The sequence below is a fragment of the Callorhinchus milii genome, unplaced genomic scaffold (genome assembly GCF_018977255.1).
Source record: "Callorhinchus milii isolate IMCB2004 unplaced genomic scaffold, IMCB_Cmil_1.0 Scaffold8, whole genome shotgun sequence".
Lineage (NCBI taxonomy): Eukaryota > Metazoa > Chordata > Chondrichthyes > Chimaeriformes > Callorhinchidae > Callorhinchus > Callorhinchus milii.
The window spans coordinates 2657241-2723371 of record NW_024704749.1 but is presented as its reverse complement, the minus strand read 5'-3'; the positions used below and the strand labels follow the sequence as shown (position 1 = coordinate 2723371).

Genomic DNA, 66131 nt, shown 5'->3' with positions numbered 1-66131 from the left:
TTTGGTTCCATTCCCTGCCCTTTTGTTCTTAAATGTACTTCTTCACATTTATCAGTGTTAAACTGTATTTGCCACTTATCTGACCATTTCGCTATTCTATCAACGTCCTCTTGAATTTTTCTAGTTGTTCTCACAATTTGCCAATCTCCTCAATAGAGAGGGTAAAATTCCATTTGGGTCTGCTTTAACACCATTAACATCGCAATTCAGAATGTGTAGAATTAGGTAAATCAAATCCAGTTTGAACTTTAAAGCCCGTTTTCTGTGGAGGTCACCCAACTCTATCACTGCAACCTCCAGCAACCCTGACCCACTCTGCTCTCTCTTTCTCAGAGCATATCTTATGTATAGAAGTATATAAAATGCTTAATTCGAAAGAGAAAGTAAATCCAAATGAATGCTTTGAAATATATCTAAGAAAGCACAGGTTCCAAGGTTGTGAAAGGCAATTTTAGGACAGATATCAGGAAATATTTTAACAGTTAAAATCGATTACCAGGAATGGTAGCATAAGCCAGAACTCTGAAGTCATTTAAAAAGGCAAGAGGATACTGAACTGGAGTGCAGAACCACTTGAAATGGGAAAACCACTCCCCCAGAAGGTATATGAAACAAACATTAAATGATGAAGATCCTCATCATCCGCTGAAAGAACCTGGTCGGTTCTTTCTCCCTCAGGCCCCTCATGCCGTTCGTTAAATGTCCTTACAGATTTGAGGTGTCTTGATGATGGATTAACTATTATTATTATTTAGCAAGCAAATATATATAGTTATAGTCAAAGATGAAACCTCCCTGATCATCGATCCCAAGGTAAACCCAAGAAGGTAATTGATCACATGTATGATTCCAATGCATTTCTTGGTAATGAAAGCCTCTAGGACCCTGTAAGAACCTTTGTGATGGGAGGAATCTTCATCCTTGCAGGCCAGAGAGGTTCAATCCTCCCCTGGTGTGTTAAATACCAGTCCGTGGTAGAATTTCTTTGAATTTCATTTTCTGCTGACTCACTCCAAATGTCTGAATAAACAAGAGGGCATTCCAAGGATTCAGAGAGTGGAAAGTAAAGGTTAACAGGGGGTGGATAGGAAGCACGGGTTACTGGGCAGGGAGTGCAGACTGGTAGGGACCTGCCAGAGAAAAGAACCAATGAGACAGAAAGGGAAATAGTCATTTTTAGTCACAACAGTTTAAGGATTCTCAAACAAAGTTTCACCAATCAAGGGAACTTGGGTTCAGAAATCATTATATCCCGTGTAAAAGGTCTAATTCTCCAAACCATTCAGTGAGGTAAGATGTATACATAGGTATTTGTTTATGGAATACCTTGAATACCCTGGTGTCTCTGGTATTGCTCTTCCCCTAAGAAACTATTCAAAATGTTGCAATTTGAATAACTAAACATGTACTGATTCAATTTTTTTGCAGGTGGGGGAGAATACATTTCAGATTATTTCTAATCATTTTGTGCATATGCAATGTCAGAAATGTCACTTTGCTGACTTATGTTGGTCACCCTTCTCTATCTTTCCCAAGTAGCCATTAATAATAATAATAATAATCCTTGCATTTGATATAGCGCTTTTCACATCGGGAGGACGTCCCAAAGCGCTTCACAGAATATACTGTAAAGTGAATTGACTGCATATTTGTGGGCGAACGCGGCAGCCAATTGCGCACAGCAATGTCCCACAAACAGTCGTAGAATGAAAATGACCAATTTATTATTGTTTTGGGTTTTTTGGAGGGATTATTATTAGGCTCTGTGTGGAGTAAGGAAACTTGCCCAAGGTTCCGCCCTCTGCCTGGAATTGAACTCAGGTCTCTCGCTTGCAAAGCGAGTGCTCTAACCACTGAGCTACAGGATTCCATTCTTCATTGTGTGAAAGCTTTTGCAGAGGGTGCATCCCAGCCTGACAGGTCTTAATCCTCACACAATGTCCCCTTTTTAGCAGAGCTTACTGGACAGACAGGCAACTGGAGTAAGAATCATGGCTAACGAGTCCTCCGCCCGAGTCTTCTGGAGGTATTTTATATATTTTGTTGCTTCGAACGGTGTAAAATTCCACTGGAAACTCTTGATACAGCACCCAAGTGCTGTATTAAAGACTCAGCAATGCAGGCAAGTTATTGGGGCCATCACAGGTGAATCCAATCCTTTCCTTGCCTGATGTCCACACACTCATGCACCTTCTGGCCCAGTCAGAAATTCTGGTTAGAAATCAGCACAAATCCTCGACAGATTTTCTCCTCCCTAATCCAGTGGTACCGAGACCAATTCAAGATCCACTAACAAACAAGATGTACTTTAAATCTGTTTTACATAGAATCTACATGCATGGCAGTGTTTATACTCCACATGAGCCTCCACATATCCTAATTCCACACTCCCCAGCCTCCCACTGCTTCAACTACAGCTTCCAGCAATGAGTTTCACATTCTCACCACACTGTGTAATGAAATTCTTCCTCCGTTCTCCTTTAGATCTGTCATAGCTACATTATATTTATGCCCACTTTTTATGGTCTTGTCAACAATTGGGAAACAGTCTACATCAATCCCAGTTTCAATCCCTCTGCCTTGCCCCCTCCTTGCCCATCTCAGATCATACCTGAAGACTTTCCTCCTCAATCATGCCTATGATCATCTGCCCTCTCTTGAAGGCTCGGCCTCAAACTCCACCAAAGTTAAGTGCTCCAAGACATTGCTCCATTTGAAGCGCACTAGATAAATACAAATAGTTGTTGTCTATTTATGTTCACTGTATCAAACCCTCCTCATAATTTTAAACTTCGTTATCAGGGTTTTTTTCTTCCAAACTAGCGATGCTTCTGGATATTAAATTATACCAAGAAAAATACCAGGAATTGCCTGAAAGGGTGTCGGAATCCGATTTGCTAATAACCTTTAAGAAAGAGTTGTGGTGAAGTGTTGTGAGATGTGCCGTGTGTAAGCCGATGTGTAAGCTGAGAGTCATGAAGTGCTGTTGAGACTTGCGGTGTATGTGTCAGGTGTGTTAAGTCGGAGTCATTGACTGGTTTTACTGTTGGTTTGACGCCTAACACTGACCTGCAGGTGTCTATAACCACTGGAATAGAACATTCCCTCTCGCCCTTTGTTATTACTGTGTCCCACCCAGTCACTCATAATTAAGTAGATAATTATTTGGGAAGGACAAGTTTGCAGGGCTATGGGGAGAGAGCAAGGGAGTGGGATTGATTTGGATAGGTCTTTTCAAAGAGCCGCCACAGACACGAATGGCCTCCTTCTGTCCTGTTTAATTCTATGAATAGTAAACCAGTTTTTGATACAGCAGTAACTATTAGTCTCAGTTGTGTTAGTTATGACATACAGAAAAGAACCTGACTTATCATCAAGAAAACATTCCAACATTCTCCACAGACTCCAGTCTGACACAAGAGAAATAGTATACATTGCACATAGCAATAAGAATGCACATACATAGTCTACATTGCAATAAAAAAATAAAATTGAGCAATGAAGAGTCATAAATATAGAATATTTACAACTCTTCCAGTATTGTGCCTGTTCTAGAACCAGCTCCCTTACAGGAGCTATCGACTGTATTTTAATTCCCCTTCATTCCTCTAATAGGGAATCTCCTTCCTAACAGCAAAAGGTGACAGTTCAATTTCCTTTGGTGACGTCAATATAAAGCTAGTCAGTGTACTGACTGGACAGCTATCACTGTCCATTAATATTCTTTGAGAATTTATCCAATGCCCTTTAAATATTTTATGGCCTCAGCCTCAACAGCTATTAAGTAGACATTCCATTCTCTAACCTTTCTTTGTTTGGGATAAAGAAAATAGTATTTTTTTCTCTTTTCTGATGAAAATCCTCAATTTGTATGCCTCTCGTGGACATAGGGAATCAATACCAGGAACTCATGAGGACTCAGCATCTTATAGTACTCATGAATGAAAGAATGGAATACAAAGGCAGCTTCAGCTGTATAGAGCCTTGGTCAGACTCCATCTGGAGTTTTGGTCACCGCACCTCAGGAAAGATACCTGGTGAATCTGGAGGGGATGCAGTGCAGATTCACCAAAATTATAACAGGGAATAATGGATTAAATTATGTGGACAGGTTGCATAAACTTGGTCTGTATTCCTTTGAGTTTAGAAGTTTGAGGGGTGATCTGATTGAGGTGTTTAAAATAATAAAGGGATTCGATAGGGTAGCTAACGACAGAGAAACTATTTCCTCTGGTGGAGGAATCCAAAACAAAGGGGGCATAATCTTAAAATTAGACCTAGGCCATTTAGGAGTGAAATCAGGGGCAGTTTTTTACTCAAAGGGTAGTGGAAATCTGGAACTCTCTCCCGCAAAAGGCTTTGGATGCTGGATCCATTCAAATTTTCAAGACTGAGTGGATAGATTTTTGTTAAATCAGGGTATCAATGGATATGGAACAGAGTAGTTTTGCCCCATTGGAGGGATATTGGAGTTGAGGTACAGGTTAGCCATGATCTAATAGAGTGGCAGTACAGGCTCGAGGAGTTGAATGGCCTCCTCCTGTTCCTGTTTTATTATGCTTCCAGCAGTGATGTTGCCATGCAGTTGTGGGTTGACAAATGGCAAAGAGACAACTGTCCATGAGGCACCAACAGCTGAGGAGTTCTATCGTCGGATGTAAGCAGATTCTGCCGCTATTCCCAGGAGCTGAGCGACCATAGCTAGTGGCTATTGTTTCTTTGCATTCACAGAATGTATGGTGCCATCGCCCTGTATACACATGCACTGAAACACGTACTGCCTACGTAACGATAGCGGAAAGAAATGGGAAAATAATCACCAGATAATCTGACCGTAGAAACAAATGCTGGAAGACACCAGCTTTCAAAAGCAAAGGCTGGCGCTGCACGATAAGCGATGCTCTGGTCTCAGCGCCACTCATGCGCCGGTCATTGTACAAGAGGAGGCATAACATACACCCCGTTGTTTTCAGGAGTTAACTTTCCTGCGTTAAACCTTTGGACCATTTTTTGGACTGAATGTCAACAGTTGCAGAATCTGTTCAAAGTGTAATCTAAACATCGCTTTCGGACATTCGTTTGACTTTGAACATAAACTATAAAGCGTAGAATTCCATTGATTTGTCCCGCTCATTCAGGTTGCCATACTGCCAGATCAGGAAGTCAGGAAACAGCTGCACAATTTGATGCAGGTTGGAGTCACTCATCGAACGTGCTCCAATGTATGAAGTTCCCAAGAAAAAGCCGACTCTTTTAGAATTGGATCTAATATCAGCAAATCTACTTCCCTTCTTTGTAAACAGATGAAGAAATGGATACTTCAGGAAGAATCATGTTACTTAGATTTAAAATATGACTAATAGGAAAGCAAAATGCAATTACAACATTCCTGCACCCCCCCCCTCCATCATTTTGCTTATGTTTGATTAACCAGCAACAGTAATTCATACTCCTTCCCTATTGACTTTGGTGCCCAAGTAACTGCTAAATATAACTTCAGATGATCTACCTCACAAGGGTGGATCAACTCTGAAAATTGATCTATCCACACTCGCCAGGTGTTTCTGTAGTAATAACCGCACAGCCCCAAGCCTCCCTGTAGAGTAACCTTCCAAAGGGCTTCAAGACCTTTTTTCCTTTGTTCCATTCCCACCTTGTTAATGAACTCAAGAACAGAGCACTGACTAGCCTTATATTGACCTTACAAAGAGAAACTGAACTGTCACCTCTTGTCATGAGGAAGGCGATTTCCTACTACAGGAATAAAGACCTTTATTGCAGTCAATCAGCAAGTCGATGTTGTCGAAGGTTGATAAAAATGCACCGACAGAAACATCACTGCTAACATTGACAATCTAGACTCCGAAATGAACATCAGACAGCTTTGTTCCGACCTTTATTCCTTTGCTTTACTAGCAACATTGTACAATTTTGCAGGTGACACATGATGTCATATAAGCATTGGGTAATGTAAATTACATGAAGTATTGATGTGTAACTGACATGACTGGTTCCAGACAAGTAGACATGAACTTCAGCTGTTGTCATCAGCGGCAGAGCTGTCAGCATCTGATATGTCAGGGCTTGTTATGGCAGAACACTAATTTGGAGCCTTAACCTAAACTTCTAAACCAGGGGCGGGGGGTGGGGGTAAGCAGGATATCCTTGCAGCTGAACTGCCTCCAAGGTGACATGCTTAACAGAATGTTAGAATCAGAGCAATCCTGTGTTCAGTCCAAGTAGCACAGGTCCTGTGACCAGTGGGTCTGCTGATGACAGACCAGCCAGCCTGGATCATCGGTAGGATTTGGGAATGACAGTGGGAGATTATTCCCACTCAGATCTTCTTAACCTTGCAAGTTACAACAAGAACATGCATTTATATAGCGCCCTTCACGAGGGGGAGCGTCCTGGAACATGTCCCACAACCCTACAGGTCGGATGGTCCGAGCAGCGAGTAGCCTGCCAGATAGTGCATTTAGTGGCAAGCTTTGCAGTTTTAGCTGGTTAAACTCAAGCAGCATATAATGCCGGCATTTTCAAGTTTTGGCTTTTGCCAACCTGGCCTAATACTTTACGGAGTTAGACAAGCAGGGTACGGATTCCATTCCAGACAGAGGGAAAGTTCCATGTGTAGTAGCTGACATACACTCAGCTGACCCAAATAAAACAACTTAAACCCAGCTTTACTTTCAAGGAGATCAGGTATGAAGAAGTAGGATGTAAATTTATCAATATAAAAAGCGCAAACCATCAGCAGTCAAATTGGCATCAATTTTATTTCTAATAAAATGGCAGTAAAATCTGGCAAGTGTCAAATCTGTAACATCATATAATTTAAAATCAATTAATTAATATAAAAGGTTTGTAAAACCCAACACAACACCGGAGGACACTTTTTCATATTTTGTACAGACATAAAACAAGACAAATAATAAAACCTTGCATCTTCTGAGGGTCAATGTTATCAGCTCAATCTTGAGGAATGAGAAAAAGGAAATAATTAGCTGCAGTTTATAAGAATCAGAAAGTTAAATTGAAGTGAAGACTTATTTATGACTTCTGGTTGGCGAGAGTAAATTCAAAACGATTCGCTAGTGAGGTGAGAGAAAACACTACTGTATGAACCACTCAAGTACTGTTCCCACCCTCCCCCATTATCATCCTCTCCTTGTCCACCGGTTCAGTTCCCACCCCCCTAAAAACAGCCGTCATCACTCCCATCTTGAAAAAACCTTCCCTGGATCCATCCCTCCTCTCCAGCTACCGCCCCATCTCTAACCTCCCATTCCTCTCCAAGGGCCCGGAACGAGTCGTCGCGTCCCAGCTCCGCTCCTTTCTCTCTCGCCATTCCCTCTTTGAACCCCTCCAATCCGGCTTCTGCGCTGCCCACAGCACGGAAACAGCCCTGGTCACAGTCACTAACAACATTCTGAACATCTGTGATCAGGGCTCCCTCTGCCTCCTTGTCCTCTACCGCTTTCGACACTGTCGACCACTCCATCCTCATACATCGCCTCTCCGTTCTACTCAATCTTTACGGACCTGCTCTTGCCTGGTTCGATTCCTATCTCTCTCACCGTCTCCACTTTGTTGCCTCTAATGGTTTGTCCTCCAGACCCGCACTGTCACATCTGGCATCCCCCAGGGCTCTGTCTTTGGCCCTCTCCTCTTTAATATCTCCATGCTCCCCCTCGGTGACATCATCCGCAGACATGGGGTCAACTTCCACATGTATGCAGATGACACCCAACTCTATCTTTCTGCCTCCACCCTCAACTCCAGGACCTCTGCTGTCCTGACAGACTGCCTGTCAGACATCAAGTCCTGGATGAGGGCAAATTTCCTACAGTTGAATGTGAACAAGACTGAGGCCCTCCTGATTGGATCGCGCCAGCGCCTCTGCACCTCAGGCTCTGGCAACATCAACCTCCATGGTTACATACTACAGCTCACCAGCCAGTCAGGACCCTGGGTTTCTTGTTCGACCCTCAACTGTCTTTTCTCCCTCACATTCAAGCCATGACTCGCTCTGCCTTCCCTCACCTCCGTAACATTGCCCGACTCCGCCACTACCTCACCCCTCAGGCCGCTGAAACTCTTGTACATGCCTTCATCACCTCCAGGCTCGACTACGCAAACGTCCTGCTTGTCGGCCTTCCCAACTCCTCCCTTCACAGGCTGCAGATAATCCAGAACTCTGCAGCCCGTGTCCTCTCCCGCACCAAACTCCGTGACCCCATCTCCCCCCTCTCGCCCGACTCCATTGGCTCCCTATCCTTCAGAGGATCCAGTTCAAGATCCTGGTCGTCACATACAAAGCCCTCCATGGCCTCGCCCCACCCTACCTCTGTGACCTCCTAACCCCCTACAACCCGCCCGCTCCCTCCGCTCTGGCTGCTCCACGTCCCCCGACCCACCTGCCCCACCATTGGCGGGAGAGCCTTCAGCCACTCTGCCCCCAACCTCTGGAATTCCATCCCCCAGTCACTCCGCCTCGCCCCCTCCTTAGCCTCCTTCAAGTCCCGCCTCAAGACCCTCCTCTTCGACCATGTCATCGGTCACCCCCCTTCTCCTCCCCTCCCTTCTCCCCCCACCCTGACCCCAGCTCAGGTCTGAAATGCTGTTCACTGTCCAGCGTCTTGGGACGTCCTCCCGACGCGAAAGGCGCTATACAAATGTGATCTTGTTGTTGTAGACCACAACTACTGAATACTCTAGTTTCAATACCTGAGGTTGCATGTACTTTTATGACAAAAGAGAGATCAATGCATCCAGGAACTTGCTTCGGTCCTCAGCCTTTAGTTCAATTACTGCAAAAAAATATTATTGGTTAATTGGGTTTGCTGTCATCAGAAATGCATGGGGTTGTAATCCCTTTACAGAGAACTGGCAAATATTTATTGAATGATGAGCCATTGCAGAACAAAACACGTGACCTGAGGTCGGCTTTTCTGCTGGGATGAGCCAACTTAATAAACTTCTCTTTCGATAATTCTTGCATTTGATCTTGTGCCTTTCTTATCAGGAAGGCATTTCAAATCACTTCACAGGAAAGGGCAACAACTGTGCATTTACCTCATGTTGCTTTCTTACCAATTGTGTAATACATCGTATAATGCCCCCTCGTGTCACTGATTTTAAAAAACACGATATTTTGTAAATGAATGCCGCAGCAAAATGTGTACACGGCAATGTCCCTTTTCAAATCTGACCTTTCAAATCCACCTCAAACCAAAGCTGCATCCAAGAGCCACGTTTTAAACCTTACCAATTGACGAGGGGGATGAGCCTTTCTATATATATATATATATACACACACACACACATATAACAGTATACTATGTGAAGCGCTTTGAGACATCTCAAAGACGTGTTAAGGCGCTATAACAAACACAAGGATTTTTATTATTAACCCTGAAAAAATTAAAATTTGTTCCATATTTTGATTAGCTGCTGTGTTCAACTATGTACTTTCACCGATTATTCATGCATTGTTACTCATCGCTATGTAAAACTAATGTTAACTACAATGCTTAGTGAGGGAAATTAGGGCGAGACACTAATATAATTAATATTGGAAGTATTTGTACACACAACAGTCAGATCTCCAAGATACTTACTGGAAGTATCGAAATGATCATGTAGAGTCCTTGAGCTGGTACTTTCTGCTGCCTTCTCAAATGCTTTGCCAAAGAAACTGGAAAGAAATGAGGATTATTTAATATCTTTTCTGCACCACCTTATTAGTGTTATCCTCCTTCAGAGTACACTGTGCTTCAGATTGGGGTATTGACCTGTAAACCAAGTAGCTCTGGGTAACAGTCCTTCCAGCAATTGAAGTGTGAACTCAGTGATATCTTTAGTTTTCATCTTATTGAATATTCTTCATCATATGAGATCATAAGTATCTGACAGGTAAGGGCCACTCTCAGCAAATTTCAATGGTAAATGAGTTTCCTTTGGGCAAATTGATTTATTAATCAAAACATTCATATCAGGTTCTTTCACATTGCAAAGCTCCTTAAGAAATAGAGGTTAGCGAGGTAGCTGATAATTGTGGCATAAAGAGCATGAATCAGTTTCCTGTTCTGTGCCTTTCAAAGCTAGGAAGTGACCACTTGAATATAATACTCACAATGGTACTGAGTCACATTTCCGATAAATCTAAAATGAAAGGGTCAGTTTGACCACCGAGTCACTGTCTAGCCGATGATTAGCTTGAAAATGACAACGTAACCAATAGATATGGTCCGTGCTGGATGAGAACTTGTATGGGGCTGACTGCATCATGTGTGGACTTAGTATTGATGACTCATTTGCACCGTAATTCTGAATACTGTATGCATTTACTTCATTGCTTTCTTACCAATTGTGTAATACATCGTATAATGCCCCCTTGTGTCACTGATTAAAAAAAAGCACAATATTTTCCGCTACTAGCCAGCCAGTCTGCACCTACACTGAACTGTAAGCAAACGAGCACCACAACCTAGTATAGTAACTATCACAGAGCAGCCAATGATTTTGTCCTATGATAAGAATGCATTACAAGGCCTTCACATTGCTTCAAAGTTCAACAAAAAAAACTCTTAAAATCAGTGAACGTCAGTGATTTATTTTCAGTAAGCTGCTGAGTCCCGTTGTGTAATTACTTTTTCTACACTACAGCGTTTGGTAACAAACTCACTTTTTTTTGTCTGAACTGTCGCTCTCTGGCGGAATTCCAGTCACTATCACAGTCCCTTTGTCCAGATCCATCGGAGCTGCCATGACCAGGGGGAGCAGCCTACATCGCTTGATTCTGGTCTGCAACAAAGAGCAAGTGCAAAGAGCTCATTAAAATCTCCACTGTGATATGGATAAGGAACTGTAACATCACACATGTTGATTTAAAGAGTCAGCACACTCATTGTTCAAATACACACCAAGCTCCATGAGCTGATCAATCCCATCAACGCCCAGCTTCACTGGCTCCCTATCCCCCAGTGGATCGAGTTTAAAATCCTCGTCCTCACTTTTAAAACCCTCCATGGTCTTGCTCCTCCCTACCTTTGTGACCTACCAAAGCATTATCTCTGCTCGGCGGGCACGGTCTGCTCCTACCACCATTGGCAATCGAGCCTTCAGGCTTTCTGCCCCAACCCTCTGGAACTGCATGCCAGAGTCCTTCTGCCTTCCCTCCTTCAAGGCCTGTCTCAAGACATTCCTTTGATTGTGCCTGTCATCTTCCCACCTCCATCCCTGTTGTCCTCCTCATCTCTAAGACGATAACCCCCAGCTCAGGTGCAAACCCTTCCCTGTCTAGTGCCTTGGGACATCCTTCAGACATGAAAGGCGCTACATAAGAACCCGGTTGTTAGTCAATTGGTTGATCGCTTTTCCGGGGGTAATAATTCCTTCAAAATAAAAATAATTTGGTCACTCAGTCCACTACTGTTTATGGGACAATGCTGTGCTTCATTACAACTGGATCACTTTGATCTCTTTTTAGAGTCTCAGCAACAAGTGGAAACAGCCTATTTGTGTCCAGCTTTTCAAACCCTTTCATAATTTTTTAAAAAATTCTATTTAATAAGGCTTTCCTGGAGGAAAAAAAAACTCTAACCTGTCCAGTCTTTCTTGACAGCTGTATCTTCTTATCCCTGGTAACCTCACCTGAAATCTTCACTGCACTACCCTTCCTGTAGTATACTGAGTTGAACACACACGGTACTCTAAATGTGATATATTTACCTATTTAGTTTGATGTAAATGTATTATTTTCTTATCTGCAGCTCCAGTCTTTTTCCTCCCCGTAGAGACAGCCATTTGATGTTTTACGCTCATGTCAGCTCATATCCATAACTGGATCATTAGTGAGCAGTTCCAATGTCCTGCAGCTGGTGCCACCCACCAACTGGCCAGTGCAATCTGAAGGGCATTTTAAGAATGCATCTCTTGAAAGGGGAGGCGAAAAGTGCCTTGCAGAAAAGCACTCCCTTCTATACTCTCCTGCCCTTTTAAGCTTGGTTTGGTATGCACAAGGCAATTAGCATGAACAAGTACGACCATGTTTGGAAATTACAACATTCATGGAAAATGCCAGCTGTCAATTTTGACTCGGAATTACAGAATTAAGCAAGAATGTGAGGTGTGGAGAGGCCACAACAAAGTTTAATTTTAATAGTCATTTCTTGCCAAATCACCCCTGTGGTGAAATTCCATTCCTTCCCTTTCCTTACTAGCTACAAACAACATAGAACATAGAAGTACACGGCCTTCAGTTTTGATGAACTAGAATTCAATTAAGGTTAGAAGTTTACACCCAACATTGCTCATTGTTGATTGACCTTCCTGATCAGGCTTCAGATAGCTTTATATCGACGAGGCCTCCACCAGAAGTCAGTCTATAATAATATATACGTATATAATAATAATCTTTGCATTTGATATAGCACTTCATCGCGTTTTCAAGACTTCTCAAAGCGCTTCACAGGATATACTGTGAGGTGAATTTGACTGTATATTTTGTGGGCGAAAACACAAAAGCCTTTATATAGAGCTGCACAGGAGAGCAAGCATTCCAACAAAAAGCCGTTGCTCTTTTTGAAACTCCCCTTTGCTGGAGAAATTACCTACCGAGCGGATGAAGGACTTAAGCAAGTGCCTGCAAAGGAGACTCAAACAAATGGGCTTGGAAAAGATCTTCACATCTGGACTCCCCTAATGAACAAAGAAAATAACTTAAGCCGACAGCACAATCATGTTAGAGTTGAACAAACACTTTGTCAGATAAGGAAGTATGAGTGATTAAAACAAGGATAAAATTTAAGAACGATATAAAACATCTTTCTTTCCTGATGCTCATACAAAGCAACAAACTGGATTTAATACACAAGTGATGACATTTGGTTGGGTCCAGGAGTTATAGAAATGTCATACTACACCAGGCACCACTGTGCTGATTGATTTATACTTTTTACTTTTGTGTACTTTTTAAAAAAAATCACAATTTGTATTCTGCAATTTTTTTTATTGAGTCTATGAAAAATTCACTTATCTTGCTTGATTTGGAACTCCATTCCACATTCCCTTGGCCTCTCTCCCTTCCTTGCCTCCTTCAAGGCATATCTCAAGACCCTCCTCTTCGACTGTGCTTTCAGCCACCCTCCTACCCTCTCTTATCCCAACCACCCTCCCCCCACCCGGCTCGGGTCCAAATCCCTGAATCTCCAGCACCTTGGGACGTCCTTCTGACATGAAAGGCGCTATACAAATGTAATTTTGTATTGTATTGTAGTTTACCAATATAAAAGTGGCATCATGCTATTCAAGAAGACCATACCATCAGAGAAAAAAACATGTTGTATCTCTACTTATTTACTTTACTATGGGTCTTTGCCTTACAATAGAGTTCCAGTTCCCAATAAGCTTCCCGAGTCTGTCCCCAGAATGTTGCTAACCTCCTGCAGGTAGCAGTACAGGAAGGGTCCCTGTGAAATGATGAGATTGGTGCAGATGCAGCTGGCAACTGTCTGATGAATGGCTCGCAGCTGCTTCTTGGCCATTTCCAGGCCCTGGTGAAGCTTGTCCAGGTTACTCCTAGAGAAAGAAAGGAAACAAAATGATCAGCCTTTTTCTTATACACTTTGGTAACCAAAGAGCAAAGTATATTTACAAAATGGTGCCTAAAGGATTGGATTGTCTGCGACTATCTCGGGGACACTCCACAGGGCTCATCTCCAAACTGGTTTACACCTTGGGTTTCTAAAAGGCACTAGAAAAGCTCAGTTCCTATGCACTGATAATTCTTAACTATCATCAATACAACAACAACCTCCATTTATATAGCCCACAAAATATACAGTCAATTCAATATCCCAAGGACACATGTTAGCTGATGTGTTTGCGGTTATCGGGACACAAGATATTGTATTTGGTAAAGTGGATCACTAGACCATCGCTGGAAATAATCCGAATGTTACAATAATAATGTGGTCACTCAATCCACGACTGTTTGTAGGACACTACTGTGCGCAATTGGCTGCCGTGTTTCGGCCACAGAACACACAGTCATTACACTTTACATTATATTCTGTGAAGCACTTTGAGAGGTCTCGAAGACATGACAAGGGCTATATCAAATGCAAGGTTTATTATGATTATTATTATAATAGGGCCCTGCAAGCCGGATGGCATTTTGAAGCATTTAAATACCATTTAAAATGAATTCCATTCACTCATTTCAAGCAGATCTCTGAATGGAATGAAGTTCACACCATGAGACTGAATGTCAGATCAGGAAACACAGCAAGCTTGCACCTGCTTGCATGATTCTCAACAATCTGCAGTTTCACAGAGTTTCAAAAAGTTACAAATAACTTCAAATGATATTGACACTCAGTTTTTTTTAAAAAAACAAACATCTGTGCAGGTGTGTCCTTCCGTTAATAGTTGTGCAGGATATTGCAGAGGCTGGAGTAACATCAAAGAACTAAAATGTCATCATACCTTACAAGCTTTGCAGTTTCACAACACTTCACATGTGCACTGATGGCCTCTGGTGGCAACGCAAGGAACACAAGTGTTTTGGACCACCCCAGAGGCAAATGAAACAATGGACACACAAACATATAAAAAAACACACACAGCATAGTGAATAGAAATTTCTCAATGGGACAGTGCCCATTTGGAAATCCTCAGCAGTCCGAATATGTGTGGGGGTTGTTGGGAACGAAGTAGTAAACCACCAAGGGAAATTTTTACGGATTTTGTTTTACATCAGTGAAAGATACATAGCCTGTCTCACTCTCAACCCCTCTCCCTCCAACACCAGAAACAAGCCGTACCTGGATAGACAGTCTAAAGCTCTGATGAAGTTATCATTTTCGTTGTCTTTCTCAATGTTCTCCAGCAGTGCAGCAGCCGAGTAAACCACATCGCTGGCGAGGAACTGGTTCTTAAAACCAAAGTGCACGCTGAACGTCTGAACTCGGATATCCCTCATTCTGTCAAACAAAATCACCAATGTTATTATTTTCATAAAGGTTTCTAATGGAGCTCACTGCAACTAAAGGATATTTAATGGCAAAAGGTGTTGGATCTTTTTTCTCAATACCCACTGTCTAGTTTTGCATCTCTCCCTTTTCTGGGCAGTCCAATGCAAACAGTAAACCCCAACAAAAAAAAACCTCTCCCCCGACCCACAGCCCAGATTAATCCTCTATAGGAAATTAAAAAGCTACTCTAGTATTACTACACAACAAAATAATTGTAAAATTCACAGAAACAGTTCAAAAGAGCAATCGGGAGCTGGGAGCCAATTAATACAATCCAACCCATTGTGATACAAATAAAAACAGAAGTCGCTGGGAGCAGCATCTATGGAGAGAGGAAAATTAGTTAACGTTTCAGGTCGATGACCTTTCATCAGAACCTTTTATTTTAGATAATCCAGCATCTGAAGTATTTTGTATTAAGTATTTTGCCCAACTCAAGTCATTGTAGTACTAGTAGTGGAACCATATTTTACAACCTGCGCAAGTGTTTCCAGTGTTGTCGTCATGTCTGACAGGTTTCAGAGTAGGCCAGCCAGTCAGCCATGACTGTGATTGTTTCTAGCCTTGCTCTAGGAATGCACAGGATGATGGCCAGCCAGCACCAGAAGCCATCAACCCAGAAGTGGGACATGGGGCCATATTTATTTCATGGACGAGTTATAAAGCAGGGTCTAATTTTAATGGTCCGAAACACTTCACCCACAAAATATACAGTCAATTCACTTTACAGTATATTCTGTGAAAAGTGCTTTGAGACGTCTCGAAGACATGATAAGGCACTATATCAAATGCAAGGATTATATTATTTATTATAATGGGATCAGACTGTAATCATTCTACCACTGCTTTCCTATGCAGCTACTTTGAAGGACACCACATTTGGCTCTTGCGTTCTGTAACTTGCTGTTCCGATAGTATGTTCTTGTTTTGAGGTCAGAACACCAAACCTGTGAAGGTTTCTAAGAGAGGGAGACATAATCTATTTTATCAGCTTCAGAAGAATGAGGGAAGAAACTGAATTTTTTTAAAGTAGTATTTTACCCAAATTTATTGGCCGATTCCTCGATCAATTCCCGCAAATTCTCCTTCAACGAGATGTCCATGCAGTTAAACTTCTGCGTGACTTGTTTCAGAGGGAGCCTGCAACAAAGAAGAAAACAACAGCTTTAAAAAGGAAAAAAAACTCCCTTTTATGTTAAGCACTCCCATTTATGTTAAGCACGGTGCTTAACATAAATGGATTTGGCTGTTCTAATATTATAGATCAGCAGCACCTACTCTAAACTGAAATTGATCAGTTGAACAATTAAGATAATTATATCGATAACTGATTTGCTTGCAACAACAGTAGATCACTCTCAAACCACAATGTTTGGGATTAGTTGTCCGAAATATTTCAAAAGGGTTTAACTACATACCCCATATCAGCAAGGAACTCCTGCAGTCTCTTCAAACCTTGTATAGACCACAGCTTGAGGTTGGCGTAGGTGTAGCTGGAGTTGCAGATACTCTCATAGAGGGACCAGTGCTGATACATGGCCAAACGTAAACTGGAGCAGGATTCATTAAGGGAAATTATGGAGCCTGTCAAATAGTCAGAAATTAACTCTCCAGTTTGAAACCACATGATAAACTACTGTTGTGGATGATATGCAACCCAAGCATCTGAACGAAATTGAGTCTTAACAAAACTCTACTTCCTTTTCAACCCCAGAGCACAAGATCTCCAAACACACAGAAACACATGGCATTCTAGGTCACTTTTCACTCCCTGCAACTATTTACTCTTCTGAGCACTAAACACTCAAGCAGTCCACAGATATCCTCGTAATGGTTCAGATAGACAATTTCTTCCTACCCCCCCGCCCTTTTGTTTAATTGTTTTTCCAACCTAGTCTACCCATTGTGCTCAGCAATATCCAACCCCTCGTGGCCATGCAGGCAGGCAACCTGTCCCAGTCCTCTCCCTATATCTGCAGCCAGAAAATAAGTAATTGAAATTGTTCTCCCTCCCTAAACACCTATGTTCTTATGGTGAAGAGGACCAGAAGGTAATGCTTACTGATGTACCTTTGCAAATGCTTCACACTGCTGATGGGCCAGATTAACAAGAAAATAATAATAATAAAATAATAAACCTTACATTTGATATAGAGTCTTATCACGTTGCTGAGACTTCAAAACAAGGAAAAGGTCTCAGATACAACAAGCAGATGTAAAGCCACCAGTCAAATACTCAGCAGAGACTAATTGAACATAATAGGCAGTCTAAGAAAACTGAATCCACAACTGGGGTGGGGCACTGTGGCTTTAAAGCTCAATGTTTTTGATGAGATACAAAATTACATTTGTAACTCAACACAATAACGTTCCTCATTTAGTTACTTATTTCCATTTGCAGAATGAAAGGATACTCATAATTAAATGAGATTCTCATGCAGTCGATGGAAAGCGAGTTCTCCTCATCCTCATTGCGATGATTGTGTCTCGATACATGACGCTGCACAGTGCCAACATCTGTTACATACTTCATGCTGCAAAAGGAGAAAACATGGTGAGATTAGGTAAATTCCATTTCTTACGCAAATACAGAAATACCATTGGATTAGATATAATAATCCTTGCATTTGATATAGTGCTTTTCATGTTTTTTGGAGGGATTATTATTAGGCATGTGGAGTAAGGAAACTTGCCCAAGGTTTCGCTCTGCCTAGAACTGAATCCAGGTGTCTCGCTTGCAAGGCAAGTGCTCTAACCACTGAGCTACAGGACTCAGGAGATCAATCCCAACTGTGGTCAGAAGAGATACAGCAATGACATAACCAGGTTAGAATTCTAATTATATATTCTTAAATACAGTATTTAGGTAATTGACTGATGAAAATAAATATTCATAACTATTAAACTAACATTAAAATGATCCAGATTCCTGAATGTGCAGATTAATGTGATAACTTTACATCTCATGGGCTATTTAGCTCATACAGTAGTGCTGCACTATTTCCAAAGGCAGCCTAACCTTGCGGTTAGTGCGGTAACCTTGTCAATGGTGGTTTGCATGCTGTCTCTGGAAGCAAATGTCACCAGCCCAGCAAGGTAAGGAAATGGTAGCTTTTGAGTTTACTGTTCCGATCTCTGACTCAGGCCAGGCAGGATTGTCAAACAATCCCAACTGTGGTCAGAAGAGATACAGCAATGACATAACCAGGTTACAATTCTAATTCGTATTCAACACACTTTTTTGTATTATAATCCACCTTCAAACGTTTTAACTCAAAACGAAAAAACAAAATGCCCCGTTGCTCTTGATCTATATCCTGCAACACAAAGTGGTGAATTCCAGGCACCAAGAGATTTTTAGGATAACAGATTCAGTCCTTGATTCAACCCTCTCTAGCCTCTCACCCCCCCCACCCCACCCCCCACAACCAGTGAACACTTATTTTTTTCCTGGAATACGAGGTAAGCTAAAGTGAATAAACTGTAACGTCAAGGTTACATCACATGAAAAGGCAACTGTCTGATGCTGACACTGGATAAAATGTGTTTCACTCCCCAGTTCTTCCTTTCTTCATCTTCGTAACCCTTCCCACCAATGAAATACAACTCTTACTGTGTGATTTTGTCATGAATCCATTGATCTGTCAAACCAACAATCGTCCACCTAGAAAACAAAAGGGACATTAGATTGAGCAATTCCAAAGAGGGGTCATGAGCAACGAACAAAACAGTGAAATTACCAAAATTATACACCAATTGAAGTGCATTATGACCTGCTTTCCTGCTTTGTAGCCACCCTGATAAATCAACTCTGTAGGCAGCATTTACTGTGAAATTGAGGCAATTGGGATAAATGAGTTACTTTAATGTGTAACATTGGAATTGTCCGCAAATAGGGTTTGGCTGAAAGCTTGAAAATTATTCAATATTTAAAGGTTTTCCTGTTCATTGATTTCAACATTAGATTGATCATAATAAGCTTTATATATATTTCCAACAGCCAAGATTTTTTTATCTTTTTTTTAAAAAAGGTCTCTTTTTCTGCCTCTATCGTTGGTGGTTTACTTCTAAGCTTTTGATAATAGCTGTAATCTGATCAGCAATGCAACATTTTATCTCCCTACTTTTTGCTCAACTAATAGTTTGGTGCTCTAGAAATTGACATTATAATAAACAATAAAAATCCTTGCATTTGATGTAGCACCTCATCTTTTTGTCAAGACATCTCAAAGTGCTTCACAGGATAAACTGTAAAGTGGACTGACTGTATTTTGTGGGCGAAAAGCAGCAGCCAATTGTGCACAGCAATGTCCCACAAATAGCCATGGAGCGAGTGACCAATTTTATTTGGGGAATTTGTTGACCAGGAGAAACTCCCTTCTCTTTTGGAATTGTGCCACGAGACCTTTAATGTCCACCTGTACAGACAGACAGTACCATGTTTTAACAACTTATCCAATGGATGGCACCCCTGACAACGCAAAAAACTCCAGCACTACCTGCTGACTCCCTACCAACCTGCCCGCTCCCTCCGTTCAGCAGGCTCCAGCCTGTTCCATGTCTCCTGCCCGACCTACCATCGGTGGCCGGGCTTTCGGCCTCTCTGCCCCCACTCTGGAAATCCATCCCACGGTCCCTTCGCCTCGCTTCCTCCGTTGCCTCCTTCAAGACCGGTCTGAAGACCCTTCTCTTCGACCGTGCCTTTGGTCTCCCTCCCACCTCTCTGCCTTCCCTCACCCCTACACCACCCCTCCCCCATGCTCGGGCCCCGACACCTGACTGTCCAGCACTTTGGGACGTCCTCCCGACGTGAAAGACACTCTAGAAATGTAATGTTGTTGTTGTTATGTGAGTCAGCCTAAACTATGTGATTCCAAATCCCAATGTGGAGCCTCAACCTACAACCTTCCGACACAGAGATAAGACTGCTACCACTGAGGCAAGCTGGCATCCGTTTATGCAGTATATTCTCCACAGTTAACCTAGCCTGATGTATGTAATCTGAGTAAGAGCTAAATCACTGCAGAATGTAGGCATAAATGACATAGTCAGTATCAGCAGCAAGTGGAGGCAGTGGATTCGGAGTCTGGATACACACCTCAGTAACCCACTAAGACAACATCACTTACCACAACATGTCATTGGAGTCCTTAGACATGATCCAGGCCAGCTCGAACATCACCAGGGCGGACTGTAAGCAGGGAGACAAGGAATTACTCATTACTAATAGGCACTGGTTACAGTAATAAAACATTACCTGAGTAGTAAGACATATTAGTATCCGTGTCAAACTACAAAATAGAACACAATAAATAAACCAGATCCCATGTAGTTATTTTACAAGATAACACCTGCAATTCACAAATCATTACAGTTCCACACTACTAAGTTTCAAAACAACAGTAAGCCACACTGCCAAACTGGATTCACAGCATGTCTATGGTTCTCCTCTTTCCCCTCTATCCTACACTAACTCCTGCTAAACATAATGAAACCTTCAGCAAAAATACCTCATCTTTTTTTGCTGGTTGCACTATATCCCACAATCTCGAACATCAACTTTGATGTGTTCAAAACGTAATCCTATGCTGCACTTTCACAATCTTTTGCACTGGAGATTTTGCTTTTCTACCTCTCACCAATGTTTATCCCATCTTGGATTAACTTTTGTCTCATAAACAACTCTTCAGCACCCTTTCCAGCAGTTCCCAATCTGTCAAGAACAATTAGTTGACTCTCTGTGCATGTAAAAGTTAATGATTTTACACGTTAAGTTCTTCCTAATGTCTGTTTCTGGGTCTAGTCTTATTTGATCTCTGTAAAACTATAAAAAAGGCTTTTCCTGAAGCTCTCCTGTTGGAAAGTGCACATAAGGTAAGAATGAATGGCCTACTCTTTTTTTCTGTGACTCCATGTTACTCCAGGAGTCACCCAAACTGAAAATACGGTAACTTATTTTCAGTACAGGACACTGCCTGCTCAGTAAGCTAAGATTCTCTTCCCCTCCTCCCCCTATAGCAGTCCATCATATGCTCTTCCTAGATTTTGTAACATAAAAATACATTTAAGCGGCTGTAGATACGTACTGACGTCCCATGGTATTCGTATTGCTCGTAGTCAAATAAGATCTCTCGTCTGTAAAAAATACAATAACAGTTTGCAATAACATCTGCATAGCATTGTTTACATAGGATAATGCCTCAAGGTACTTTACAGAGACAAAGTGGGATCCTAAGAAAGGTGGGTAGGCAAAAGGTGACCATAGGTGCAATAAAAGATAGGTTTTTAGACAGGTAAAGAGGATGAGGAAAAAAAGTGACAGCAAAATTTCACAAACAAGCAAACAGGTGGTTTTACCCTGGATTCCATATCGTATGGATAGAGAATCAGTTCCTAGTACCTGTGCTCCTCCCATTCCCGCCGTTGACGTCTTCTATCTATTCTCCTCTCCATCGCAGCCTGGAAGACAATATTTTCTGAAATCTATCAAGATGGCTGATCTATCATCAGCAGTGCCCTGGAATACTGTTGACCACACGACTAGTCTACTGAAACCACCCCTGAAGGTTGACTCGATTCCAACATTCTTGCAAAGCACTTCACCTTGGAGCCAGCTCAGCACCAAGGAGCCATCGCATTTCTTCTCTCCTGCCCCCGCCCCCCCACCCCCTGAGGAATCTCCAGTAAATTTGTTTCTGTCATTCAGAAACAATATTTTGATTTGTGTACATACACAGTTAGCAATATGCCTGCTGTCAATTATACTCACTTCATCAAACCTTCTACGCTTTCCAGAAGGTTCTGACCCTTCACTTTCATTGCCAGAATCTTCCGAATTCTGCTCTTCGTCATCTCTGAAGAGGTCATCATATCCAGGAACATCCAGATCGTCATCCTGTTTGATCAGCAGCTTAATCTAAAGAATATGGATTTAATAAAGTCACACCAAATATTTTATTCCCACGTACCATATTTCCGTTTCTTAACCCGCTTCATCATGTTTGGACAGTATCAAAGCCAGTAACAATTAGGTAAAGATTGGGCCGAAACTATGGCACTCCCTACCCAATCACCACTGCAGCGGTTTAAAGAGAAGGCCTACCCTTTCTTCTCATAACAACAAGGAATAAGCAATTATAATTTTTACTTTTGATACAGCGCCTTTCACATCGGGAGGATGCCTGAAGCACTTCACAGGATATAATGTAAGTGGGCCTGTATATTTTGTAAGATAACGCAGCAGACAATTTGCACACAGCAATATCCCACAAACCGCCATGAAGTGAATAACCTATTTTATTTGCAGGGATTTTTGGCTAAAACATCTAGGAGAAACTCCCTTCTCTTTTCAAATAGTGCCATGGCATCTTTATTGCCCACCCGAACAGGTACAGACAAGTCGTCAGTGTAAGGTCTTGACATGGTCAAGAGGTTACAGTGACAAAGTCCCAACATGGATCCTGCGACCAGAACCTTTAAACTCAGAGCCTAGAGTCCAGGTCGACACACAATAATTGCCAGTATCACACATATGTCCCAGAGCTGAAACAACCACAACAAATTGGAAGCACCTGAGGTGCTCTTCATATTGGATTAAACCAGAATAAAGTGAAATTTAACTACATATGGACAACATACCTGTGTGTCATTATACAGATTAATGATATCAATGGGTCTGTGGGTATCACAGATGTAGAAGACAGCCTCCTCGTCTGGCTGAAGCAACTCGAGGAGATCCACATTCGCACCACAATTAAGTAATACAAAGTACTTGAACTGCAAAAAGAGAGTAGTAGGTTAGTCATCTTATAAAGTATGAAGCAATTTTACATCTCCAAAGTAGTATTTGGAAAATACATATAGGAATGTAAAACATGCAACCATGTGAATAGGAGTGTCCTCAGGAAACAGTACATTATAAAGTGTTTACATCCCCTGAATCAATTGGTGCAAATAGCAGCTTTTTAAAGTATTGTCAAACTTTCTTAGTACCTGCTCTTTATGCTCTAAGAATGCTGTCTCCAGATCCTGCCACCCTGCCACAGGAACTAGCGTATATTGGACATGGTCACACTGGAACAGAGCCTGTACATAGATTAAAAAGAATCAGATTCATTAACTCAGCCTCTCAACAACAAAATTATGCTTATAGAGCGCCTTTCACGTCAGGAGGACGTCCCAAAGCGCTGAAATAGCGACAAATAAAATGTTTCTGATAAAACAGTGAGGATTGCAGAGAATTTTTTTTTAAGTCAACGGGAAGCGTGTCAAATACAGAAACCCATCACCATGCTTCAGAGTATACAAGGCAACCATGCATATTTAAGGCGCTTATATATGGCAACTTCCCTTCTTCCTGGAGGGACTCACCATGCTTACCTGATATTAGAGTATCAGGCACAGGTTAGCAAGAGCCAAGGCTTTGGGACCCCTTTAGGGTAATGCTAGAATTAAATCAGCTAAAATTTTAGCCCAAACAATACAGTCAATTCACTTTACAGTACATTCTGTGAAACACTTTGAAACATCTCGAAGACGTGATAAGGCGCTATATCAAATGCAAGGATTATTTTATTAGTAAAATCACATAGAATTCCATTGAGGGCAGCCTGGCAAGTTTCCTGCTGCTTGTCCAGGATGGATCTATGCCTTGTCCCACCCACCAATTAGAGCTTTGGCTTGTAGGGTTAACCAGAGCTGAATGGGAAGAATCTCTGCCCCAATAACTGGTCTGGCCCTCCAAGTCCTTCCGATGAGCTGGACTGGCTGATCAGTCAACAGCGGTGTCCTAAAGTACTGTGGACCTGCCTGACTCAGGAACCGGACTAGTGAGACGGCCACAGAAGATTGAGTCAATTATGACATTTCCTTGCCCAGCACCTTGAAGCAATTCAGCCTAAAGAAGGGCCCGCTTTCCTTCCCCCCACCCACAGGAGGTCAGAGAGGAGATGGAGACCATGTAGAATGATTTGATAATAATAATAATCCTTGATTTTGATATAGCGCTTTTCACATCTTCTAAACGTCTTTCAAAGCTCTTCACGGAATATACTATAAAGTGGGCGAAACGCAGCAGCCAATTGCGAACAGCAGTATCCCACGGTCGTGGATTGAGTGACCAAATTATTATTATTTGTTTTGAGGGATTATTATCCCTGGAAAAGCGATCCACCAATCGACTAACAACTGGGTCCTACTTACTGCTAGGTAAACAGAGGAGTGAGGAGTAAGGAAACTTGCCCAACATTTCGCCCTGCCGGGAATAGAACCCGGCTCTCTCGCTTGTGAGGCGAGTGTTCCAACCACTGAGCTACAGGACACCACCAATTTATCTGGAACTTAGGAAGAAAAATGGAGAAACCACAGACTAACAAAGACAATAGCAGTATTAATAAAGAGAGAAAGCAGTCAGAGACCAGGTGGCAATTTCAGATGACATCAAGTCCAATCACAGAAAATCTCAATAAATCCATACACATCAGCGAACTTACCTGAAGGATTTTGCAGGCGCACAGAGCATCAACATCTGCAGCAACGAGCAACAATACTCTCTGAAAGAAAAAAACAACTTTGGGGTAAGCTATTCTGCAGACAAGACCTTTGTGAATATTGAGATACAGCATCACATGGTTTAAGATTCAGTACCAGAAGCCTAAAATCCTTACTTCTCGCACCTTCACATAATAAAGATTAGTGTCGGAGATGCCACAAGCTGCAGAGTTCTGAATAATCTGCAGCTTGTGGAAAGATGAGTTGGGCAGTTCGGTGAGCAGGGAGTCTGCAGTTACACCTGCACATAATGAAGACTTGGACATCAGCCTGAGGGCAGAGGGGTTCCAAGGTGGAATTCCGGGGTTGAGGGGGGTAGAAAGGATGAATGAGTCAGGACACAGATGTGGGGTTTAAAAGCCAGTTGAGTCACCACACTTTACAGTAAATCCCGTGAAGCACTTTGAGAAGTCTTTGACATGTGAAAGGTGCGATACAATAAGCACACCTTGAGCAGTAATGATGATGATTGCTGTTGACTCCAAAAGTTATTGTTGTTGTACAGTTTTGATAACTGAACCGGACAGAGTAATATAAATGTGCTTGAGTACGATTGGACATGCGTTTATGATGCGTTGCAGTTGAGAGATTTGATTGTAATTCTTTTTGGATTGACCTGGGTTAGTTTTTTAAACGGTTACATTTTTTAGTCGTTTGTGGGTCACTGCCGTGCGCAATTGGCTGCCGCATTTTGCCCACAAAATACAGTCAATCCACTTTACAATAGATCCCCTGAAGCACTTTGAGACATCTCAACCATGCGATAAGGCACTATATCAAATGCAAGAATGATTAATTATTATTACTACAATACAGTTTTAGTTTTATGAAGCAGTTTTTATATAAAAGTATTGAACGGATGTCTAAAACACCCGACAGTTCAGAACTTGCATCCGAGCTGGGGATGGGAGGGTGAGGGGAAAAAGATATATTAAGCTAAATCCAATGCATGGATTCTTACTATTGTGGCGGTGGGTTTCATTTTCTTCAAACTTCTGCCAAACGAAAAATGGGGCAGCATTTCATTATTAAACGATGCGCCGCGAAAGCGATGGGCGCTATATACGCGCACGTTGGTGCTGTAAACAGTCCCGTAGCTCAGCGGTGAGAGCGCTCGCCGCGCAAGCGAGAGACCTGGGTTTGATTCCCGGGCAGAGCAAAACATTGGGCGAGTTTCCTCACGCCACACGGATGTGTTTACCCGGCAGTAAGGAGGAACCCGGCTGTTAACCAATTGGTGGATCGCTTTTCCGGGCATAATAATTCTTTCAAAAAATAATGATAATAATAATAATAAATCGGTCACTTAAAATCCCCGGCTGTTGGTGGGGACGCCGCCGCGCGCAACTGGCTGCTGCGTTCCGCCCACAAAGTGTACAGTCAGTTCACTTTACGGTACGTTCTGCGAAGCGCTTTCGAGACGTCTCGAAGACGTGATGAGGCTCTGCGTCAAATGAGAGGATTATTATTATTATTATCATCATTTTTGACTCTCTTAAAAAAAAGTGACTTTTTTTTTAAAAAAAGAAGGAAGCGAACACTACTGGGCCTTTGGTTCATTCTCTGCTGCCGATTTACACGTCGGTCACTCCTCACGTTTGTTTGAGGTGACGGGTCCGGTGCCTCCCGCCAGAGCGGCTCGTTATTATTGTGATGATGGCGGTTCTGCTGCTGTCGCGGCCCCCCCCGGGCGGGGTCCCCGCCCCGCCCCCCCCCGGGCCGGGGGTCCCCGCCCCTCCCGCCCGCCCCCCCGGGCCGAGGGTCCCCCCCCCGGGCCGAGGGTCCCCCCCCCCCGGCCGAGGGTCCCCTCCCGCCCCCCCGGCCGAGGTCCCCGCCCCCCCCCCCGGGCCGAGGGTCCCCTCCGCCCCCCCGGCGAGGGTCCCCTCCCGCCCCCCCCGGGCCGAGGGTCCCCCCCCCCCCCCGGGCCGAGGTCCCCTCCCGCCCCCCCGGGCGAGGGTCCCCGCCCCTCCCCCCCGGCCGAGGGTCCCTCCCGCCCCCCCGGGCCGAGGGTCCCCGCCCCCCCCCCCGGGCCGAGGGTCCCTCCCGCCCCCCCGGGCCGAGGGTTCCCGCCCCTCCCCCCCGGGCCGAGGGTCCCCGCCCCTCCCCCCCGGGCCGCTCGGCTCCTCACCTGGTTCACGATCACGTCGTAGAACTCCTTACGGAAATCCGACACGAACATCCCCGCACTCACTGCCCCTCAGACCCCGCGCTCACTGCCCCTCAGACCCCGCGCTCACTGCCCCCCACACCCCGCGCTCACTGCCCCTCAGACCCCGCACTCACTGCCCCTCAGACCCCGCGCTCACTGCCCCCCCACACCCCGCGCTCACTGCCCCCTCAGACCCCGCGCTCACTGCCCCTCAGACCCCGCACTCACTGCCCCTCAGACCCGCGCTCACTGCCCCCCCACACCCCGCGCTCACTGCCCCTCAGACCCCGCACTCACTGCCCCTCAGACCCCGCGCTCACTGCCCCCCCACACCCGCGCTCACTGCCCCTCAGACCCCGCGCTCACTGCCCCCCCACACCTCGCGCTCACTGCCCCCCCACACCCCGCGCTCACTGCCCCCTCAGACCCCCTCTCTCTCTCTCTCTCTGTCGGACTCGGTCTCAACGAGAAGATTCTTTCCCCCCGAGCTCGAATCTGGCGCCAAACCGCCTCTCACAGCGCGCTCCTGATTGGACAGAGCTCAGGCCGCTCTCTGATTGGTCGGAGCTCAGGCCGCTCTCTGATTGGACAGAGCTCAGGCCGCCCTCTGATTGGTCGGAGCTCAGGCCGCCCTCTGATTGGTCGGAGCTCAGGCCGCCCTCTGATTGGTCGGAGCTCAGGCCGCCCTCTGATTGGTCAGAGCTCAGGCCGCCCTCTGATTGGATACGGTCCCCCCACTGACCGCATAATGCAGGTGCACACATTTGCCATCACCGCTTTCCCGAGTGGTTCCCGCAGATCGCGGCCGCGTTATTGTGCGCAACACCTGTCGGCCGCACCCGGGAGGGAGGGAGGGAGGGAGGGAGGCCGCCGGGACCGGGACCGGGACACAGCAGCTGCCGTCAGTTTGCAGCAATTTGTCTTCATGACTACATCACAAAGAGCCGTAGCACTTGACCGAGACATCGCCGCCTCGAAAACAAACAGCAGCAGAAATCACTCACTTTCGTGGCTGAGGTACGTTTCGTGATTCATACCGTCGCCGTTCCTCCAGAGGGGGCCTCGTCGGTGTCGGTGAGCGGTGGTTTCACCGCACACGTGAAAGGTTATTGGCGCTGTGTGTGTGTGTGTGTGTGTTTTTTTTTAAAAGTGATTCGTCGTTTTGTGTGAAGCTGCTGCAGCCCTTCTTCGTTCGCCCAAACCAACCCACAGGGACACCGCAGCTGATCGGCAGATTACAAACCTGACATTATCGGAGACCTGTTTCAAAACAACATTTTGACCAGTGTTCAAACCTCTTTAGTTACGGTTAAACTTCCAGGTATTCTTGAAATCACGGAGATGCTGTGTAAGCGAACGGGGAGAACGGGGAGAACGGGGAGGAAAACAGGACAAAACAGGACCGTAATCAGTTTAGAAATACAGTCCTGTATGTATATGCACAGTGTGTATATATATATATGCTTTCTTCCTGTTATGACTGGTTACATGAACTTCTGACCATAGACCAGTGAGAATGTGAGGCGAATTTCATCTCATTGCCTTCTTAAAGTTAAGGATGAAAACTTTGCTATGGCTCGTGAAGCTGTCCTACTATCTTGAAAGAGTTGTCGCCTCCCAGCTGCGCTCTTTCCTCTCCACCCATTCATTATTCGAACCCCTTCAGTCGGGTTTCCGTGCTGCCCATAGCACAGAAACTGCCCTGGTCAAGGTCACCAATGACATCCTGACCATCTGTGACCAGGGCTCCCTCTGCCTCCTCGTCCTCCTCGACCTATCGGCAGCATTCGATACGGTCGACCACGCTATCCTCCTCCACCGCTTGTCCTCCCACCTCAACCTTCAAGGCCCTGTCCTTGAGTGGTTTAGGTCGTACCTCTCCCACCGTCTTCACTTTGTTTCCACGAATGGCTTTTCCTCCACCCCCCGCACTGTCCCGTGTGGTGTCCCTCAGGGCTCTGTCCTCGGTTCCCTCCTCTTCACCCTCTATATGCTCCCCCTGTGGTGACATCATCCGCAGACATGGGGTTAACTTCCACATGTATGCGGATGACACCCAACTCTACCTTTCCTCCTCTACCCTCAACTCCACGACCACCGATGTCCTGACAGCTGTCTGTCCGACATCGAGTCCTGGACGAGAGACAACTTTCTTCAGCTCAAAGTGCATAAAACTGAGGCCCTCCTGATTGGCTCACGTCAAGGCCTCCGCACCTCAGGCGCTGACAGCATCAGCATCCAAGGCTGCACTCTCCACCTCTCAAAGCCATCAGGAACCTCGGTGTTCTGTTCGACCCTGAGCTGTCCTTTATCCCTCATATCCGCGCCACAACTGGCACCGCCTTCCATCACCTCCGAAACATCACCAGACTACGGCACTACCTCACCCTTCACGCTGCTGAAACTCTGGTCCACGCCTTTATCACCTCAAGGCTGGACTATGGGAACTCTCTCCTCGCCGGCCTTCCCGCCACCTCCCTCCACACTGCAGGTCATTCAGAACTCTGCAGCTCGTGTACTGTCCCGCACCAGGCTTCGGGACCACATCACTCCCACCCTCGCTCGCCTCCACTGGCTCCCCATCCCCCAGAGGATCGAATTCAAGATCCTCATCCTCACCTACAAGGCCATTCACGGCCTCGCTCCCTCCTACCTCTCCGACCTACTATCCCCTACCTACCTGCCCGTACCCTCCGTTCCTCTGGCTCCGGTCTGCTCCACATCCCCCGCCCCAACCGCCCTACCATCGGTGGCCGGACTTTCAGCCTCTCAGCCCCGAGGCACTGGAACTCTCTCCCCCAGTGCCTTCGCCGCTTCCTCCCTTTCCTCCTTCAAGGCCGGTCTCAAAACCTTTCTCTTTGACCGTGCCTTCAGCTCCCCTCTCGACTGTCTACCCCCTACTCGCTCCCTCCCTTCCCTCACCCTGACCATTTCCCCCCAATGCTCGGTTCCTGACCCAACTGTACAGCGCCTTGGGACGTCCTCCCGACGTGAAAGGCGCTCTATAAATGGAATCTTGTTGTTGTTGTTGTCAATCTAACCTATTCTAAGCATGATTTTGGCTAGATGAATGGGCCAGTAAAATATATTGCATAATCGACTCTTGACTCAATTTATAATTTTGAATACAATAAACAAGATGTTAAAATAAAACTGATACAGATTCCTTTTGTATGAACCTGGATACCTGGATGTGATCCAACTGTTAAAATTTCATTTTTCATGAATTTTGAGGCAGTATATACAATTTGTGCAAAACTGATACTGACTGTCAACAGCAACAACAAAGTTGTTTTTAAACATTTATATAGTGCTTTTCACGTCTGGAGTATTTCTCAAGGCGCTGCACGGACAGAGTTTCGGACCCAAGCTGAGGGTCGGGGTGGGGGAGGGGGGAAGGCATATATATATATGTGTGTGTATATCCTTTCATATATACCCTCAGCAGTTTTCTTTGCTCCTTGCCAGTTTAATGTTTTCTTTCTCTACCACGAATATGCTTCTCTATCTATGAAATTATTACATTCATATTGTTTTACAGTTTCACAAGTACCCTCAGCACTTTTATGTATTGCTCAAGAGGTAATTAATTCTTCATGTGATATTACATGTATATATACAGTAAATACTGGCAGATTATTCAACTGCTGGGGGAGAACCAAGCTATATCTAGCAAGGTGTGCTAGATAGCGATCATTGATTCCAAATGTCCCCTGCCTAATCAAGAGAGATGGGGGCCAATTTTACCACATATTCTGTCATCCTCGCTGAGATCATAAGGAATCCTCATAATCTGAAAGCCTTAGTTTGACACTGGGCAATCAAATTGGCTTTTCTAACTGAGCCACTGACTCAAATTTGTTTTGTGACTTTTAAAATAAAGCTTCATAGAGAAAAAGTAGGCAGAGACTTTTGAAGGGATTTTTAGTTTCTATTGAGAAACTGGATGTTTTTTGAGAAGTCCTCCCGACACGAAAGACGCTATACAAATGTAATCTTGTTGTTGTTGTTGAATTCAAAAAGAGTTCATCTCTTAAATTATAGCTATATAAGTAACATTTTCCTAATGTTCCTTTCTTGGGACGACCTCCCGACGTGAAAGGCGCTCTATAAATGGAATCTTGTTGTTGTTCTTAAACCTGGAGTCACAGAGAGTAGTCATTGAAAGGACTTCAGTGTGGCAGTGGAGCATTAATTTGTTATGTGAAGCATCATTGTAACTTTTCTTGTTTGTATAACCAGCAAATTCCAAAGATTTAAAGAGATTGATATGGTTTCAGTTTGTGTTTCACGTGATGGGGCATTGACATAACAAAGTGTGTGCATCACTCGTATCTTGTTTTTTTTGGGGGGTCAGCTGGGTATCTGTCACATGCAGAAACCCATCACCAAACTGGACTGAGATTCCACAGAGTATGCCATCTACACATGGAACTTTCCCAATGTTTGGAATGCTACATGCACTTTCTCTCCTTGGAGGGATTCATCCTTCTTACCTAATTGTGGAGAATATTTGGCACAGGTTGGAGAGAGACAAAGCTTGAAGACTCCAGAGTGTGCAGTAGGGTACTGCTGGAATTTAACCACCTAAAACTGCATAACTTGCCTCGAGAGCACTGTCTGACAAGCTTCTTGCTGCTTTTCCAGTATGGACCAACCAATCTGTTAGGGCTAGCATGTAAGCAGGAGTTGAATGGGAAAGTTAACGAGGAGTTGAATGGGAAGAATCCCTGTACCCAATGACTTGTTTGACTTGTCTGCCCCTCCAAGTCTTGCTAATCAGCTGGCTGGTCTGTCATCAGCAGTGTCCTGGAGTACTATGTGGCTCAGGAAGTGGACGACAGAAACTGCACAGAGAATTGACTCAATTCTGATATTCCGTTGCCAAGTACGTCAGCTGAGCTCGAAAGAGACCCCACTTAGCTCCCCACCAGGGAAGATACCTTCAATATGATATGCTAATCACTTGAGTCATCAGCTATGGATTATTTAAAGGTATACACAGTTGTGATTGTGCACTCATTGCTGATGTGATCTGTTTTTTTTTGCCTTGTGTTTATTAGGTATTGCATACACTATATAGCGTATTTTCTGAAAACGTATACATATTAAATGAAAATGTTTATTATATTGTTATTTGACAGCTTGTTGGCTAAACAGTATTTTGTAGGTAATTCCCCCTAGCAGCTCCTTTATTGCTTGTTTTATTTGAGACATTCTCCTACATGAAAGGTGTGATATAAGTATAAGTTATCATGTAAATCTAAGTCATTCCACTTTACAGTATAACCTATTATAATAATCCTTGCATTTGATATAACGCTTTTCACGTCTTCTCGACATCTCAAAGCACTTCAAAGAGTAGACTGTAAAGTGAATTGACTGTATATTTGTGGGCGAAACGCGGCAGCCAATTGCGCACAGCAATGTCCCACAAACAGTCGTGGATTGAAAATGACCAATTTATTATTGTCTTTGGTTTTGGAGGGATTATTATTAGACGTGCGGAGTAAGGAAACTTGCCCAAGGTTTCGCCCTCTGCCTGGAATTGAACTCTGGTCTCTCGCTTGCGAGGCGAGTGCTCTAACCACTGAGCTACAGGACTCCACCCTATTAAACCCTTTGAAATGTCATCCTGACATGAAAATTGCTATACCAAAATGTAAGGACTATTATAATTGTTATAAAGACCGAGGCCCTCCTGATTGCCGCGCGCCAGCGCCTCCGCACCTCGGGCGCTGGCAGCATCAGCCTCCACGGCTGCACATTCAACCTCACTAAGCCAGGCAGGAACCTGGGTATCTTGTTTGACCCTGAACTGTCCTTTCTCCCCCATATCCGCGCCATGACCAGCACTGCCTACCACCATCTCCGCAACATTACTAAACTCTGCCATTGCCTCACCCCTCAGGCGGCCCAAACCCTCACCCACACATTCGTCACATCAAGGCTCGATTACAGAAACTCCCTCCTCGTCGGCCTTCCCAACTCTTCCCTTCACAAGCTGCAGGTCATCCAAAACTCTGCAGCTCATGAACTCTCACGCACCAGACTCCGTGACCCCACCGGCTCCCACCCTCGCCCGACCCCACCGGCTTCCCACCCTCGCCCGACCCCACCGGCTTCCCACCCTCGCCCGACCCCACCGGCTTCCCACCCTCGCCCGACCCCACCGGCTTCCCACCCTCGCCCGACCCCACCGGCTTCCCACCCTCGCCCGACCCCACCGGCTTCCCACCCTCGCCCGACCCCACCGGCTCCCACCTCGCCCGACCCCACCGGCTTCCCACCCTCGCCCGACCCCACCGGCTTCCCACCCTCGCCCGACCCCACCGGCTTCCCACCCTCGCCCGACCCCACCGGCTTCCCACCCTCGCCCGACCCCACCGGCTTCCCACCCTCGCCCGACCCCACCGCTTCCCACCCTCGCCCGACCCCACCGGCTTCCCACCCTCGCCCGACCCCACCGGCTTCCCACCCTCGCCCGACCCCACCGGCTTCCCACCCTCGCCCGACCCCCCGGCTTCCCACCCTCGCCCGACCCCACCGGCTTCCCACCCTCGCCCGACCCCACCGGCTTCCCACCCTCGCCCGACCCACCGGCTTCCCACCCTCGCCCGACCCCACCGGCTTCCCACCCTCGCCCGACCCCACCGGCTTCCCACCCTCGCCCGACCCCACCGGCTTCCCACCCTCGCCCGACCCCACCGGCTTCCCACCCTCGCCCGACCCCACCGGCTCCCCATCCCCCAGAGGATCAAGTTCAAGATCCTCATCCTCACTTTCAAGGACATCCATGGCTTTGCCCCCTCTCACCCCTCTGACCTGCTGACTCCCTACCAACCTGCCCGCTCCCTCCGACCAGCGTGTGGGGTCTCCGGGCTGCTCCGTGTCTCCCGCCCGACCCGTCCTACCATCGGTGGCCGGGCTTTCAGCCTCTCTGCCCCCACACTCTGGAACTCCATCCCACAGTCGCTTCCCCTCACTTCCTCCATTGCCTCCTTGAAGGGCGTTCTCACGACACTTCTCTTCGACTGTGCCTTTGGTCGCCCTCCCACCTCTTTGCCTTCCTTCCCCGCACCCCTCCCCCCACCCCTCCCCCGCGCTCGGGCCCCGATACCTGACTGTTTGGGACGTCCTCCCGACTTGAAGTGCGCTCTTTCAATGTCATGTTGTTGTTGTTGTTGTGATTGGCCAAAGCGCTTGTAAGCGCAGGCTGCCATTGGTCAATGCCGCTCACTGCCGACCAATAGCAGGTCAGGAAATCGCTATTAACAAAAAAGGACCTGGCCCCGCCCAGTCCCGGGGGGGGGGGAGGGAGAAGCAGCCAATCAGAGCAGAGCTGGGCCCGGAGACTGACCAATCGGAGCTGGGCACGGGGGCTGGCCAATCGGAGCCCTGCTCCCAGCATGCCCGAGACTCGAGCCGTTTCCGGTCTGGGTGACGGAGCGGAGTTGCCGGCGGCGGAGAGCGGGTCCCGCAGCGCTTTCCGTGGGTGAGAGAGGACACCGACACAGGACCCAGAGAGACAGACAGACAGACAGACCCTGACCCGGTGCGATAATAACCGGCTCTGCTGCAGCAGCTCCACTTCAAACATGGTAACGTGTCCCGACAGGCGGGAGTGGGGCCTGGACAGGAGGGGGGGGGGGAGTGGGGCCTGGACGGGGGGGGGGGAGGGGGGGAGTGGGGCCTGGACAGGAGGGGGGGGGAGGGGAGCTTCTGCACAGTCACCGGGTATCCATGGAAATCCCACACAGGACAGGCAGCTGCTTCACGTGACCCCACCGTGAAGCGGTGTAGTGACTGAATTGGTGCTGAATGTAAAGCAGCCGTGAAGCGAATGAACCCCATTTCTTCCTCTTTTTTAAAAAAAATTTTTTTTTGGGGTTATTTTTTTCTAAAAAAAAAGACACACAACAATTATCCGCGGCGACTGTTGGCCACGACGCACCCGCCGGGAGGAACCCCACCTCCTCTCTTCCAATCGCAGCCGCAGGTTGTGAGCGAACGGGGGGCCCCGCTGAGTGCATCGCCGGCGCTCGCGGCACCGTACGGCCGCCGCTGCGGGAGTGGCACGAGTCCCGGTGGGAAGCTCGGGTCGGTTTTGTAAAGCCGTCTTGCCTTGCGGCCCGCGGCCAGTCTTGTGCTGATCACCTTTCGGCTATTCCACTGGGGTGAGGTCTGATGGTGTTATGATTAGGGACTTGGGTTTGGAAATATTGAAATAACTCCCCCCCACGACCCCCCCCCCCACGACCCCAGCTCGGGTCTGAAATGCTGTACACTGTCCAGCGCCTTGGGATGTCCTCCCGACGTGAAAGGCGTTCTACAAATGTCATCTTGTTGCTATCTTGCTTGACTATAGTTCTTGTAGTATTAGCTGATGCAAAGAGTGTTTCACTGAAAAGTAAATTTGTACTACTTTGTAATAATTCTGTGAGATTGCAACCGAGCAGTATAAGAAATCTGCACGTTGTACAGAAACTGACATTTCCCAGGTTAAATCTCTAGAAAGTGCTGAAATAGTTGATCTTCGGGCGACTAGGAGTGCCGCTGTGCCCTTTTCAGCAACTTCCTGGAGCTACATGTCAGGATAAGTGCAGGGACAGGATTGGGCTCAACTCACAGCAGTCGATCAGCCTTCCCACACTCACTGTCTCACATCGCACATGAATGAGTGAAGTAACACAGGATAACTAATTTCATGGAATTATACACCAGAAGAAGGAATAAGGGAGGAAATTGCATTTGAGGAGTTAGGAGTCTGTTTGTGGGACATTGCTGTGCGCAATGGTTCTGCCACATTTGCCTACAAATACACAGTCACAGTAGATACTGTGAAGTGTTTTGAGACATCCTTCTGACATGAAAGTTATGCAAGTATTATTATTTATGACGTGGATTTCAATTGCAGATCACATTTTGCAATCAGATTAACATTGATAGCAATTTAATGCATCATGTGATTGACAAGAAATATATATATTGAATAGTGCCTATTTCCCCTATCTGAAGTACATGTAATTCAATCATCAAACAATCAGAAGTTTTCAGTGAATCTCTCTGTCTCTGATCTCACGTATTATGTAGTTGGAGGGGTATGGACTATTTCAACTCTTGTTTTTAATGATCTTGATCTTGTTGATGAAATTGCAGATGAAATGGCAGGAGTGAAATGATGCAACTTCCCCAGCTCACAAGTACCTTTCCCTCCCTCCCCTACCCCCTCCAAACATCAAAAGATGGAAGCAGTATGCATTCCCTCATACTAAATAGGGATTGCAGGCTAGCTATGAGCATGTCCAAGGAAGGATTCATTAAGACTGTGTATGTTTCGATCTCGAGCAGTTTCTTTGCAGGTCCCATCCTACCTCTAGAATGATGCATCTATTGAAAGAAAAGCCCCTGGTTGAACTCTTGCTAATTTAAAATTACTAGTAAAAATGGAGATCAGGTGGAATTTCTTTAGGTGGAGAGCTGTTATGATGTGGAATGTCCTGCCTGGTGCAGTGGTGGAAGCAGTATCCATCCATATCAGCTTCCAACAGAGAATCAGATTGATATCTAAATAGGAGTCATTTCAGAGGTATACAGCAAAGGCAGATAAATGGATTGTTCTTTCAAAGAATCAGCACAGACACGTTGGCCTGAATGGCCTTCTTATGTGCTGTAAAATTTCTGCGGTGATTTTTGCTTTAAAATTCTGTTATGGTTCCTTGTTATGGAATTTTATCATCTTTTGCTGCTAAATTCTTGACACTAAAGACTAATTAAGTGTTTTCCCTTTCTGTTTTGGATGCAGTTTGCCTTCAATATGTTTGACCAAGCAATTCCACATGCTTTTCGGAATCGCTTCTCAACACAGTACCGATGCTACTCAGTGTCGATGTTTGCAGGCAGTGACCGATCAGATGTAGAGAAAGGAGGAAAAAGTAAGTTACAGAGTCGAAATGCAAACGTTCCTTGGGTTTGAATGCCCAAGGTTCAGAAATTGCTTTGAGGATTTTTGCATCTGGCTCCTGTGTTTACCTTGAAAATGTATTCTACTTATTCCTGAAATTACATTGCTGGAAATATGTGACACTTCCTGCTAGCAATTTAGCTTTCCCATGCAGCCACAGCTGAGACCAGCACAGACTGATATTTGAACTAGTGAGCTCTTTATACAAAAGTTGTAGCTTTGTTTACTATAGCAACATTGGGGTTTCCTCCAAGCTAGGCTCTTTGTTGTACCTTTGTTGCTGCTTTAGAGGTCAAAACATGAATATTTTTGGGGAGAAGTGAACTGTGATTTTAATTTAATAAATTTCTAAAGAGAAAATACAGTAGATGCAAAGGGATTAATTGATGTCTGGCCTGCCTTTGTTCTGATCTGGCTATTTGTTTTTTCTCTACAGTCATTATGCCACCGTCTTCTTTGGATCAGCTGAGTAAGTACCTGAATCCCTGAAAGAAACCATCCATCACTTGATACCACTGAGTTGAACTCTTTCTTTCTATAATTTTGCTTTCCCTCCTTAAGATGGTAGGGACCAAAAGCACACCAATATCTCATCTGCATATTAATTCTTCATGTGTGAGGTTTGTCTGTGAGTGTGAGCAGGCTGGTGAACCCAGGAATGGTGGGGTGTGGGAATGGAGAAGACAATAAAAACTTGCACTTATATAGTGCCCTCCACGCAGGGTAGCATTTCAGAGCATTTGAAGGGAGAGCGTCAAAGTAGAGTACATTCCTGTCCATGCACAATTTCCAACAATGGGGATCTAAAGGTATCATGACTGGGGAGTGCTGAGCCAGAGTGACGCCTAAATATAGTTTGTACTGTACTAATGTGTTGTACGTATTTAGAAGGCTGGCGATTTCTAATCATAGTGCAAAGTTTGGATCATGTGACCCGTGTTGTACCAGCAAAAGTACTGATGTATTTTTCCAGTATCTCATTCTTATTCTTGGGAGCAGTGTATCCAGCTATATAAATGTTATTTTATTTCCCCATTCCATCCCATAGTCCCTCCGCCTTGCCCCCTCCCTTACTTCCTTCAAGACACGCCTCTTTGACTATGCCTTCAATCACCCTTCCCGCCCTCTTGATCCCAACAAACAGCTTGGGTGCGGATCCCTGACTGTCCAGCACCTTGGAACATCCTCCTGACATGAAAGGCGCTCTACAAATATAATTTGTTGTTGTTGCCTTCTTGTCCTGCCTGAGCAGAAAAGAATTACATTCCATTTCTGGCTGAACTGAAATGACAATTTACCATTTTCTCTATCAGGCCGTCTCAGCATCACATATCCCATGCTGTTCAAACTCGCCAATAAAAGAACTGAACGGGTGACACATTGTGGAGTCTTGGAGTTTGTGGCAGAAGAGGGTATATGTTACCTGCCTCACTGGGTGAGTGCTGATTGATGGGCATGTGCTGCTGGGCAATATTTTGGAGGAATATTTCAGAATAGGACTCTTCAATGGCATTAAAAAAAAGTATTGGTTGATGAATTTCTTTGAGATGGCTAACTGATTAATGTTATCAAGTAATCCAGTCGGAGTATATTTTTCTAATTGTAATAATAATAATCCTTGCATTTGATATAGCGCCTTATCGCGTCTTTGAGACATCTCAAAGCACTTCACAGAATAAACTGTAAAGTGAATTGAATGTATGCACCACCTTCAACAAAATGGTTTGGAGAATGTGGATAGTATTGTTGATCTTATAAAAATAGCCAAACTTCCAAACACATCAATAATTCTTTAATTTTTTGTGTCTCGCAGCTTTGTAGTTGGATTGGTATCCAGGCAAGATACTGCTCCTAAGCCTCTGCTGTTGTAATTCGCTCAGGATTGTGCGAGAGCCAGGAATATTTTTTTTCTTTTTTCTCCCTCTTTCCTGTTTTCCCCTTTGGGAAAGAACTCGCTCTCCGATCAGCAATACTGTATGGTGGTGTATCTGGGATTAGTATGTGTATGTATGAGGAGAAGGAGATCAGGAGCATAAATCTACCTTTCCCTTCCCTATTCTGTGGCACAGGTATCACTGTATTGCCTCAGGAAAAAACATCTGCCAGAATGAAATGGTGTTGCTTAATGTGGGGAAGGATTGTGCCCCTAATAGGTTGTTTAGTGTGTGCAGTAGCTTTCCTTGCTCTCATTATATAATGAACCTGTTGCTATTCTATTTGTAGATGATGCAGAATCTACTGCTGGAGGAAGGAGGATTGGTCCAGGTGGAAAGTGTTAACCTCATGGTCGCCACTTACTCGAAGTTTGAGCCACAGGCTCCGGACTTCTTGGATATCACCAATCCCAAAGCTGTGTATCCTTTGCTGCAGCCTGGATATATAACTATCCAATTGAATTTGTTCTCCACTTCTTTATCATAATAACATAAAGGAATGTCTTGGAGTGCTTGTCAAATGTAGTGCTAATCAACAAAAAGGAGATTTAACAATGTTGACTTAAATAGGCAACCGATGGTGGAGCAAAATAAGTGGAGAGCGAGAAAAATACTATAATTGGAAGAGTGCAGAATAGAGTAGCGGCATCGGAGAACAATGTAAATTTAGAAATTTTCAATGACACAATAAGTTTTGTGCTGCTGGAGGAGATCAGGGATATAACCATAGTTAAATGACGCAGATGAATGAATATTCTGAAGATTTTGCTCAATTTAACATTGGGTTCTGGGATATCTGGAGAGAGTTTTTCTCCCAAGATATGAGTTTGGGGGATAAAATCCTTGAGGGTAAGCTTTGCATGATCTGTAAAAAGCAGTGCTGTAGTTTTCCTTCATGTGTTCTGGTCAGACTGGAAAATGCTTTGAGAAACTTTGCCTGTTTGACTACTGGAGATGTCATAGCCATCAACTACAATGAGAAGGTGAATTAATGATTTCTGCACCATGTGCTGTTAGTATGTGCGTGGAGGGGGGAAACTCTTCAGGACTCCTCATCCTAATTTGTGTTGTAAATAATTCACTCAGAATCAGGAAGGTCAGCAGCAGTACAAATCACAAATGCTTTCAGTGGATGGACCTGATATCTTGCTTGCAATTTCATAATTTGTAGTGTTAACAATAATTCACAAGAAGCATTATAAATTATGCCCCATGGCTCTTCGTCATATATTCTGTTTACGTTACAAGTTAGATAGATGTGGAAATTAAATGGTGAAGAAGTAACATGTCAATGAGGACTCCAATAGAGAGATTATCCTCACTAACTTTGCAGTGAAGCAAAAAGTGCAGGTAATTGGATATTGCACAAAATACTAATTAGTTAATATGAGGGATATTAGTTTTTAATTGGAATCCTCTTAACAATAATGCTTTTATTGATATTGAATGATGTTACATCAAAATAATTTGAACTACAAAGTAATTTGTTTCAAAACAACATTTTTCGGTGCAGGTCTTAAACGAGACCTGAAATTATTAAATACTGTGTCAGAGTGGAGTGTTCAGAACATACAATGGCGGCAATACTTTTGGATTGATTTCATTACACCTGATGATGTGGCAGGCACTGAAATTGAAACTAAAGTTTTTGAATTTTTTTAGTCCTAGGCTTGTAGTCAGCTTTTTTGAGATAATGCAGAAAGTTGTTTTCTTTCCCAAGGCATGCAAACTTATTCTCCCCTCCTCCACATTGCAATGATACCATTAAGTTAACATGTGGTCCTGAATTCACACTTCGAATGTACAATAGTCTAATCTGATATACATTTGTGAAAGATCTTCCTCCATAAACTTTCTTTGATTTTTAGATCTATGAGCTTCGGGTCATGGAAACAAAACCAGACACGGCTGTCTCCATCATTGAGTGTGATATGAATGTAAGTTTTTTTTTTAAAAAATGCTTTACGTTAGGCTCAGTTGGTAAAGCCACTGCCCAAGGAACTGAATTGAACCAAGGTTCTTCTACATATGCATGCATCACTGTATGTAAATGATTCATGCATATGCAGAAGGTCCTTGGTTCAATCCCCACTCTGTCCGTAATTGATCACAACAATTAAACAGTAGGTGTGACCCAATTACAGTGGAATCTGCTTTTGCCAGACTCTGATTAATCTGCTTGTATTTGCAACTTTGTCTCATCATTTGCTTAGACTTGATTATGATCTTTATATTGTTACTCCACTTTCTTGTCAAGATTGACATTTTATATGTTTGTGCTTTGCAGGTGGATTTTGATGCTCCACTAGGATACAAAGAGCCAGAGAGGTTTAGCAAGCATGAGGACTCCTTGGTAATTGCTTTTAAAACTTTGGTGAAGTTGTAAACGTTTGCTCTTAATCTCCCGATGAGTTTAAAAACTATACAGATATGTGAGTCAGACAACCCTTAATGTCAGGATACAGTTTATGATTATCTTCCGTTTGTCACATCATGTGCTGATTGCTATTTGTATTTAGATGGAATATCTTCATGTTTTCTAGGATCTTGACCCTGAGGAGGCTGCCTTTTTGGCAGCTGATTTAGGATTCCGAGTAAGTAGAAAACTCCCACCATTCATGTGCTGCTGTCAAATATTTTTTGAGATTTACAACAGTTACTATACACAGAAGCTTAATCTTTCATTTTGTCTTTTTTTTTCCCCTGTGTCGCACTTTTCTCCCTTCCCCCCGGAAACTAAATTTGGAAGTCAAATTTAAGTATTCTTCTTAAAGGGTGATGTGTACTCATGATGTAGCCTCGATTGGGAACATAATGCAGCTGTTTTTCCTGTTCTGTTTTCAGGCATTCACTGGTTCTGGCAACCGGCTGGATGGGAAGAAGAAAGGTGTTGAACCCAGTCCAGCTCACATCAACCCAGAGGACATTAAAAGGTTACTGTCTTTCCAAAACACAATGTTCTGGACTCTGTACCTAATCTGATCATCGATTGCATGTTCCAAATAATTGTGAATCTGGTCAGCAGAATTTGGTGTAATTAGTTACAAATTAGAAACTCCACTTTGCAGTGCTCTGTTCAACATACTAAGGCCAGGAAAACAAAAGCTAGTACAAACATTGCTGGCAGCAAGAACAGTGATGAAACTCATGCATAAGGACAAGGTAAAATGGATTCAACACATAGTGAGACACTAGTTTAAAAATACATCCTTTCATCTTCCACCCCTCAAGAAATGAGGCACAACATATCTGGTCCCACAAGCAAACCCAACATTTCTCAGTCATAATTTGGGCTAATGAAGTTAAACGTGGTATTCGCCCACAAATATACAGTCAATTCACTTTACAGTGTGTTCTGTGAAGCGCTTTGGGACGTCCTCCCGACGTGAAAAGCGCTATATCAAATGCAAGGATTATTATTATTATTATTTGTTACAAATATTTATATAGCTCCCGCCAAGGTCATACAATGTCAACAGAATAATCGAGCAAATCTGAAGTTTTGGTCATAAGTAGTTATTCACTTGATGGGCTTCTACAGTGATCTGAAATAAGCTTCATCAGAAAAAAACAGCTACTGGTAACCATAATCTCTCCCTCTTTCTCTAACGATCCCACAGAGGAATCCCAAACTATGATTTTAAAATAGGAAAAATTACCTTCATCAGGAACTCGCGACCACAGCCCAGACGACTGGATGATGTGAGTAGGGGATTGGGTGAAACATCTTAGTTGAAATGGGCAGTTCAAAGCATTTTTTGTGGTAATATTTGATTAGATAAATATTATTGTCATGTATAGAACTATTCATAATATCAATAAACCCTGCTTTAAAAGAATAGTTTACAATTCAAATCTAGTAATAATCACAGAATATTGCCCGATTAACCAGTGTTTCCAGCATTTCTGTTTTGCAGGAAAGTTTGTTTTGTCATTAATATTGTGTAAACTAGATCTGAAAATGTTATGTATTAGTGTCCTCCACACAAACAAAATTTATATGGTTTCTAACTTTGTAAAGAGTCACTCAAAATTCAGTGTTATTTCTGCAATCTTTGTCCTTGTCTCTTTTAGAGATAATTTCACAAAATGTCAGCCAGACAGAAGTTGCAGTGTTCAACATTTTTGGTTTACTCGATTTCTGTGGTAGAGAAGCACTGAGACGTCACGATGATGTGATAAGGCACTATATCAAATGCAAGGATTATTATTATTAGATATTTCAAGGTCATTTTCCTCACCAGCCTCTACTTTTTTCCTATCCCCCAGATCGATTTCCAGATCCTTCTCATTGCCTTCAAAATGTATTGTTGGCTTTTGCCCTAACCTACCTCTGCAGTATCCTATGGTCCTACTCCTTCCATTCTGCCAACTCTGGCATGCTTCATGTATTATGCCCACTATCAGTGAGCGAGTTTGCTGTTTAAAATTATTGAACAAAGGGTTATTTGCTCACTCAGCTTTCCCCATCTTAAACAACTATTCAGATCAGTCTTGTTGGATCAGACTTAATAACCAAGATTATCAGCTCTTCTTTATGTGTGGTTTGATGATTGGATTCAAGAAATCCTCAACTCTGACTGGGTAAGGTGATGTGCAAGTGATTGGTGTTCTCCTCATGTTCTTTTCTGTTGATACAGGAGGCTGGGACCAGCAGGTTTGTTGCTTTTTCTGGAGAAGGACAGTCTCTGCGCAAAAAGGAAGAAAGCCGTAGAACACAAAGCACTTTGCTGGAGGAAAATGGCCTTTCCCATTTGGACATGGAAGTTTGGAATTTACAAAACCTTCTCCAATTGGAATTCTTTGCACTATCCCTCCCAAAGACTGAATTTTTATTTACTGCATATGATGGTTTCACACGGACAAGTAATTTGGGATTGAAGTGATTGGTTTAAGATTGGACATGTCTTGTCCCTGAAGTACATGATGCAGTCAGAATAAGAAACTTTGCTGAACGCTATTGTGACTGTTTGTAAAACTTTTGCCCTGTAGATATCTTGGTTAAGTAAACATCTTCTGATATTTTTGGACTTGTCATTTTTCAAGTTGTTTCACATTATTATTGTGTGCATATAATCTACCTATTAGTCCTCCATGTCATTTTATCACTTAGAGTGGGATTAATTCAATCTTGTATCATTTAAAAGCAGATTGTATGATTTAAATTAATTGATTGTTTCTCCATGGTGATCAAAGCCCAATTTTAACAACTATTCTTACGTGATCATATATGGAAGCTAGTCATGTTGTTTTATCATATTAAACTGTAAATCCGAACTCCCAAGGCCGAAAACCTGAAGGAGAAAGGATAATAAAGCTCCTTGAACATACAAAATGACATACAAAATGGTGACTTGATGTAAAGCAGTGGATTGTGGCTAATTTATACTCCAGGCAAAAATCTATGCTTGTGATTCATCATGTAACCAATTTGTGCTTCAAGTAAGTCATCCACATTGGAAATGGCAACAATAACTTGTATTAATATAACGCCCTTCACACAGGGTAGCATCTTGGAGCGGGAGGTAACCATTGGAACAGTCAATGAGAAAAGTCTTGTGCGGTTTCAAAACTGGCAAGGAAGGGCAGGGTGGAGAATTGAGGCAGGGATTCAAGAGGTTCAGGGCATAGTACCTCACCAGAAAGCACGGCTGCCGACAGCGGAATGGAGGGGTCGAGGAATATGCAGAAGGCTCAATCTGGTTGAGTGAAGGGGGCGGGTAGAGGGACCTTAAAAAAAGGGGGTAATGGAAGGAGGCGTGAAGACGAGTTGCTCTAATAACCACACAAGATATGGAGTGGATCAGAATAGGCACAAAATAACTAAGGATAGAGGGGAAAAAATAGACTGGGGGGTGGGGTGGGAATGTGTCAGAGCAGGACTAAGGATATTGAGGGCAACAGAGATGATTAGTCAATGTTGCTTGGTTCAGAGTTCTCTGATGAGAGTAGGATCTTTTATTTGAGAATTATATTTTAATTGAATAAATCCTATCCTTCCCCCAAATTTAATTTTAATAATATTTAAATTCTTTCAGGGTCTTGGGAAACGCAATAATTATTTTCTTTACAAACCTACATTTATGTTGAAGAAGACTGTTGGTGTGTGGCATGCTGTGCCTTTGCTCTTCAATTAGGCTTCTCGATATAAAAAATACCTTACCAGCTATGCAAACTACAAACCAAAAAGTAATCCTTCAAACCATTCAGCACACTGTGGGGGCAGAAGTTTAGTCCCGTCTGTAGTGTACTGATCAGATATTGAAATTCAGAGGGAGTGACAAATGGACTGACATCAGAATCAGCCCAGAACCTGTAAGAATGTAAAGTTTTAAACGTCTGTGAGTGTTTGTGATGCCGATGGTTCCTCCACTCTTGGCTGTGGTGTTGACCCAAGGTCTTGCTCATTCACTGGGGAGAGCTTTACATCACAATAGCTTACTGTGGCTTTACTTTCCTGACTTTAATTGTAAACCACCTTTAACTGACGCCTTTGCATCGGGTGTTGTACCCATAGTAACAAGAAAACATTCTGTGATGCGACCACCTGTGTTTTAAAAATGTATTCTAAACAGTAATGTTTTATTGAGACCCAGTCTCGAAATATTCACATTCTAATAGTTGCTGCAGGTTTCTGACCTGAACGGGCGATATGAGTTACCTTTGTCAATAATGCCCCGTCTGCAAAGGGATATTCAAGCACAGGCTTGAATACAATACAATATTTTTTCCCATTTTTTAAAAAAAAATTTAAGATTGTTTTAGCCCAAATTGTCCCATCATCGGAGTGAGTGTCAGTCACTGTGCAGCTGTGAGAGTCTTGCGAATGAGAACTCCCCGAGAACATGGACCTGATGCATGAGCCCTGCGACAAAGTGAGCCCCAGTGAGGGTTGGATCGATGTATTTGGTACGTGGAGCCGACAATTGCAGATGTTAACGAGAACCTAAGAGTATAGATCGGGGCCGCGTGCAATGAAATCAATGTGATGTTAACTGTTTGTTGTAGGGAATGGGCTGTTGAAGAAAAGAACTGTGAGCTGTGGCAACGTGGAACTGGAGAAACCAGGAAATGGGCAAAATGTGAACGTGTGGGTGAAGATAATGCACGAAAATGGGGATGTTCTTGTGGGCCGTCAGAGGCTCTCATTCACTATCAACAAAGGAGATGTCATTAAGGTGAGTGTACACAAGTCCACCGGTACAAACTGCAGTGCCTCACGATGCAGGAAGGGCATCACTAAAGCAATCTTCCCTTCTGACTGGTAGGAAAATAGTAGACTGCAACAGTAGGAAAATGAACAGCAGTTGATCGCAAATGATTACCCAAAATTGGACCCGTGTAAATGTCACCCGTGGACACAAATCACACCTGTGTTTGAGTCCCTTGTGCGATAATTAGACCCGTGTAAAGGTCCTATCTTTATTTAGTTCACAAATGTAAAATTCACAACTATAAATTGCACCTCTCTATGAGTCATATCTTGTACACGTTAGAGTTAGACTTAAGTTTTGCTAGTTTCCAATATTAATCAGTAAAAATCAGTATGTGTCAACTTTTCCAATTTTCTATAAATCAAGGATTCCCATCATTATTTTACATTTTTTGTTATCATTATTGAATCCTCAGATTGCAACCTCCTGTTTGCAATCTATGCTTTTAATGCAATGTCAGTTGCTGTATGTCCCTATTTTAGTAGATGAAAACACCACTAAAAATCCAGAAAAACACATCAATATTTATTATCCATTGAAATTTTTTTTAAAAATTGAAAACTGGCAATCTTATTTATCATCGAATGCAGTGTTAGGAGATTGCTGCATTGTTGGATATGCCACCCTTTGGTTGAGATCTTAGAACTGAGGTCCCCATCTGCCTATTTGGGTGGATGCCAAAGATTCCAGGACACTACTCTCAAGGGAGGGACGGAGTTTCTCCCTGTGTCCAACTCCTATCTGGGTTGTGTGGATTCTGAAAACATATCCCAAATATTAAACAAAATTGTTTATTCATTGCATGGCTGTGGGACATTGCTGTGTGCAATTTGGCCATGTGTTTGCCTACAAATACAATCATAACACTTTACAGAAAAACTCTGAGAAGCACTTTGAGATCTTTTGACATGATTACTATTACATGCAAGGATTATTTTTTGACTGCCATTATTTCTCAGTTATTGTTCTAGTACTATGGAATGATTAAGAGCAAATGTTGTATGAGAGCTGGGATTGCACTAAAAATTTCTGTAGTGCTTGAATCATTTTGTCTCCGAAATCCATATTAAACTATTGTACAATATGTTCAGCACAGTCTGAAGCATAACTTGCAATTCCCTTTTCCTCTTAAAGGCCCTCGAAATATGTGTACCCCTTATGCATGTTCAAGAAACAGCATTGATTCTTACAGACTCCAAATTCTGCTCTGGAAGGGCAGCCAGGTAAGACCTGATGGAAAATACTTTCACCAGTTAATACTATATCAATCAATGTGGAGGAGTCCTGTAACTTAGAGCCTCACAAGCGAGAGGACCTGGTTTGTTCCTGGCAGGGTGAAACCTTGGGCACACGCCTCTGTTTACTTAGCAGTAAGTAGGAATCTGGTTATCAGTCGATTAGCTGATCGCTTTCTGAGGATAATAATTCCTTCCAAATACATAAAAATAATTTGGTCACTCAATTCACAATGGTTGTGGGACACTGATGTGTGCAATTGGCTGTTGCGTTTCGCCCACAAAATATGCAGTCAATTCACTTTACAGTATATTCTGTGAAGCACTTTAAGACATCTCAAAGACATGATAAGGCGCTATATCAAATGCAAGGATGATTATTGTATGGGAATTATGGATGACTGTGAGTGAGCAACAAAGCTGTTGTAAGGGTTCTGAAAATATTATCAGCCATAAGGAAACCTACGAGATTTACAGTTACTACACTTTAGTATATCCTGTGAAGTGATTTGAGATGTCCTCCCAATTTAAAAGGCACTACATAATAATAATAATAATAATAATCCTTGCATTTGATATAGCGCTTTTCACGTCGGAAGGACGTCCCAAAGCGCTTCACAGAACACACTGTAAAGTGAATTGACTGTATATTTGTGGGCGAACGCGGCAGCCAATTGCGCACAGCAATGTCCTACAAACAGTCGTAGGTTGAAAATGCCAATTTTATTATTGTTTTTGGTTTTGGAGGGATTATTATTAGGCTCTGTGTGGAGTAAGGAAACTTGCCCAAGGTTTCGCCCTGTGCCTGGAATTGAACTCAGGTCTCTCGCTTGCAAAGCGAGTGCTCTAACCACTGAGCTACAGGACTCCACACCAAATGTAAGGATTATTATTTTTACGAGTGTGATATTTGGACATTGCCTGGACTGCAGAATTACTTTACATCCTTGTACTTACTCTCTTCCTAATTATTTGGAATTTATAATGTGATGCTTTAATGTAAATTATATTTAATGTTACAAGGCAGGAATGATAAGAATCACAGTCACTGTCACTAGTAACATTGTTTATTACGCAACAGTGAAGCTTCAGAAATGAAACCAGGATCCAGACTGCTTCTGGAAGTTCAACTTCTGTCAGTTAGTGGAACGCTTCTGGAGGTAAAGTCTTTGGCTGAGCAGCTAGAGTTAATCAGCAGTGAACGAGAGAAAGGCAATCGCTATTTCCAGAGCAAGAACTATGACCTGGCATTCCTTTGCTACTCTCATGCATTGAAGATCATAGAGTCAAACTCTAAAGGTATTGAAGAAATCGTTAGAATTATTTGGTATTATTTTCATATTTACAACAACAACAAAATTACATTTATAGAGCGCCTTTCACGTCGGGAGGATGTCCCAAAGCGCAACAATATCTTGAGTGTTTCAGGAAATTTTGGAAATTGCACCCACTCTCTGGAGTGCCTCTGACTTGCTCCCTCACTTCGTTCAAGGCCCATCTCAAGACCTACCTCTTTGACTGTGCTTTTAGTCATCTTTCCCCTCCACACCCGCCATCATCTCCCACTTTCTGTTCGGTTGCCCAGCGAGTTAAGTGCTTTCACGTAGTCTATCAAGCACCTGTATGAAGGACATCAGTTCCCAAATATCTTTCATGTGTTTTGTTACTAGCTGAGATAAGATTATAAGAGTGGTCTGGATGAAGGAGGCTCTTTGCTCCATTTGATCACATCTTTCCTGAACACCAACCTTAGTGATCCTTGTAATTCAACCATCTTAAACACGAAAGATCATCCCTCATTGTTTTCCCCCCATATTGTCTCTGAGGATGTGGGCAGCACTGGGGAAACCAGAACTATAAGCAGGACATGAGATGCGCCCTGACCAGGACACTGTACAGCTTGTATAAGGCTTATGGAGATCTGATTTTGCAAAGTAACCCAGAACCCTTCTGACCTTGTTCATTGCTGCTTCAGACTATTTGGACATGGTGAGCAACTAATCCATTAATACCCAAGGTCTCATTCCACTCTCCAATTCACCAGCTCTGGTCAGCAGGACAAACATTATACAAAACTAGTAAAGTTTATTGATTCCAATTTATCATTTTAGATGTCATGCACCCTGATGATGAGATAAAGCTTCTTGAGGAGAAAGTGAAGTGTTACAGCAATATGGCTGCTTGCCATCTAAATACAGGAAACTTAGAGGAGGCTTTTACCTGCTGTGACATTGTCCTGCAACATGAGCCTCAGCACTGCAAGGCGTTATTCAGAAAGGGGAAGGTAAGGAATTCGATGAGCTTTAATTAAAGTTTAGGTCATTGTTCTCTATTTTTTTTTTTTTTAAGGATCCTCTATCCCCCACCCCTTTCCCCCTACTCTACCCATTGTCTGCTCCATCAGGTTAATTTTAACATTGTTTTGCCTTTTCTTTTTATTTGTAGTTTTCATGTTAACATCTTTAAGTGAAATGAGCAATTCCAAAGGCGAAACTGGAAGTTCCCTCCAGTTAATCCTCCAAAACAATAATAAAGTCATTTTCACTCTAATTTTGTCACTTATGCTCCCTTGCACAAACAGAAAAAGGATAAGCCTTTGGCTCCTCAGTAAAAAAAAAAAAAAAAAAAAAAAATATGTCCTCACACAGGGTAGTGTCTCAGAGCACTTAACAGTGGCGGAGCCTGACTCTGAGCTGGGGTGGGGGGGCGGGGGGGGCGGCGGGGGTTGTCTATTGTACTTCATTGCACTCATTTTTTTAAAAAATCTATATAAATGTATTTATTTAAACAAATATTGCACAAAATTCATATTCTGCCTTGAGTTGGGGAGCAAAGCAAGTTGTCTGATGATACCCCCACGGTTGAAAGGCGTCCTGGCAGCTGAAGCATCGTCTAACCATTTTTGCTCAAATTATTCCAGGTGCTTGAACTGCAGGAGAAATATTTCCTTTCAATCAAATTTCTAAGAAAAGCTCTGCAAGTGGAACCTACAAATCGGGTGAGTGGGCTCCCTCTACCTCTGTTCCCAAAGACTGTACTCTCTGCAACTCTGCCCCCAACGAGTATGTTGTATGTGACTGCCTTTGATGAATGTGCACACTTGCGTTCTCCTTACAGAGTGCTCTCCAGGACTCTGTCTCTTGTGCACACTCTGTAATGCTAAAGCTATTTCGTTGCCTAACAATCTATTGCAAAACTTAATTTTACCAAACATCTTGATGTTATATCCTTATTATGTTATTGTAGAATATATATTTAATATACTATGTTGTACTAATGGATTATATGGACCCTATCATGGCAAATCAAAATAATAAGCTGTAAGTGTTTGCAATAAGATATCGTTAATTACATTAGACAATCTAATCACACCCTATTGATTTTGCACTTCCAGGAAATTGAGAAGGAAATGAAGCTTGTTTTTGACAAGTGGGCTGAAAAGTCAGAAGGTGCCAGCAACACTAAACCAGTGCAGGAATGTCCATTGTTCTCGGTAGGTTCAAAGTATATACTTTTGTTGCACAATAGAATACATGTTGATTATACAGTGATTACACACTTCTTTATTCTCCAGTTATAATAATAAGAATCCTTACATTTGGTCTAGTGCCTGCCTTTCACATTGAAGGGTGTCTCAAAGAGCTTCACAGGATATACTGTAAGGTGGATTGACTGTGTATTTTGTGGATGGACACAGCAGTTAATTTGCACAAAGCAATATTGCACAAACAGCCGTGAAGTGAATGAACAATTTTATTTGGTAGATTGTTGGCCACGACGTTGGGAGAAACTCCTTTCTCTTTTCGGTCAGTACCGTGAGATCATCACGTCCAATTGAACAGGCAGACAGAGCCTTGGTTTCACATCTCATCCGAAGATCAGCACATCCAACAATGCAACGCCCTCCCAGCACTGTATAGGCATTCCAGCTTAGACTAAACAAGTTCCCAAGTCCAGAAGTGGGGCTTGAACTCACAACCTTCTGACTTGGAGGCGAGAGTGCTGCTAACCGTCTGACACACTAATCATTTCATATCAATTTTATTTTGTAAATGCATGTGTGCAGCCTCATTGTTTTGCATTCGGAAGGCAGATCGTTTCACATATAACATTCCTTTGCTCTTGTTTTATAAAAGTACTAGCTGTACCTGTTGCAGCTACGTTTGCACCCAAATGGAATGTAGATTTCAGTGATACCACTCACAAACCACGTAACATGCCATAAACATTGTGTGTACACTTTAAGAAAAACTGCCATACATGTGTGATGAGCTTGTTTAGGTCATAGCTCATCAATGAGATCCTCCCCCAAAAATATGCCCATGACACTTCCCCATGCAAGACCTTTCCGATAAGGTATAAATTATGTCTCTATGTCAATTGATTATTGTGTTATTGGCGGACACACAGACAGACACACAGACCTTTTGCCTTTAGTAGTATAGATAAAGAACTGGGACAAGAAAATACCATTCAGCCCATCAAATGCGCTCATTCCACAAACTATGCAAAACCTACTCCAATGTGAACTAAACCGCTATCTATTCTATCCCATGTCTCCATAGACATTGGTTTACAACAATTTATAGAGTTAAAATCTCTGTCCTGCAACAGTTGTATTGGAATATGTGTTGCTCACTGTGTATAAGTATTCATTGCCAAACTCAATGTACCTGACGCAGCGGAAATCTTTTCAAAGACTTTGAGTATGATTGTCAAATTTCAATGGCTGGAGATGAGGTTATGCAGCCATCAATTTGTGACAAATAACAACGAACAAGTTTGTTTTTCACTATCACAGGTTGAAGATAATATACTTATAGATACAGAGGAATACTCAGAAAATCAAGAAAAGGAAGGAGAATGCGAAATAACTACTCAACCTTTTGGAAACTGATCTACGTATGTTTAAACAAATAGCCTGACTGTGGGCAAAGGATTCAAGTGTTAAGAAAATGTGGAATTAGTAGAGCCCATTTAGTTTGCTGCTTCCACAGACCATAAATAAACCACCCCATTGTGGACTCCAACCAGCCAATCTACCAACAAGGAGAACATTCTTATAGATCTCTAAAGGTAATCAAGCTAAAACTCCAGAGTATTCATTCAGTCCCACACCTCCACTCTTCACTCTGGATCCTCTTGTGACAGAAAACATTGCCCATCTCCAAGGCTCTGGCAAAGAAACCATTCTGTCATTGAGTATTTGTTCAATTCAGTCTGCACCAGTCCCTATAACATTCTGTGTGGATTTCAACATCATTTTTAAAGGACAGAATTGGCATGACTTTTGTTGGAAATCTGTTCCATTTATTCACTACTTTGTAAGGGAAAAAAATTCTTACTAAAATGTAACCTGACTTGAGGTTTGCGAATTTCATACATATGTCCACCAGTTCTGTGCTCAAGGCCTAAATCAAATAGCACATTTAATTATTCATGTGTACTTTGAATAAACAGGGTCAATTATTATTATCTATATTCAGTGGCAGGATATACTTTACCAAAACAATCAGTAAAAGTTTAAAAAAAAGCAAATAATACAATATGTTAGAATATTTGAAATAATTATAAGGATCTAGCAATTAAAACCTGGTCTACAAAACATTCATAAACACATGATAGATTTATCCAGTCCCATCTGTTACTGCAAATGTTAGATATTCAGTATTCCTGTCCAGTTCAAAGTATATGTGTTAGCCCTACACTTTACATCCATTTTCGTACACGGAAACTCTGAAATTCACTATGAAACTCTTAACCTATGTTGGACAAATCCATTTAAGGTCTGATACTGATAACCTAGATCTAGATCATACATAAGTAAATAAATAGAATGAAAATTGTGCTACTGAGTACTTTATGATTAAATCTGAGTTTCTATAGCTTCTTGATTGCCTAGTAGACAATGTTGTAGCAATGGACACTAAACTAGAGGTTCGATTCCCGATCTGTACTATCTTTCGCAATGACTGAATCGCTCAGCTTCTGGCTCACACAGGAAGCCAACAAAGCTGGAGTGAACCTGGAGCTGGAGTATGTGGAGCAACTATCACTGGAATCCTTGAGAAGCTAATCTGGAGTAGCAAGAACTGGAGTTAGAGTTTGAGTTAGGGAGAGCTGGAGAAGCTAGCCTTGGAGTAGTTACGTCTCAGGAGGGTGGAATAGTAATAGTGGTAGAGTAGTTCAAGCTGGAGCTGAATACTGAAGTAGCAGAAATGGAATAGCGAGCACTTCAGAAGAAGAAGTTAGCACTACAGCGCTGCACTGCAGGGATGCAGTTACCAGTAAAAGACACTTTAATCAGTCGGTTTCTCTGGACAGCTGTGAGCTAAAGTTTGACATTTTTCTCAATGTCTTAGTGAATGACCTGATGTGAATGATGTCAAGCAGCTTTGTGGATAGTTGGAACTGAGGGTCATAAAACAGATCAGATCTGTATGTACACCAAGTATTAATTTCAATTTCTGTAGAGAAAAATATATATGTGAGCTCAGAAAGTTTGGAAAGATCAGCTTATCCAGACAGACTTCTTCAGCTCTCATCTGCATATACACTGGAAATAGATTGACTGGAAGGCACATATCTCCAAAATATTTTCTGACCTTTTTTAAAAATATATAATCAATCTTTTGTGAGAATTTTTCTGGATGCTAGGAGATGCATCAGATTCCTTAGGAGTGTGTCAAAATTGTTTCCAGGAAAAAGATTATCTATAAAGCAGGTTGGAAGAATGGCAAAAATATTATTGCTGAATTGTAAAGGTCACCTACTGCTAGACAGAAAACCAATCTAATACCAAAATGAAATGCTTATTTGAATTGGAATTGACCAAGTTATCTGTTTCTGGTTTGTACTTTCAGCTTCCTTAGCTTGTCAGCTTGTCTACACCTAGTTAAACTAGAAAATGCAAGTTCCTACAGGTATTTGATATTCACTGTCAATAACGTTTTTTTGTTTACACAGTACATTATTTAGTCAGAGCCATTTAATACAGGTTGGTATGATATTTTAATAAGCAACCAACTCTCATTCTTTCTTTGAAGTTTAAACCCACATAGTTGCAAATATTACAACATTTGTGCTCGTGTTTCTAACTAATTAATAGTCGGTGCCAAAAGCATTTGGTTTACATATTAATTAGATTTATTGAATGAGCCTTCCAACACAGTCAATGTGTGGATTTTACTTTAAATGGTGCAGGTCATTTCTGTAAAAAAGTGTGTCCTGACTAGTTGTAAATATTGTAATATATGTTTACATTTGATGAAATAAAATACAGTGCTTTGCAACAGATCAAACAGCATCATTCTTCACTTCTGGAAAAATAATCCTTGACATATGTTCAGACGTTATTTGTTTCAATCATTAGTACTGGACTCTCTGACATGTTGATAACTTGGCCTAATTAGGGAAAATTTGACCTTATTGCTGGGATGCCTTAAAAGGTTAATAATGCATACGTCACAGTACAATAACTTGCATTTATATAGCATCCCTCATGCAGGGCAGCATCCCAGAGTGCTTGAAGTATTATGTTACATTTTCCATGCAATTGCATATATATTACTCATATAACGTGTTTCACACAAATGCGTAATACATACATTGCATAATACATTCGGAGTCCTGTAGCTCAGTGGTTAGAGCACTCGCTTTGCAAGTGAGAGACCTGAGTTCAATTCCAGGCAGAGGGCGAAACCTTGGGCAAGTTTCCTTACTCCACACAGAGCCTAATAATAATCCCTCCAAACGAATAATAAATCGGTCATTTTCAATCTACGACTGTTTGTGGGACATTGCTGTGCGCAATTGGCTGCCGCGTTCGCCCACAAATATACAGTCAATTCACTTTACAGTGTGTTCTGTGAAGCGCTTTGGGACGTCCTCCCGACGTGAAAAGCGCTATATCAAATGCAAGGATTATTATTATTATTATTACATTCACAATATTGTGTATTGCGCACAATATTAATAATCTGTGCATTTGATATAGCGCCTTATCACATCATCGAGATGTCTCAAAGCGCTTCACAGAATATACTGTAAAGTGGAGGGAAGACTATATTTTGTGGGTGGAACGCAGCAGCCAATTGCGCACAACAGTGTCCCACAAACAGTCATGGATTCAGTGACCATTTTTTAAAAAAAGAAATGTAAACAGAGGTGTGTGGAGTGAGGAAACTTGCCCAGGGGGCGATGGGGTCACGGAGCCGGGCGGGGGGGGGGGGGCGATGGGGTCACGGAGCCGGGCGGGGGTGGGGGGCGATGGGGTCACGGAGCCGGGCGGGGGTGGGGGGCGATGGGGTCACGGAGCCGGGCGGGGGGGGGGGGGATGGGGTCACGGAGCCGGGCGGGGGGGGGGGGCGATGGGGTCACGGAGCCGGGCGGGGGGTGGGGGGCGATGGGGTCACGGAGCCGGGCGGGGGGTGGGGGGCGATGGGGTCACGGAGCCGGGCGGGGGGGGGGGCGATGGGGTCACGGAGCCGGGCGGGGGGTGGGGGGCGATGGGGTCACGGAGCCGGGCGGGGGTGGGGGGCGATGGGGTCACGGAGCCGGGCGAGGGTGGGGGGCGATGGGGTCACGGAGCCGGGCGAGGGTGGGGGGCGATGGGGTCATGGAGCCGGGCGGGGGGTGGGGGGCGATGGGGTCACGGAGCCGGGCGAGGGTGGGGGGCGATGGGGTCATGGAGCCGGCGGGGGTGGGGGGCGATGGGGTCACGGAGCCGGGCGGGGGTGGGGGGCGATGGGGTCACGGAGCCGGGCGAGGGGGGGGGGCGGGGTCATGGAGCCGGGCGGGGGGTGGGGGGCGATGGGGTCACGGAGCCGGGCGGGGGTGGGGGGCGATGGGGTCACGGAGCCGGGCGAGGGGGGGGGGGGGCGGGGTCATGGAGCCGGGCGGGGGGTGGGGGGGCGATGGGGTCACGGAGCCGGGCGGGGGGGTGGGGGGCGATGGGGTCACGGAGCCGGGCGGGGGGGGGGGGCGATGGGGTCATGGAGCCGGGCGGGGGGGGGGGGGGGGCGATGGGGTCATGGAGCCGGGCGGGGGGGGGGCGATGGGGTCACGGAGCCGGGGGGTGGGGGGCGATGGGGTCACGGGGCCGGGGGGGGGGGGGGGCGATGGGGTCACGGAGCCGGGGGGGGGGTGGGGGGCGATGGGTCACGGAGCCGGGCGGGGGGGGGGGGGGGCGATGGGGTCACGGAGCCGGGCGAGGGGTGGGGGAGAGGACACGAGCTGCAGAGGTCTGGATGACCTGCAGTTTGCGGAGGGAAGAGTTGGGGTCTCTGCGAACAACACCTAAACGAAGCCCTTTACACACAGCGCTTCGTGTGGTACATACACACGTGACCCAACGTTACGTCACACACACGCACACACGCGCGCCGCACGTCACGTGTCGCGCACGCCCCGCCCCTGCCGAGGCTCACGCACGCGCGGTGCGGACTCGCCGCCCTTATGACGTGAGTCGGCTCTGACGTCGGGGGAGTGGGGTGGGGTGGGGGGGGGGAGCCTCTGTGACGTCACGGAGGGGGGCGGGTCCGAGTGGGTGGGAGGGCGGGGGGGGCGGGGCTGTTGCCGCGGTAACGTGGACGCCGAGGGACGCACCACGCGGGGCCGACAGCCCGGAGCCGGGCGGGGGGCACGGGGTGGGCTCCGGTGAGTACCCAGTCCGCCCGTCCTTCAGGGGCGGCCACAACCTCAGCTGCCGCCTCGGTACCCTGTCTGGGCGGTTGCCTTCCTTTATTTTTTTTGGGGGGGCGTTTGGGGGGCGTTTGGGGGGCGTTAGGGGGGGGGGGGGGGGGGGGGGCCATCCTCGTGTTCGGTGCTCTTGTGTCCAATGCAACGCATCTGCTCGTCGTTGCTGTCGTCGAGGCTTTCAAAGTCAACGCAAAACCAACCAACGGGGTACCCTCCGGGGGGACCCCTCTTACCCTCTCCTTCCATACAACTCGCGCCGTTACTTTCCGTTATACCCGACGAAGGAAACGGGTTCGCACAGGACCTGAGCGTGAATCACCGGGACCCGCGTCCACATGGCCCGGTGCGCGGTGTTCAAGCACTGCACAGGTCAGCGGTCAGGTCCACTGAGCCCTGAGTCCCACTCATCTTTCCTACACCTTCAGACCTCAGCCGCTCGCAATGTCCACATTGCACACGGGAGCACATAGCAGGTCATGGAACAACATATACACTGCTCACTCCTCACACACACACACACAGTGCACATACTGTAAGCGGGTACTCAGCCACACGCTGCTTAACGATACCGTCTGCAGTACACGTCCCACTGAAGGAGCTTCACATACATAATATTATCTTATAGATGCACACACTGTGCAGCACACAGTCCATTGCTGGAAGGTCCGTTGGCAAATCGATCTGTTGGTGCTCATGTGAATGGACAGTAAACCACTCAGGCTGTTTGTTCTCAGTGATGACAACTTTACGTCCACTTTCTTCACTGATGTTAATTTTAAAGGTGTGTCCTGCTACCGTTCACCATAGATGCTGTGCTGTGACATCCAATTATGGAGCTCGTGTTCTTCAAACTGCAGCACTCAGCTCCATTAGTGGCCTTTCCTCAGTCACTGGATAGTGCGGATCTCACCATAAATCTACAACTACGTTATTCTGCCGAACGGGTTGCTACTATCTGTGCTCAGTGGTGCAATATGCTTTTATCCATTTGCGAAACTCTCTGCTTATCAAAGGGTACTTGTGACTTTGCAGACCAGAGGACCTTTGTAAGGGCATTATCATGAGATAGGCAAACAGGTGTATCATCTTTCTGGGTGACTTGTACAGGCATGGCTGCCCATACCCAGTCCGTGAATGTGGCTCCACTTTTCAAAGCTCTTATAGCTGTCCACATATCCCACCTTTATCCACACTATTGATTGAGCATCGCTATGTCGTGCTTTGGATACCATAAATTGTCTGATTGCCTGTTGTAAAGTGTATCACAGACTGCAATCAAGACCCAGACCAGCAACAGTGTTGGTCCTGATGAGTGACTCAACTGATGGACTTACAACATTGTTTTGTGCTGCAATCGCAGTTTGCGTTTCTTTTTGTTGGTGAAACATAGTTCTACCTGACCCAAAATGCCATCAGTTATCGGATCAATCAGAGTTTGCAGAACGCTTGGGGGAATGTCAAGGAGAATTCATCAGTAAAAAATATTAAAGATCATTAAAAAAAAGGAAAAGGAGAGTAACCGAATCCTGTAATTGTTTAGGTAAAGGATTGATAGAATATGGAATGCCTTTGCACAAATGACTTTTCAAGCCCCAAGTCCACCACATGTTTTTTTCCCCTCTAGAGTTTGATGTGCGGAGAGGTTGAAGTTTACAGAAACTCATGTCATTGTACTTTGACGGAGGAAAACATCAGCAGTCTGGAGCTGACCCACCTGCAGGTGACTAGGGTCAGTGCTCCTCTTTATGCCAATCTCTAATGGGGAGCTCTTAACCTACTGGGAAATAGTGTAACTTGCACTCCTACCTTTCCAACAGCCCACTAAACCAATCTTCCTGTCCCACAGTGTGATCCATTCCACCATGACTGAAAGTAATCCCTTATATGCTGTAATCAAGCGTGTTTTCAATACAATAAAAAAAATTGAGAGAGTCAGAGACACTCTGAATAACTTTATGGGAGTTACTCAAATAACCTCAGAAAGGTGTTTTTAGTTCTATGGAGAGAGAAAGAGAGAGTATTCTAAAACTTAAAAGCAGTGCTGGGGATGCGCTGCATTATTGGATGGTCCTTCGGATGAGAAATTAAACCCCATGTTTAGGTGGAGATGAAAGATCCCATAGCACTGTCCGAAAAGAGAAGGGAGTTTTTGTGAGTTAATGCCGCCAATAATCAGATGCAGTACATCATTCACTTTGTGGCTGTTTGTAGGACTTTACACAAATTAACTACCCGGTTACCTACACAACTACACAGTCACTACTTGTGAAACGCTTTGAGATCCCCCCCACTCCCCCACCATGTGAAATGAGCTATGTCAAACACAAGGATTATTATTATTATTATTTACATATATCATGTTTAAACAAATTTTGTAACTTAGTGTATTTGTTTATTAGTTTGCCATTTTGATGATTAACCAGTGAAAGAATTGGTTTGGAGGAATACTGAGCCAAACGGCTTGTGGGAACTGTATAAGCATCCAAAACAAATTACATGAGAACTTTTTGGTTAATAACTATTGTTCCTGTTAATCCAACAACAACTTCCAATTAGATCTGCCCTTCAAAGTGGGACAATGCTTCATGGTGGGAATAAATCATTCCTGTGCCGCTTCTACTTTACTTTCTCTGCCCATTTATTATAATAAATATAAATAATAATAATTCTTGCATTTGATTACATGCGGTGAGTCTTTTTACATTGTGTTTGAGGTGAGCCTGATCTTTATGTACTTGACAGAACTGTACGAAATAGAACACATTGTGACATGGAGCATGAGGTCGGCGACTCAGTACAATACCTTGAAGGGTGGATTGATGTGCTTGGTATGTACAGTGAGTGGACCATGAAATTATCAACAAGATAACAGATTACTATGTCAAAGAGAACAGTGTTAACACAGTAAACCTATTGCTGCAGGAAATGGACTGCTGAAGAAAATAACTCTCAAATCTGGTAATGCTCAGCTGGGTAAGCCTCAACCTAGCCAGAATGTCAGCATCTGGATCAAGATGATGCATGAAAATAGGAAAGAAGTTGAAGACCCCCAATATATTAGCTTCATCATAGGCGAAGGTGATGTCAATGAGGTATGTGAATGGTAATGTTAGCCAATCTCAGGTGAGGGAACAGTGGAGATCAGGGGCAACAATTGCCATCAGTGGCCCTGAGCTGGAAACTGAAAAAAAAATCAGTCATTATCTCACATCTGATTCTTATGCACTATCCAGTGAATCATGCTGGAAAGTAAGCTCAGGTCAGATGAGGACGCAATTGGTCTCCATTATGATTTCCCCCCTTCCTCAAAATGTAATAGACTGCTGATGCTTTTTTCTAGATTGCTAAAGGGTAAATTAACCCATTGAACGATATCTCAGTGAGTCAGTGCCTTCAGAGAGAGTGGGGGGGGGGGGGGGGGGGGCGGAGGAATCAGTTATTTTGCCTGGAAGAAAAGGAGAGTGGCAATGTGAGTTTAAAATCAATGGATATTCAGAGCTCAGCATCATACTTATGAAGCCTACATAAAGTTATCAAAAGGTGTGGAAAAAAAAGAGAAAAAAGAATTGGTTGGTCTCCAAACAATGGTTACAGTAATATGACTCAATATTTACTTTATCTTGCATTGAATTAGGAGGACAGAAATTTAGCCCTTCACGATGCCCAAACTAATGCAATGCTGTGGATCTGACATACACTGACAATGAGGTCCATTAAAGCCTGGTAATAATCCCTCAAGAAAAAAAAACAATAATAGATTGGTCACTTCAATCCACGACTGTTCGAGGGACAATGCTGTGTGCAATTGGCTTCCGCGTTTCGCCCACAAATATACAATCAATTCACTTTACAGTATATTCTATGAAGCGCTTTGAGATGTCTTGAAGACGTGAAAAGCACTATATCAAATGCACAGATTATTATTATTATTTCCTGAACATAATCAGAAATAAAGGCAGATATTGGAAGGACCAATTTGTTCACCTCAGGGAGGCGGAATGCTTGATGAAATTTGGATCAGAATGTTGGATCTGTCAACGCTTTGCCTTACATCCAGTCTCAGCTCCTCGTTGGTTCTTCTTTCTTCTATAATAATTTTGAATCAACTGGGTTTTCTGCTAGTAAGTATAGTTTTAGTAGAATTGTGCCCTTCTCCATAAAACTTGCTTTCTCTTTCAAAGGCTCTTGAGATATGTGTTCCGCTAATGGAAGTAGAAGAAACCTCCCTGATCCTCGCTGATGTGAAGTTTTGTTACTTGAGTAAAGAATGGTACGATTTTTTGCAAAACTAATTAACAATAAGTGATAATTGTTCCTTAACAATAGAATGGGGATTTAAACTAAGCTTTAATTCAATTTGAATGCATCAATAACATGTCTGATGATGATAGAACCAAAGAACGATAGAAATTTATAGCACAGAAAAAGGCCATTCGGCCTAACGTATCTGTGCTGGTTCTTTTAAGAGCAAAACTTTCAGTCCCATTTACCTGCCCTTTTCTTATAGTTTTACAATCTCTTACAATGGATCTCTTGATCCATTCTCCATTAGCCTTCTGACATTGATTTGGCATCTTTTCTAAAGTCTATTTTTTAAAAAAAAAAAGCCCCTAAGCGGATTGAGCCTTGTCGACCAGGTCACATGATAAGACGTGGGCTGGCCCAAAATTCCTTACATAGGATTTTCCTAATTTTAATCATTTAATTACTGGCATTTCCATTTAGACAGTAGACATTTTACAGGAAGGAGAAAGTACCTACAACACAGACAATTTTATTAAGGCTACAAATCAATAAATTTCAAAAACTTGTATGGTGAATACTAAATAAAGCCTAATCGCATTCTCTTGCTTTCCATCATTATCAAACAAGGTGAAAGAGAGAGGTGGGGAGAGGGAGAGAACATTGAATAATATCTTTGGTCATTGTTCTTCTGGCTGAGTAGATCTTTTCTCCACTTAAAAACAGGTCTGCTGTGGAGAGTAGGTGGGCTGGAATTGGTCTTTAGTTGTAATTATAAGTGCTATTGCCTTATGATAAATTCATTCCAGCTAAAGATGGTGGTGAATACAGATAAGACAGGACACTCAGCCATTTATATCAGACAAAATGAGAACAATCCTGGTAATCAGTACATGAAGTCGATGTCTCTCAATGAGCTTTGGAAATACCATATGCACTTTCAGGATAAATATTTCCGTTAGCAAAAATAAAACTGATCATTCTTTGCAGCCAGAATGGTAGTCTGCCACCAGGAACCAAACTCCTCCTTGAAGTGAAGCTCTTATCAGTCACTGGACGCAGTTTGGAGGAAAAATCTGAGTCTGAGCAATTGGAGTTAATCAGCAGAGTACGAAAGAAAGGCAATGACTGTTTCCAAAGTGAAGAATATCAGCTGGCAATCGTTTACTACAATTATGCTGTGAAGATGATAGAGTCAGGTTTCACAGGTACTGAAGTACAGCTGAGAAGCAAGTTGGAATTGAACCTTTTCAACCCATTTTCTTTATTCACACATTATTTTAACTCTGGATAAGCAACTTACTTAAGTCACTTTCTCCAGTTATTTTTTGCTAAAGGTTAGAGGGATGGGGAAGAACAGATTTAATTGGGGGGTGGGAAAGCTTCCCATGGGTTTGCTAGATTCCATTCCCTTCTGGCAGGCTGGGTGGATAGGTTCAGTCATATGAGGTAAGGGAACCAACACAAATCTCTGATTCCTTTTGTGGAAATCTAATTTCCTCTGTTTGCTCTTCCTCTTCTGAGCTCACTTGACTGTCTTTGTAATGGATGTTGGGAGGGGTTTATGACATACACAAATCTCATTTCCCACCCTTCTGTGAGAAAGCTCTTGACCTTGGTCTTATGATTGTTAGTCAATTGGTGGATCACTTTTCCAGGGGTAATAATTCCTTCAAAAAAAAATTTGTTCACTTCATCCACAACTGTTTGTGGGACACTGACCAATTCACCAATTTATTAATGGTATATTAATTAATCATAAAACCAGGAATACATGTGGAATGAGAGTTGAAGAGGCTAAGTGTTTGTTGTCATTGATATAGATATTAATGGGATTAATGTTTTTTTTAGATGATTTAAATGCTATGAAAAAAATATTTCTAGAAGAAAAGGTAAAGTGTTACAGCAACATGGCAGCCTGCCACTTAAAGACAAGAAACCTGAAGGAGACAGTATCCTGCTGTGACGTTGTTCTACAACATCAACCCCATCATTGCAAGGCCTTATTCAGGAAGGGCAAGGTAGGTCTGTCTGCTATAATTCATTATCCATTGCTATAATAAGCTTAATGCTATGGGAACAGTGCACACCTTGTGGTTGGAATCCTGAAGGTTGCATTGATTGAATTATGTTTTACACCTGTTTCAGGTATTGGCGCTGGAACAGATGTATCCCCTCTCCATTATCTTCTTAAAGAAAGCCTTAGCTGTGGAGCCAGGGCACCCAGTGAGTGTGTTTTTTTGTTGAGGAAGAGAAAGATCCAACACTTGTTCAGGTTGTAACTAACAAATATAGAAAACATGATGTGTTAATGAATGTGTTGTGTAACTTTGCTCGTGAAAACAAGACCATGCTCTAGATTTACTAGTTCATAAGAATTTAGGAATGTACAGACTTGACAAGACTATGATGATCTGTCTGGATTTTCTGATTAATCATCACCTAGAAATGGGTTTGAGTAATCCTTATGTGATTGGAATTGATTTTGTAATCAACACTAAAGGCAATAATACTGTTCTGGATGACTTTAGAAAGACAATCTTTGTAGCTATAAAACACCCGTGAGAATTAATAATAATAATCTTTGCATTAGATATAGTGGCTTGGGACATCCTCCCGACATGAAAGGCTCTAAACAAATGTAATTTTGCATTGTATTGCCTTTCATATTGGGAAAATGTCTAAAAGTTCTTCACAGGATATACTGTAAAGTGTAATGATTGTATTTTATAGACAAACACAGCAGCCAATTTGCTCACAGCAATGTCCCACAAACATTGAACCATAAAGCAAATAAACAATTTTATTTGGGGGATTCGTGGACAGGAATCTGGAAGGTTCTCCCTTCTCTTTTCGAATGGTGCCATGGGATCGTTAAAGTCCATCTAAATAGGCAGATGGATCCTCAATTTAATGTCTCATTTAAAGGATGGCACCTCCAACAATGCCTTGCACCTCAACACTGGAGTGTCAGACTACACAGGTTTAAGTCCTGATGTAGGAAGGAGAACTTAAAATAAAACAAAACAAGATTGAGACTGGGGCGTAATTTTGATCTTAAAATGCTGAATACCTGACTTGAGATATTAATATGGTTGATCGAGTTTTGAGTAACTTCTTCAGAAAAGATCTGGATAATTAGAAAAAAACTGAAGGATAAAAGAATGGGAATAATGCGGATCAAACACTCAAAATAACACAATGTTTTCCGGGCTCAAGGAAACACTATCTGTTGGAATCAACCAACCAGGGTTGAATCGGAGAGATGTAGGATGAATAGATACTGTGGAATTTTGCTTGATATTCTTTGAGAGTCAAGGAGAAATTATGCAGTGTTTTTCCTCAGGAGATTTTAAATAACTGGGATGGAATGCAGATTAGAAAATGATCAGAAGAAAGAATTTGAGGATAAATTCCTCAATAAATTCCTGAATAACCTTTTCACATTCTATGGTTTCTTTTAGTATTGAAATATCTTTAAGACCACATTAACATTATTTTAATATTGCTGTGTGTGAGTGTGTAATGACAGCCTGTCAAAACAGATCACATAATAGTAATAATATAATAATAACAGTTCACATCATATCATTCCGTGTAATAAGCCAAACCAAATAATGCCAAGCCACTCTGTTTCATCCTTTACGCTTCCAGGAGATTAAACAGGAAATTGATACTATAATTAATACTTGGACGAAAAAGAAAAAATTGAACTGTTTGGAGAATTCAGAATCAGACAGTAGGATATCTATGCATCCACTCTTCATGGTAGGTTTGAAACAACCACTGATAGGTTATGATAGGCATAGTTTCCAAGTCAGAAATATGTGTTGCAAATTGATCTTTTTGTGAGGAACTTCTGGTATTTATGATCTGAGTGCATCAGTTCCTTCTGCTTTGAAACTCGTTGTCACGTTTTACTTCTTAGAAAAGGATCTTGGAGGCAGCATACAGATATATGATTGGGCTGGATCACTCCATAGTCTATTTTATCTACAACCCAGTGTGCATTGTGTGTCTCTTGCTGCTCTGTAATTTAGTATCATTAGGATCCATCTGTGCATATGCAAAATTTGTCTTGGTCATTCTTGCTTTGCTGTGACCTCTCATTGCTTGTTCTCTATTCTGTATTCAAATAATCCTTGCATTTGATATGGATATTCACATTGGGAGGATGTCTCAAAACACTTCACAGGATTTGTTCACAGGAACTCTGTCTTACACTCCTCTCCTCTTCCCTCTACAGTATTGTGCTCTACTCTGGCGCATTTCGCTCACAAAATATATGGTCAAACCACTTTACTGTATATTCTGTGAAGCGCTTTGAGGCATCTTGAAGATGTGACAAGGCACTATACCAAATGCAAGGATTATTATTATTATTACCACTCCACTTGCTACTCTGTCCAACTTTATTTTTCTCCCTGATCAAATCTATGGTGGAAACATGTAGTCCAGTTACTGAATGTAAATGAATGAAAAGGTTCTTGGGGCTTGGCATATTTATTATTATAGTAAAGTTCTCATTGATATTGGTTTCTAATGCAACTTTTCTTTTGCAGAGTATATCATGGAAGTGGATGCTAGGAGTTGCTGCTGTTGCGTTGGGTAGTGTTGTTGTGTATAAATGGAGATGAATGCTAATAAAAAGAGAACTTGTTAAACATAATCGCTCAATTCATGATATCAGTGTAATTACAACAAAAACTTGTATTTATATAGAGCCCTTCTTGTAGAGTAGCAGTTAACAGTGGTGGAGATTGACGCTAAACCAGGGAGAAGTGGGAGGTGACCATTAGACACAGTCAAAAGTGGAGTGTCTTCAGATGGGAAGGAGGGAACAAGGCAGAGGGATTGAAGCAGAGAGTCTCAGGGCATAGTGGATGAAAGCTGCCGAGGATGGAGCAGAGGGGACCAGAGCCAGCTGGAGACCAGAGCCAACTGAGTGAAGGGATTGTGGAGAACAGTTGGGTGTAAGCAGGTCAGGGAGGTGTTGAGGTGCCAGGGCATGAAGTGATTTCTATGTGATTGTGAGGATCTTGAAATTGATCCATTCTGGAATATGGACCCAGTGGAGTCTGATAAGAACTGAGATGATGAGGGT

General features: G+C 43.5%; 3 protein-coding genes across 6 annotated transcripts; 2 read left to right on the top strand and 1 right to left on the bottom strand.

Annotated features, from left to right (window-relative positions):
• Positions 1 to 6178: 6178 nt before the first annotated feature.
• Positions 6179 to 26833, bottom strand: cdc45 (CDC45 cell division cycle 45 homolog (S. cerevisiae)). Of its 2 annotated transcripts, XM_042337706.1 has the most exons (19): positions 26719 to 26832; positions 24533 to 24592; positions 23034 to 23126; positions 22680 to 22817; positions 21811 to 21957; positions 21442 to 21500; positions 21128 to 21176; positions 20171 to 20232; positions 18655 to 18705; positions 17456 to 17575; positions 16460 to 16591; positions 16083 to 16181; positions 14832 to 14990; positions 13446 to 13584; positions 12622 to 12705; positions 10691 to 10809; positions 9624 to 9700; positions 8731 to 8813; positions 6179 to 6977 (listed from the first exon to the last, which is right to left on the bottom strand). In XM_042337706.1, exons 1-18 carry the CDS (start codon positions 26767 to 26769, stop codon positions 8749 to 8751), a joined length of 1704 nt encoding a protein of 567 aa, XP_042193640.1. In that variant the 5' UTR covers positions 26770 to 26832; the 3' UTR covers positions 6179 to 6977; positions 8731 to 8748. The 2 variants fall into 2 exon arrangements, with proteins under 2 accessions (XP_042193640.1, XP_042193641.1); XM_042337707.1 differs by lacking the exon at positions 6179 to 6977 and having other exon boundaries at positions 10692 to 10809; positions 26719 to 26833.
• Positions 26834 to 27591: 758 nt separating this feature from the next.
• Positions 27592 to 43972, top strand: ufd1l (ubiquitin recognition factor in ER associated degradation 1). Of its 3 annotated transcripts, NM_001292478.1 has the most exon segments (13): positions 34156 to 34340; positions 36545 to 36674; positions 37140 to 37172; positions 38017 to 38138; positions 38927 to 39057; positions 39548 to 39620; positions 40506 to 40574; positions 40925 to 40990; positions 41181 to 41231; positions 41482 to 41570; positions 42258 to 42339; positions 43278 to 43331; positions 43334 to 43656. In NM_001292478.1, coding segments are annotated over 13 exon segments (921 nt in total). In that variant the 5' UTR covers positions 34156 to 34337; the 3' UTR covers positions 43352 to 43656.
• Positions 43973 to 56697: 12725 nt separating this feature from the next.
• Positions 56698 to 65693, top strand: LOC103188584 (peptidyl-prolyl cis-trans isomerase FKBP8-like). The gene is made up of 10 exons (XM_007908619.1): positions 56698 to 56743; positions 58410 to 58514; positions 59528 to 59613; positions 59708 to 59877; positions 60967 to 61055; positions 62018 to 62235; positions 62879 to 63048; positions 63176 to 63253; positions 64682 to 64795; positions 65590 to 65693. The coding sequence occupies exons 3-10, from the start codon at positions 59556 to 59558 to the stop codon at positions 65662 to 65664; spliced, it is 972 nt and encodes a 323-aa protein (XP_007906810.1). The 5' UTR covers positions 56698 to 56743; positions 58410 to 58514; positions 59528 to 59555; the 3' UTR covers positions 65665 to 65693.
• The last annotated feature ends 438 nt before the right edge of the window (positions 65694 to 66131 follow it).

Coding starts and splice junctions, on each gene's coding strand:
- cdc45 (XM_042337706.1), bottom strand. CDS start 26,769: ATGTTCGTGTCGGATTTCCGTAAGGAGTTCTACGACGTGATCGTGAAC. Junction 17,576..18,654: donor ATTCATGACAAAATCACACA/GTAAGAGTTGTA, acceptor CTCCTTTTGCAG/CATGAAGTATGTAACAGATG. Junction 16,592..17,455: donor AGAATCTCATTTAATTATGA/GTATCCTTTCAT, acceptor ATCCTGCTCCAG/TTTACGTTTGGCCATGTATC.
- ufd1l (XM_042337149.1), top strand. Junction 40,575..40,924: donor TCATTGAGTGTGATATGAAT/GTAAGTTTTTTT, acceptor TGTGCTTTGCAG/GTGGATTTTGATGCTCCACT. Junction 40,991..41,180: donor GCAAGCATGAGGACTCCTTG/GTAATTGCTTTT, acceptor CATGTTTTCTAG/GATCTTGACCCTGAGGAGGC.
- LOC103188584 (XM_007908619.1), top strand. CDS start 59,556: ATGGAGCATGAGGTCGGCGACTCAGTACAATACCTTGAAGGGTGGATT. Junction 62,236..62,878: donor GATAGAGTCAGGTTTCACAG/GTACTGAAGTAC, acceptor TGTTTTTTTTAG/ATGATTTAAATGCTATGAAA. Junction 64,796..65,589: donor CTATGCATCCACTCTTCATG/GTAGGTTTGAAA, acceptor TTTCTTTTGCAG/AGTATATCATGGAAGTGGAT.